The sequence below is a fragment of the Schistocerca serialis genome, chromosome 2, assembly GCF_023864345.2.
Source record: "Schistocerca serialis cubense isolate TAMUIC-IGC-003099 chromosome 2, iqSchSeri2.2, whole genome shotgun sequence".
Classification (NCBI taxonomy): Eukaryota; Metazoa; Arthropoda; class Insecta; order Orthoptera; family Acrididae; genus Schistocerca; species Schistocerca serialis.
In genome coordinates this window covers 688286049-688358137 of record NC_064639.1, presented here as the reverse complement: position 1 = coordinate 688358137, position 72089 = coordinate 688286049, and positions in this window count along the sequence as shown.

Below are 72089 nucleotides of genomic sequence, written 5' to 3'. Positions count from 1 at the left end.
GCAATTGCTTCTATTAAAATTACATTTTAACACATTCAGAACTAACTTGTAAGACCGATTATTACATTCCTGGGCTATTCTTGGGCATTAGCTACTGTTTTTTTCTCATTAAAGACCTTTTAGTCCCGATTTTGCGTCTATACCTTGCGTGTAACTATCAGGTTTCTCTTTCGCTGCTGCGACATTTAGTCCTCTCACATACCCATCCCAACATACCCATCCGCCTGTGGCGCTTCCTTCTTTATTGCATACCTGCGTTTAGCAGAATTCCTATTCACTTTGAGCTACCACTACTGCATCATCGTATTGTGCTAATTTTCTGTTCTTAACAAACAACAACAGTTCTTTAATTCCCTCTTCAATGAACGAATAAACATCAATGGCGACAATGTACTTGCCTTATATCATTCCCAATTTTGACTGCTTATAAACCTTTCAGTGCAGATTGTTCTAATTCTGTGAAGAATGTAAGTTGGTTTCCATCCCCCCGCCTAAAAAGCAAAACGTTTTATTTAATTCCTCATTAGCAAAAACATCTTTCCATATTTAGAGCGCCACAATAAGCTACGTAATATGACCTCCTTTGCATTTTAAATGTGCTCTTCCGCCCCATACACTCAACACAGTTCTTTTGCCCTGTGTTTATTTAACACATGCCAACCGCTTAGCGAAGTTGCAGAAGAACATGGGGGTTTCGTGACATTGTCTTGGAATTTGGTTAACATAGGAAATTAGCTTTCTGCTTGCAGTAAGCAGAAGACGATCGCTTTCGTTGATCAAAGGGACGGTGAGGCACTAGATTTTATCAAATATATTTGACGAAAGGCAACATTTGACAAAAGTTCCTCATTGTACTACGCCAAATATGTTTGACAAACCAACTTCGTCAAAGAAATTAGAGCGCAAAATAATCCACAGGACTGGAGACTAAAACGATAGAAGAGCGGGAACACGCAGCAGTAACAGAACTTTGGGCAGTCCGTGACAAGCGTGGGACGCGACCAAGTTGTGTCTGTTGAATGGCGTGACGTTGGAGCCGGCTGCGCGTCAAATCCCGCAGGAGAATGGTTAAGTCCCCGGGGACTACTGCCCTTGCCGCCCGGGGCCGTGGTCGACCCGCTGTGCGTGCAACTCTTGCCGCGCCGGACAGCTGTCAAGAGGTGTTTTATAGCCCTTGCGGGATCGCACAATGGCCTCCGCCGGCCGAACTCTTTTGCCGAATGTTACCAAAGGAGTTTTGCGAACTGTGCGTCTTTGTCCCGCCCCTGCGTGACCTTGCCTTGCGGAAACAAGAGCGGTCGCTCCGACTGCCAAAGCACCCTCTGGCAGCCCTTGTCCAACACAAAGCTTCCGGCCCACCACGTGGAAGACACTGACCCTGATTCGTTACGCCGGCATCACTGAGCTGCTAATACTTAAAAGCAATGTATGCCACCATGGCAATACGACGACTGATATGGTCCGCTGAAGCGGCAAAAACAGTCCTAATTTAAGCTGCCTGTGAAACTGCTACATGCCAATGCACTTCTCTTTAGTATTCCAACAACCGAATCATGCGTACCTTGATTATCCATATAAATATGGACAAGCAAATCTCCTGATATGTTAGAATCAAATACCTGACCTTTACCAACGTTGTCACTCTCTTAGGAAATTGCGGAGAGCACTTGCCCGCGAAAGGCAAAGGTCCCGAGTGCGAGTCTCGGTGCGGCACACAGTTTTAATCTGCCAGGAAGTTTTAAGACTCAGTTTCCTCGCGGTAGAATTAATGCCATATGAAATGAACTTTTTACAAGCAGTAACAGGAGTAGTAAATTCCTGAGATCGAACATAATCTTTACACAATAAAACATTAAAAAAATTTAAAAAAATAATACATCAATTTCGTATAAAAGCATATCAGCTATCCATGCTAAAATTACTCCGCTCCGCCTCTTCTTATTACGTCTGTGAAACAGTGAAGTAAGATGAATGACTAAAGTGTTTAGCATGTAAGTAAAGAAGTCATCAATATCAACGCTGGTTTGATCGATAAGGGTTTATTAAATTAACTTAACTTCCAGTTGTGCTTGAGTGAACGTGACAACAACACTAAAACAAAACACTTTCCTGGTATTCTGCAAAATATTATTTACTTGATCGCGAACTGGCTTTCGACATCACCTGACGACGGCTTAATAATCCAAAAATCGGCCTGTGATCAAATAAACAATGTTTTTGATAACATCAGGAAAGTGTTCCCTTCTTAATATCTTTATTAAATTACTGGAGATTACAACGCTAAAATTGCTTCCTCATACGTCTTTGAAACGGTAAAGCAAGCTGAATGACTAAGTGTTTAGTGTGTAAGTAAAGAAATCATCAGTATCAATGCTAGTTTGATTAACTGAACTTCCAGTCAATACTTTTAGAGAACATCACAACAATAACATTAAATCCAAACACTTTACTGACGTCCTGCAAAATATTATTTATTTAATCAAGAACCGACTTTCGGCATCACCTGACGATGGCTTAACAAGCCAAAACCCAGTCTGTGATCAAATAAACAATGTTTATCACAACATGAGGGAAGTGTTTCCTTTTTAATATCATTATTGAATTATTGTAGGCGACATGGTCTTGTGTCCTCTGACCTCACCTAACCAAGTATGGAATCCAAACCAAGAGCAACATGTGTTTTTCACATAGACAAAGCAGTGCCAGATGTGAAAGTAACATTACGTAGCAGAAAAAAATCCTGAGACCACCAAAACTGCCTGTGGAATCCCGATTCTTCTGATTTATAGTCTGACATCCACCAAGTCATTAAGTGCTGCTGATTTTTTTATATACAGAATTAACGTACGAATTAAACTTTCACCTTAATTTTAGTACATTGTCTACATTTTTATGACAGCAAGTTACAGTAAAACGATTGTCCCCTATAGAAGTGAGTAAATAATATTCCGTACTTCATGTCAAAGAAGAGCTTATCACGACTACTCCTTTTGCAAAGGATCGGTCAAGTTTGTGGTGTGTATTAGCTTTCTTTAAGTATTGATAAAACATCGTCTTTGCCACAGATTCTATCAGCACACATAAGCACGATGTTTTTACGTAGAATTCCTTGAAATCAAGGAAAAGCCTAACCACTCTGAAGGAGTATTATTAGTATTATTTTTTTTAAACAAGTGCGAGTTGAATATTATTAATCAGTTCAGAAATATAGTTAAATAACGTTATCGGTCTTAAGATGGCCGACAACAATATGAATAGGATCTGCGACCCTCGCGCGGTATTTAAAATATTCACAGAGACTTCTTAAAGCGTAAGCTGGTGGGGTTAGCAAATACTACAATAAGAGAGCATAAAATTAGGTAAAATTTCGTCTATTGCTTGAAATTAACAGATTACAATTACAGCAATCACGTCTGGCCTCCGGCACGCTCAAGATACATCAGAAATCGAAGAAGAAGAAGAAGAAGAAGAAGAAGTGAGAACAAAAAAATAATCAGAGGATTTGTTCTAAGAATGACAATGATCGCAGATATTAGTTTCCCGTACAACAGTTCTTTATAGGTCATGATACATTTAATTAATATTTTTTGTAATATTTTTGTAAAGAAAGTTCGTCGTTATCAGTTTTTGACACTTTATAACTCGTAACGAAGTTTTTCGCGGTAAATAAAGTTCACTTTCACGAAAGGTTATCGCACAAGTGTCTGCTCCAGGAGGCATGCAGTACAAGTTTCCCATCAAGAAACTGTTAGTCCAGAACACTGAGATGCTCGAAGAGGAAACTTCATCACTTAAAAATACTCATCTATTTACGAGGAACTGCCATTTCCTCCCCACAATAAGACACATTTGTGATTTTCGTCAAACTTAAATGTGTACAGCTGCTTGAACTACAAAAAGTTTAATGTGTCATCTAGCCGCCGACAAGGTCATTAGCTTCCGCAGCCCACATGGTAAAAGGTAATGCAAGCAGATCATCGTCCCCTTAATGTCTTTTAGGAAAAAACGTAGGAAACCTAAATCGTTCTGATCTGAAACTGAAGCTACTAAGTACATCCGATGCAAATGGTGAAAGTGAAGCAGAATTCTTGTTTCTCTAAATGAATGTATCTAATCAGAAACGTTTGAATGGAGCAATCTATAAATCACTCAAGTGGGTGCGTTATCATCCTTCCAGTCAGCCTTGTCCTCGTTAATTATACAGTACGAGTAGGTAATCGTTACGGAGACAAAAATATAGGCCTGGAGTTCAAACCTCCGTCTGAACAGAATTTAAGGAGACTATTCCTAGTCCAGTGATACCAGTATTTTACCTCTGGATCTAACGTATCGCACACCACATCCTTATTATACATAATTGCAACGAAGAGGACAGATAAAGTATTTCGAACCAGTCAGACTTCTGGTCGAGGATTTTCTGCACATGATTTGATATTTTTAATCCACTCAGTAGAGGTCATCAGAGCAAAATCTCACTTAATAACCTAGAAAACCAAGATAACCATGACGCCGTACAGAATGACTGTTCGGGGGTTACGTCACAGGATAATTTTAAGCAATGAGCTGACATTAGACGGTAAGGTTCGAGGAATAAGTTGGAGACGTTCGATGTATGATAGACATGACCCTAAACGTCCTGTCAAAGTAAAGGTTGCTTCTGCTTGTAATGGAACTGGACAATGGCCCTTCTTCTGTCATGTAGTGGAGTACTCGATAGTGCGATAAATTCACACCATAGAACCATGTCAAAACTCTAATCCTGTATTTCGTATACTTTTAACGATATTAACGAGGTTGTTCTGTACATTTATATCCAAACTGTGTGTTCGAATATGAATCCAGCATAGATGATAATGATTTTGATATTTTTCGAAGAACGTAATCAGTTATTATATACTGTATTTATTTCGAAATTTATTTAATATTAATTCAGTCTTAAGATACTGTGATTAAAATTGTTAATTATAAACTTCCAAATCAATTTCAAAGATTCGACATAGGGCTATTTGCATCGAATAACGAGAATTAAAAGCTCTGTACACCCGCACCAACTTACATAACGTACATATTTTCAACAAAAAATCTGAACATCCTAGAGCAAACAGAAGAATCTCTGGTTGTTGAGCCAACAAAGACGTCGAAATACATCGACTGAAGACAAGCTAAATAATTACAATCAGTTAATTATTTTTATCACAATCTTCAGTTATGAATAATTGAAGCTGTGCTATTATTTGTTCTCAGCGAACGGATTACGCAAACATAAGGAACGAAGTTATTTGAGAAGTTTTAGAAACAAAAAAAAGCGCTGTAGATACGAGGACACGAGTACACGGCTTAGACGCTCGTGACTGAGTATAAAATCATGATAGAAGCTGCGAAACAAATCGAAACAAGACGCGCGCAACGCCAAAATAAGCATTCCCGCTCTATTTTGTGAAGTGTGTGAAATCCGACAGCACTGTGGAAAAAACTGCCAAGTTTCGGCACAGGAAAGTACAATCTGATACTGTTTCTCAGGCATCTGCAAGTTGAATTGAGCAAATTTTCCTCAACGACAGAAATCCGTCTCAAACAGCGACAAATTATCAGCGACGGATAGCATCTACGCATGAGACAGTAGGTAATGATGAAGTGAGCATAGAGCACAACATCACTCCAAATGAAGCCGTTTGCGTTGTGGTGTTAACGGCAGCCTATGCATGGAACATAAATTCTTTAGTCCGATTGCTGGTTGTCTCCGGAGAATGTTGCAGGGAGTCCATTACCCTTGTTCTCGGGGAGGAAGCGCAAATGTGGAGGGGTTGCTATGTGCTTGGTGCACAAGTCGACGATCCTCGCTTGTTGTGGTCAGACAGCATGCATGCCCTCACTTTTCCGTGCAGTCTAACATCGGATCATTGTTACATCAGAATGCCCCACAAATCTGGATATTGCACGATTCGATCAGCCCTTTCAAACTCTGTCAGACACTGACAAAGCTGTCTCAAACGAGGCCGCGCGAGGTAGCCACGTGGTCTAGGGCGTCTTGCCACAGTTCGCGCGGCTCCCGCCGTCGGAGGTTCGAGAAATTCCTCGGGCATGGGTGTGTGTGTTGTCCTTAGCGTAAGTTAGTTTACGTTAGATTCCAAGTAGTGTGCAAGCCTAGGGACCGATGACCTCAGCAGTTTGGTCCCATAGGAACTTACCACCAATTTCCAATTTGTCTGAAACGCGTAGCATCTCCGTGTCCTCCACGGTGATCACTTGACATGTGACGCTGTTCACGTCCTTTGTATACCGTACCAGACCTGGTAGCAGCACTGTATACGAACAAAATTAATACATTCTGATCGCCGCTCTACCTGTCACAGAGAATGGCAACTATAATCGTGTACACACCTGCCGATGGTGTGTACGTGTATGAAGTTAGATTGACGTCCGATCAAGGTAACAGAACGGAGGCTGCACAGCTGATCAGACAGCGTTTCAAGACCGAAGACAGCCGAGTCATACAATCCTTGGACCTGTGTATCGTCGGGCTGCCGAAACACGACCCACAGCAGCACAGTCTATGGATCGAGCAAGACCATGTGTTACCCGCACACTGACAGGAAGAACACGTTCGACAGGCTGTCGTAGAAGAGCCCGGTATCAGTGCAAGACAAGTGGCATTGCCATTTGGTGCATCTCCAAGTTCAGCATAGTGGATACTTCACAAGCAAGTCATGTAGACATCCGTTTCGTCTTCAACGTGTGCAAGGCTGTATGCCTGCTGATCACCCACCAGTGGAGAACTTTTGCCGACAGTTTGTTGCAAAAAATCCCAATCTGTTGTTTGTCCCTCAAAATTTGTTTATAGACGAGGCAACGTTCGGAGGAAATGTAATATCAAATTTCTACAGCCAACAGCTATGGGTCAATCGCACTCTCATGCTATATACAGTACAGGTTAGATATCAGCAGCACTTTAAGATTAACGTGTGAGCTGGATGTGTAGATGACTGGTAGGGCCATACGTTCTCCCAGCACGTCTTCTAGGCGCAGTCTACAGGTGTGTTATTCAGATTTTATTCAGAATAATCTCTGTATGTCCATCTTTCTACAGATTATTTCGGGACCTCGGCTGTTTAGTACAGAATGTCAAATCAAACACCTTTCATCCGTCAAAATTTTCAAATTGTTATTTATTGGTCTACCAGTTTCGGCGATATATTGCGCCATCTTCAGGCCCCCTGACCGCCGTGTAGGACAATTCCCACCTCTGGTCCAGTCAAAATAGGAGTCAGGATTCAATGGCTGGTATCCGCAGATTTTTTAGGCAGACATCCCCTGCAAACAAAAAGAAACATGTGGTTTATGCAAGATGGAGCTACAGCACATTTCAGTCTCACTGTTGACGATGCTCTGGCTAGCATTTACTATGACGGATGGATAGGTAGAGGAGGACCAGTTCCATGGCCTGCACGTTTCATCGAACTCTTGTATTCGGATTATTGTTTCTGGGGGCTCCTTAAACAACTGGCCTACGCAGCACACCTCCCAGATGCAGAAACTCTTCGTCAACGTATCGTGGAAGCCTGCGAAACCATTCGAAACCGTCAGGGAGTATTTGAAATAGCGCAGCAGTCCATGATTCAGCGAGTGCATGAGTGTTTAGAAGCAAGATGAGGGTATTTCGAGCATTTATTATGAATTTGTGTGTTGATCAGCGCTAGTCACCTAGATTGCAAATTTTCTTTAATAGCTCGGCGACGAACGATTTCAGAACCTATGTTTACCTAAACTTTTTTTTTGTTTTGGTGTAATGAACCTGTACTCTAAGTTTGTAACGGTGTTAATGATATTTTAGAAACACCCAACGACGTGTCTCCTAACCTTTGTAGGCCATCGAGGCTATTTGTAGAGATCTAAGTCGTGTACAGGGAATTGACATCGTTAGGAACTTATTAGGAAACGCAAAGAGACAAGCAGATGATCAGCAAATGGGCAAGGTAAATTCTAAGCTCAAATAAATTTGATGTCACGCACATAAATAGACGATGAGATCTGATACCGTTAAATTATGCTGTCTGCGTTGGGAACGCTATAATCTGTCGGAAACTTCAAGCATCTAGGACTACCAGTTCGGAGAGATTAAGTGTGGAACAATCACATACGTCCTGCTGTGAGGAAAAACAGATGCTATACTCAGATTTACTGGTGTACTCGATGCATGAAAGAGGCCGCTAACTAAACCCCTTCGACGATTTGTGGTTGTTGTTAGTGGGCGAAGGATCCTTACTGAGTCGTATCTTCGAAACAGATTCGATGTAGAGCTGCGCTACTCGTCATGGGATTGTTTAATCATCGAACTGCATTGCGAGACGTCACGTGGACAAAGGTATGCTTAGCGGAATGCCTTACCCGCAAAATTCCGAGAGCGCACATTTCAAAACCGATCCTTGGCTAGTTAGAGAAATTCGGGGACTCGCAGAAAGCCGCTGAAAGTCCATCCCATGCACCATCAGTCAGTAGAACAGCAGTGGGAGAAAATGACACTGGTGCACTATGTATCCTCTACCACACACCGTGCGACGGCGTGCGCAGTACAGATCTAGAAATCCAAATGGAGATTTGTCTCTCGTTGCAGCGGTTTGAAATACAATGATGACCACGTTCTTAATGGCGTGTTGGTTTACAACTGGAACGCAATACAGCAGCGATTCTGCGTTTGTAGAATTCGAAATTCGCACATGTCACGCGATTTCCGTCAATTATTACGGGCCGGTGGTATGCGGGTGAGGAGCTGGTGCCCGATATCGTCCCAGATGTATTCCATCGGGTTCACATTTGGTGGCCAAGGCATCAACCTGAGTTCACTGCTTTTTCCTCAAACCACTGAAGCACCATTCTGGCCTTCCACCACAGACAGTCATCCTGCCGAAAGATGTTATCACACTATGGAAAGGCATAACTCGTGAAGGAATATAGTTAGCCTACAATTACGCTCACGTACTCCACAGATGATCATCGTGCTCTCGATTACTACCAGAGGTCTCATGGAAGTTCAGATGAGTGTCTCACGAGGCATAATACTGCTGCCACCGGCGTGCATTCGTGGCGCGGAGCGTGTTTCATGCAGTCATTCGCTTGGATGATGGCGTTATCCGGACATGACCATTGATCTGATGTAGCAAGACACGCGACTCATTCGAGCAGTGTAACATTAGGTTCACAACATGTCAGGCAAACGTGACGTCGTAAATCTGTGAACTTCACTATGTTAAATGGTGGCGTGTGGTTGGTTGGTTGGTTTGGGGAAGGAGACCAGACCGGTCTCATCGGATTAGGGAAGGAAGTCGGCCGTGCCCTTTCAGAGGAACCATCCCGGCATTTGCCTGGAGTGATTTAGGGAAATCACGGAAAACCTAAATCAGGATAGCCGGACGCGGGATTGAACCGTCGTCCTCCCGAATGCGAGTCCAGTGTCTAACCACTGCGCCACCTCGCTCGGTGATGGCGTGTGGGATAAAGCTTTTGCACAGTATATTTCCACACGGTCCAGTCATACTGATGCGACCACCTGTCAAGCGACTGAATAACCACCCTTTGCAGCGATGACTGGTAGGAAGAGAGTCAGTGAGGCTCAGAAAAATGGTTCAAATGGCTCCAAGCACTATGGGACTTAACATCTGAGGTCATAACTCCCCCAGACTTAGAACTACTTAGACCTAACTAACCTAAAGACATCACACACGTCCATGCCCGAGGCAGGATTCGAAACTGCGACCGTAGCAGCAGCGCGGTTCCGGACTGAAGTGCCTACAACCGCTCAGCCACGGAGGCCGGCTCAGTGCGGTTCTGAAGGGTACCGATAGGGATGTGGAACCATGCCGACTCCAGTGCTGCGACCAGCTGCACTAGGTTTGTTGGTTGAGCATCCATGGCGCGAACAGCCCAATCGACGTCGTCCCATAGATTCTCGAGTGGGTTTAAGCCTGGCGAGTCTGATGGCGACAGGACCAAGGCAAACTCATCTTGGCGCTTTTCGAACAACGCACCTACACAGCGAGCTGTGTGCCATGATTCAAAAATGGTTCAAATGTCTCTGAGCACTATGGGACTTAACATCTGAGGTTATCAGTACCCTAGAACTTAGAACTACTTAAACCTAACTAACCTATGGACAACACACACATCCATGCCCGAGGCAGTACTGGAACCTGCGACCGTAGCGGTCGCGCGGTTCCAGACTGAAGCGCCTAGAACCCCATGGCCACTGCGGCCGGCTGCGTGATATGCTGCATTTTCCTGCTGGTAGAGGCTATAGTGCCGAGGAAAAAACCAAACTGCATGTAGGGGTAAATATGGTCCGCAAGGAAAGACCTATACTTGTCTTGATCCACTGTGCCTTGCAGAACGATGACATCACCCAGAGAATGCCACGAAAACATTTCCCAGACCACAACACTCCCTCCTCCGGATGTTCCACGCCGTGCACACCAACGGCTATCTGTCAGACGAAGCGTAAAACTTGATTCGTCTGAAAAGGCCACGTGTCGCCACTCAGAGAACAAGCTGAGGTATTGGCGTGCAAATCCGAGGTTTCGTCGCCGATAAAAGATGTCAGCATGGGTGCATGAACCAGCCGCCTACTGCGGATGCCCGTACGCAGCAACATGCGCTGAGCGCTCATTCAGGAAACACTGTTGGCAGTTTTTTGGTTCAGCTGGGTGGTCAGTTGCTCAACAGCTGCACCTTTACTCGGTCGTACTCATCTCCATAGCCGTCGTTCACCCCTTTCATCTATGGCCCGTGGTGCACCACAGTTGCCTCAGCGCCCACAGTTGTCTCAGTGCCGGTTTTGGATAGCGCCATTTTACCACGAGTGGTGTAATTTAACCACTTTCCGCCTCCGTAGCGTAGCGGTAGCGTTTCCGCCTACCACGCGAGGGGTCCGGGTTCGATTCTCGGCAGCGGACTGGGTTTTGTGTGTCCTTCATTATCATTTTCATCATCATTGACCCGCAAGTCGCTGAAGTGGCGTCAACTAAAAAGGACTTGCAATACGGCGGCCGAACTCCCTCGCATGGGGCCCCCGGCCAACAATGCCATACGATCATTTCATTTGATTTAACCACTAAGGCACACAAGCAATTTACAGACCTAGCCGTTTCGGAAAAGCTTCCACCCTCGGCACATAAGCCGACGATCAAGCCCTTCTAGACATCAGACAAATTTATCCTTTTCCGCATTACGACAACGACTGCACTGTTTTCCGCGTCCCCCGACGCATCTTATATACCCTCCACTGCTAGTGCTGCCACCTGCCTTCTGTGAGTGGTTACTGCACGCTGACGCCGAACAAAGACGGTGGTCATATTAATGTGACTGGACTGTGTGTTAGATTCTTTTGGCGGCAGTAAGGGCATCCGGCCACCCCTTCAACTACCATTGCCACATCCGATTAACCATGCCGAACCTGCGTATCCGCGGGAAAACCGGCACAAGCAAAAGAAAAAAAAAAGACTCTGTATTAGATTCTTTGTGCTAACATCTACACTATGCAAATCACCCCTGTTGTATCACACATTATGTTTCTTCCAATTCATTCGCGCTTGGAGCGAGGATTGTCTATGCTCTGTAAATAGTCTAGTCTTGTCTTGGCGGTCCATACAAGAGCGATATGTAGGTGTTAGGAGTATATTGCTATATTCTTTACTTAATACTGGATAGTGAAACTTAGCAAATGGGATGCAGTGGGACATATGGCCTCTATCTTCAAGCGTCTGGCAGTTTAGGTTTTCAAGGAACTCCTTGACAGTCTAGCATGCATCAAACAAAGCTACGAGCCATTCCATATAGGCTTTCACGGCCGGCGTCTTTATCAGTAAACTCTTCCGGGCTACATTGCCGTGGTCGATCTGTAGAACTTCTTCTCCCTGACGTTTTGTTCTCAACTACGGAGAACATCTTCCGAGGTGAGTCGACGTCAGGGAGAAGAAGTTCTACAGATCGACCACGGCAACTTAGCCCGGAAGAGTTTACTGATAAAGCTACGAGCATTCGTGCTGTCCTTTGTATTTTTTAATCTAACAGTGCCCCACACAGCACAAAGTGAAACTCAAGGGGCTCTGACTGACTATAGTACGAGCTTGTACTGGATGCTGAGTACTCTGTAGCGACGTTTCTGGAAGATGAGAACTTCCGATTTTGCGCAGACGGTAGAAGCTCTTCTAGACACGGTTGAACCACGCAGTGCATCCTCAGCAAAAACCAGGGACCCAGCGAAGCACCTAATTTCGGCATTCCTGGTTGACAGATCCGCCAGACGTTTGAAAAGGAGGGGGGGAGGGGGCATGTTACAGATGTGGTGTTTTCCCCGTGCCAGTGCAGCCAGGAGAAAGGCTCTCCCGGGGCAGAGCAAGGCAGATAAATGGGTCGCGGCAGCTTTGTTATCAGTTTTTCCCTCGCGGAGAGAGTCCACTTTCTTTTGTCCGCCAGGTCGCGCCCTGACCTGGAGCAGCGGCGGCGTCCGCCGTCACAGGGGGCCACCCGGGCTGTCCCAGCACCTTGCTGCGCTGCTCTCAGCCCGTACGTCGGCTGTGCTCAGGCGGCACAAGCAGTAGGCCGGCGGAGATCTCATTCAATGTACCTACCTCTGAACTGGTAATTCCTGTTGCAGTGGCGTTTCTAGATAATTTAATGTAACGACACTGATCAGAAACTAGTGGCAACCAAAATTTTGCTTGTCCGTCTTCTACATCCATATCCACATTACTACTCCGCAAATCACACTAAGGTGTCTGGCAGAGGATTCATCGAACCACCTTCACAATAATTCTCTGTTATTTCACTGTCGAACAGCGCGCGGAAAAAAGGAACAACTATACCTTTCCGTGCTAGCTCTGATTTTCCTTAATTTATTATGATGATCGTCCGGCCGAAGTGGCCGAGCGGTTCTAGGCGCTTCAGTCTGGAACCGCGCCACCGCTACGGTTGCAGGTTCGAATCCTGCCTCGGGCATGGATGTGTGTGATGTCCTTAGGTTAGTTAGGTTTAACTAGTTCTAAGTTCTAGGGGACTGATGACCTAAGATGTTAAGTCCCATAGTGCTCAGAGCCATTTGAACCATATTATTATGATCGTTTCTTCCTGTCTAGGTCGGCGTCAACAAATTATTTTCGCATTCGGCGGAGAAAGTTGGTGATTGAAATTTCGTGAGAGACTCCCGCCGCAACGCGAAACCGCTTTGTTTTTATGATGGACACCCCAAATCCTTTACCATGTCCGTGACACTCTCTCCCCTATTTCTCGATAATGCAAAACGTGTTGCTCTTCTTTGAACATTCTCGATGTTGTCCGTTAATCCTGTCTGGTAAGGATAAGAGACCGCGCTGCAGTACTCCAAAATAGGACGGACAAACGTTGTGTAGGCAGTCTCTGTTGCATCTCTGTTGCATCTTCTAAGTGTTCTGCCCATAAAACGTAGTCTTTAGCTCGCCTTCCCCACAACTTTTTCTATGTGTTCTTTCCATTTAAGTTGTTCGTGATTCCTAGGTATTCAGTTGAATTTACGGCCTTTATATTTGATTGATTTATCGTGCAACTGAAGTTTAGCGGATTCCTTTTAGCACTCATTTGGATGACCTCACATTTTTCATTATTCCCCTGCTGTTACAGAGTACGAACTTTTTCAATTATGAAGTTCGTATAACGCGCACCTGAAATGTGACCTACTTTCCGCCACACACGTTTCGCTCTGTCTTGTTAATGAAGCAGATTCAACTGGCGTAAACAATATACATGTCGAGGAGATACATAAACAACATGCAGAGGCTATCCATGTGTTACAAAGTTCTGGGTGGCAGCAATAAACAACACTGTGTGTCATATTTTGTAACGTCAATATACCGAACATATTAGGTGAATGTAAAAGCAATTTCGTTTAGTGATCGACATCCAACCAAAAATAATTTTTCTTAGTCATAAATCATACCTAATGTATGTTCAAAACAGCAGAAAGGGTGTTAAGGAATTGTCAAGGGCCAATAGGGAAGCATAATTTTCTCTTGAGGTTATATCTTGAGATATTCTGGTAGCTGGGACATAGACATAGTTTATTTACTAGGTTTGATCACCTAATAGTTTCCTCTGGACTTGAAGAGGAATGTCGTCGATTCATTCGTTTTCTACGTTCTATATTTTCGGAAGTGTTACATGTACAAATATTATTGATGTATGAATACGAACAAACCCACCGAGTTTGCATTGTACCCACCAATTGGCGTAACGAGTGCAGTATCTTGTCAAAATGGTGGCAAAACAAGCAACGAGTTTTTGTGTTCAGCGACGAAGCACCCTCCCATTTATCTAGAAACGTTAATCGCCACAATGGGGGAGTGTGAGTCACTGAAAATCCTCATGAAATTGTGATGCAAGAACGAGATTCGCAAACGTTAATGTTACATCTGCAGTGTCACAGACGAAGCTGTATGGGTTGTTTTTCTCCTGTGAGAAGATTGTGACGGATATCTCTTATCTTGATTTCTATTACTGATTGCCGCTTACGGGAAGTTCATGATCCAGATAGACGGGGCACGCCTTCATTGGAGCATCGATGTTCGTTGTTATTAAAACGACAAACTCCATGCTGATGGACTGGACGTAGTGGTGAAGATGATTTGGCCCTATTCCCTTAGCCCCCCCCCCCCCCCCCAGGTCGTGTTACCGAACGCTAATTTTTCCTTTGCAAGAACATCAAAGAGCCGTGTTTACGTACCGCCACTGCCAAGAACACTGCTCAGAAAACGCATCAATACTGCTGTGGTGACCACTGACAGGCTATTGCTGCATAAGGTATGGAACGAAGCTGACTATTTTCTGAGTTTACGGTTCTAGTCATGCACCAATCATATTTATACATGCAATACTTCGATAAATATAGGGCTCTGAAACCTATGCTTTCGACACCACAGTGCATTATTAGCGTGGCCCTGTTGCACATGGTAAGCTGCAGCCTTCCTCCGACCGTTAAACTGATTCACCAAGCAAGTTATAGAGAGACCTACATTATAACATGGACCCCGAACCTCGGCGCAACTCGCCAGTTTTCGTATCAACAAACATTTCCAGAGATGAAAGACATGATAAGTGACATATAAAGTCCTAAGTGTGATCGGGACGTTTGGATTGATAATCTGGCACTTTCCTACAGAGGGGCCGAGCTAAACAGATGTATCTTACACAAATTAAAACACCACCACTCATCACGTTTGCATGTTGGTTCAAATAGGTCTGAGCACTATGAGACTTAACATCTGTGGTCATCAGTCCCCTAGAACGTAGAACTACTTAAACCTAACTAACCTACATCACACACACCCATGCCCGAGGCAGGATTCGAACCTGCGACCGTAGCGGTCACGCGGTTCCAGACTGAAGCGCCTAGGACCGCACGGCCACACCGGCCGGTTTGCATGTTGATTATGAAATAGAGACAATATACGGGAGCAATAACACATCTAAAGATGGATGACAGTCTGATTACTTACACGAAAACAGATGTTGGCGAAGGTAAAGTATACTCTCGCGGACTGGGGACTCACTCGTAAATTTGTACTGATAGGGAGGAAACAGCCTTCGAAATAATAAACGAAACTGGACACTACACAAGATGTTGCAGTAACCATTTCAGCATGCATAAGACACAAGAAACTTCCATATCACACAGAACAGAACGTCCTTAGGAAAAACTTTATCTGTTATTGTGTTGATAAGCAAATTTAAAAAAATCAGCAAATGTGGAAAGTAAAGTTTACATGTAGCTGAAATGTTTTACCGGGGTAGTGTTCAATAAAAGACAAACAAAAGAATGAGACTGACAATAAATGAGTGTTCAATTAAAGCTCGATACACAAATAGTATACAGATTTCTATTCTTCACGTTTTACTCTCCAAAGTGGCTCTGAGCACTATGGGACTTAACCGAGCGAGGTGGCGCAGTGGTTAGCACACTGGACTCGCATTCGATGGACGACGGTTCAATCCCGTCTCCGGCCATCCTGATTTAGGTTTTCCGTAATTTCCCTAAATCGTTTCAGGCAAATGCCGGGATGGTTCCTTTGAAAGGGCACGGCCGATTTCCTTTCCAATCCTTCCCTAACCCGAGCTTGCGCTCCGTCTCTAATGACCTCGTTGTCGACGGGACGTTAAACACTAACCACCACCACCACCACCACCACTATGGGACTTAACATCTGAGGTCATCAGTCCCCTAGAACTTAGAACTACTTAAACCTAACTAACCAAAGGACATCACACACGTCCATGCCCGAAGCAGGATTCGAACCTGCTAACGTTGCGGTCGCGCGGTTCCAGACTGAAGCGCCTAGAACCGCTCGGTCACTCCGGCCGGCCGCTCTATCGAATGAGCACGTAAAATTCCATTTTAAAAATCATTTTTGTTGTAACGGAAACAAACCAACGGCTTACGATGACACTGGGCGTCGCATGAGAGACGTGATGAGCGGAATTTTTGCGGGTGGATTCGATCTATACGTTGCAGAAACGGAATTGAAAATATCTGCCTATTAATCTTAAATTATTTCCGGTCTTTTGTATTGTAAATTCTAGGAATAGATGTTTTTATACTTCTACCAACCTGTTGACTGTGTTTCCATAAAATCAAGGCAAACAGTGGAAAAAAACATCCGGCGCAGAACTTGTCTTCTCAGTAGGTTTTGTACAGTACGAACCGTACGAATTCCCATTCACCAGAGAAACGCAACGATTTAATTAAAGTGAAATACACTTTCTGGGTGGCAGGTTCCGTCTGCAACAACCGGTAACAGTAATCCACTAAAAGACAAATATTCAAGTAAATAAATAAACAGAAAAACAATCATATTAATAAAACTGTTGATTTCAATGTATGTGAGTGATTGTGCCTGATGAAAAGTAAAAACTCCTCCTCTTAACTGAAGTAATAGACGACGGGGAGTTAAAATTACTTTAAATTGTACGCTATTAGTTCGAACAGTTATATAGAAATCTAGAGTAAGGGAATGGTGATATGCGAAAAGAACTGAATCACGGATAGAGTAGAAATCTGGCTTGGAATCGGCGTAGATCGACAGAGAAAACCAGTGTTGTTAACTTTTACATCGAGTACACCGCAGCATTACCTCCTTTTTTACGCCACACTTATCGGAAGTTTTTAACACGCAGCTCACACTTTTGTATGAGACAACATAATTTGCCGCTATGCTGTAACATATGCAGCAGAGTTCTGCAATACATTGCAACCTTGAATACAGTGGCGCTCCTTGGAACTAGTAAAAAATTTTCTCATTAATGACACACTGGGTTTTGAATTACAATGGTCAGAAAAATAAACATCTCTTTCGCATAATATATTACAAACCGTGAACTCTGGTAATCATCAACGCTTCGTCTTAATCCCGAAAGTTATTCGACAGTGAGTTAATGAAAGATCGTTAAGGAGCTTCTGTTAATGTATGTAACTGGCTGGAATAATTCTGGGCGCACAAAACACTGGAGGGAATGAACACGGAGCCGGCCGCTGTGGCCGAGCGGTTCTAGGCAGTTCAGTTGGGAATCGCGCTGCTGCTACGACCGCAGTTTCGAATCCTTGTCCTTAGGTTAGTTAGGTTGAAGTAGTTCTAAGTCTAGGGGCTGATGACCTCAGATGTTAAGTCCCATAGTGCTTAGAGCCATGTTGTTGTTGTGGTCTTCAGTCCTGAGACTGGTTTGATGCAGCTCTCCATGCTACTCTATCCTGTGCAAGCTTCTTCATCTCCCAGTACCTACTGCAAGCTACATCCTTCTGAATCTGCTTGGTGTATTCATCTCTTGGTCTCCCTCTATGATTTCTACCCCCCACGCTGCCCTCAAATACTAAATTGGTGATCCCTTGATGCCTCAGAACATGTCCAACCAACCGATCCCTTCTTCTAGTCAAGTTGTGCCACAAACTTCTCTTCTCCCCAATCCTATTCAACACCTCCTCGTTAGTTACGTGATCTACCCATCTAATCTTCAGCATTCTTCTGTAGCACCATATTTCGAAAGCTTCTATTCTCTTCTTGTCAAAACTGTTTATCGCCCATGTTTCACTTCCATACATGGCTACACTCCATACAAATACTTTCAGAAACGACTTCCTAACACTTAAATCAATACTCGATGTTAACAAATTTCTCTTCTTCAGAAACGCTTTCCTTCCCATTGCCAGTCTACATTTTATATCCTCTCTACTTCGACCATCATCAGTTATTTTGCTCCCCAAATAGCAAAACTCCCTTACTACTATAAGAGTCTCATTTCCCAATCTCATTCCCTCAGCATCACCCGACTTAATTCGACTACATTCCATTATTCTCGTTTTGATTTTGTTGATGTTCATCTTATATCCTCCCTTCAAGACACTGTCAATTCCGTTCAACTGCTCTTCCAAATCCTTTGCTGTCTCTGACAGAATTACAATGTCATCGGCGAACCTCAATGTTTTTATTTCTTCTCCATGGATTTTAATACCTACTCCGAATTTTTCTTTTGTTTCCTTCACTGCTTGCTCAATATACAGATTGAATAACATCGGAGAGAGGCTACAACCCTGTCTCACTCCCTTCCCAACCACTGCTTCCCTTTCATGCCCCTCAACTCTTATAACTGCCATTTGGTTTCTATACAAATTGTAAATAGCCTTTCGCTCCCTGTATTTTACCCCTGCCACCTTCAAAATTTGAAAGAGAGTATTCCAGCCAACACTGTCAAAAGCTTTCTCTAAGTATACAAATGCTAGAAACGTAGGTTTGCCTTTTCTTAATCTAGCTTCTAAGATAAGTCGTAGGGTCAGTATTGCCTCACGTGTTCCAATATTTCTACGGATTCAAAACTGATCTTCCCCAAGGTCGGTTTCTACTAATTTTTCCATTCGTCTGTAAAGAATTCGCGTTAGTATTTTGCAGCCGTGACTTATTAAACTGATAGTTCGGTAATTTTCACATCTGTCAACAACTGCTTTCTTTGGGATTGGGATTATTATATTCTTCTTTAAGTCTGAGGGTATTTCGCCTGTATCATACATCTTGCTCACCAGATGGTAGAGTTTTGTCAGGACTGGCTCTACCAAGGCCGTCAGTAGTTCTAATGGAATGTTGTCTACTCCCGGGGCCTTGTTTCGCCTCAGGTCTTTCAGTGCTTTGTCGAACTCTTCACTCAGTATCATATCTCCCATTTCATCTTCATCTACATCCTCTTCCATTTCCATAATATTGTCCTCAAGTACGTCGCCCTTGTATAGACCCTCTATAGACTCCTTCCACCTTTCTGCTTTCCCTTCTTTGCTTAGAAAGCATCTGAGCTCTTGATATTCATACAAGTGGTTCTCTTTTCTCCAAAGGTCTCTTTAATTTACCTGTAGGCAGTATCTATCTTACCCCTGGTGAGACAAGCCTCTACATCCTTACATTTATCCTCTAGCCATCCCTGCTTAACCATTTTGCACTTCCTGTCGATCTCATTTTTGAGACGTGTGTATTCCTTTTTGCTATCTTCATTTACTGCATTTTTATATTTTCTCCTTTCATCAATTAAATTCAATATTTCTTCTGTTACTCAAGGATTTCTACTAGCCCTCGTCTTTTTACCTACTTGATCCTCTGCTGCCTTCACTACTTCACCCCTCAAAGCTACCCATTCTTCTTCTACTGTATTTCTTTCCCCCATTCTTGCCATTTGTTCCCTTACGCTTTCCCTGAAACTCTGTACAACCTCTCGTTCTTTCAGTTTATCCAGGTCCCGTCTCCTTAAATTCCCACCTTTTTGCAGTTTCTTCAGTTTTAATCTACCAATAGATTGTGGTCAGAGTCCACATCTGCCCCTGGAAATGTCTTACAATTTAAAACGTGGTTCCTAAGTCTCTGTCTTACCATTATATAAGCTATCTGAGAAAGAAAAGAGGCATTTGAACCATTTTTTTTATTTGGAATTGACACGAACACAAGTGAACGAGCATTCGCAAACAGATCGTCATTGTTCACTACCATTCGTTCGTACCTGTGAACAAGTTTGTACGTATATTGGAGATAACACAAGATAACGAGTGACGTGTGCCAAGACAGGTTTCATTCGATGAAAGTAATAGTTACAGCTAGAATCTGAAAATTTTGTATTCATATAGAATTATTTTACATGGCCAGTGCGCTGTTCTTGACGAAGCAAGTAAAATGGAGTAGGAAAATAAGTACATAAGTATATGAATTTTAATAAAAGAAAACTCGGAGCCTCTGTTTAACCACTACGTACCCGCCGCACGGCGCCTTGTTGCCACGGTTGCCCCCCCCCCCCCCCCCCCCCCCACCGCGGAGGTTCGACTCCTCCCTCCAGCATGGATTTGTGTGTTGTCCTTAGCGTAAGTTAGATTAAGTAGTATGTAAGGCTAGGGACTAGGGAACGATGACCTCAGCAGTTTGGTTCCATAGGAACTTACCACAAAGTTCCAAAGTTCCCGCAGGACGAAAGCACATAACTAGGTTATCTTCTGTCGATGTTGCCAGTTGGACCACTGAGTATTTTGGCAATTTTTCTACAAATCATATTTATTTTTAATCGGAATCTGTAGTATAGTTCTCTCGGATCCCACAAGCACCTATGATTTCTACATTCTTGTGTCACCAACATTACATCATTTTCAGACCACTCTATTGACCACGCAAATCATCAAAACAACAACAATAGTTCACATGCGGAATAGCAGACGAATACTTTCTTGTGGTGCTAGCGCCGAAGAAAAGAGGGCGCGAGCTTCCTTTGATAGTCTGCCAAAAGACCGGCAACCAGAGGAACACGATCGTGCACCAGCAAATGGGAATCTAACACGTCCGAGTGCTGTTTGTTCGCGCTTGCTAATCGTTTACGCCAGAAGTAAATGTCGGTTGCTGATGCTAGTTCGCTGGTGTTCGTCCAGCTGCAAAATTTGGAAATTTGTGGTAAGTTCCTATGGGACCAAACTGCTGAGGTCATCGCTCCCTAGACTTACGCAATACTTAATCTAACTTACTCTAAGAACAACACAGACACTCACGCCCGAGGGAGGACTCGAACCTCCGACGGGGGAGCCGCGCGAACCGTGGCAAGGCGCCTCAGACCGCGCGGCAACCCCGCTCGGCTCCGCTACAAATCAAGCTTGATATGTCATATGACAAATCGATGATTTTATTGGTGAGGCTATATTTTTCTGAGCTGTTTACAGATCCTATTACATATCTCTATCTGCAAATGCGTACATACGATACAATCAAAAGCTGTGAGCGTATGACTACAGGAAGACAATGGTGTAACGTTTATGTCTCGCGTATACAGCTCGGCAAACAGAATTGCGTGCCTGGGACCGCGGTGCTTGTAGGAAGAGCAGCATCCCCAGAACGTCTTTGTTCCTCGTCCTCTTACATTGTTTCGCCAGAGGAGATAAAATACAGACGTTCACAGGTTGTACATATTGAGGCTGTTTCATTTTTCTTAAGTACATAAGTAAATCTACGTGCATTCCTCCAAAACACAACGTGATGCAGTACTGTCTTTAGCGCCAGACACACACTTCTCTTTGCAAGGCTGTAGTAAACATTGTGAACAGTAGTTTCATTAAAATACATCTTCAGAACAGTAGTTGATGTAAAAGAGACATGAAACAAATGCTGATGTTCCTTCACAGGCATTAAAGGTAGCAAAAAATGACAATGTGTTTATTCAATAGAAGGTTCACGTTAATAATACAGCAGATTTGACACTTTTCAATAATACATAATAATTATGCAAACATCTCCTGTGCCAGCACAGCATAACTGTTTCCGTTAAGCTTAATTTCCCACGTACATTCAGTTTGTTTCTCACATCTTTTGGTTGCTGCCGTAACACTGCTGCTTTCCGACCACAACGTATTTGTGAAATGAGAAACGCTGCAACATAGGTCAGTCACATAACGCTTTTTCTCATGTCTTTTCCACGTGAAACTGCCCGCTAGGATTTAATACCAGACTTGGCAACAAAATAAAATTCGTTCCACAAAATTTCGGGCGAACTGCCGGATGTTTGCAACTTCCTGCCACAATATTTCGGCGCAGAGTCTTCCGGCCATCTTCAGGTGATACTGGAGAAAACTCCCTGAGCTCTGGTATTTAAGGCCCCTCCGGCACACGCGTGGTGGATTCGCTTGGCGCTGCGCGTGCGCTACTTGAGCCCGTTTGATTCTGCTGCGCAGCGCGCCCTCCGTGATGAAAACTCGCTGCATCGATATCAATTCGATTGTCTTCCCGCGGTTCCATCACAGACCTACGCCGGCTACGGAGAACACGAAGCTTTTCGACGATTGGATTCTATGCCGAATTCAATTGGTAACCGCCGTTACGATCGGCAGACAGCCGTATTTCCACGGATTCATTAATAATAAACTCCAAAAGTTTGACGTTTGGGCCACAATTTTTGGCTCATCGTAATACATGGCATGACCAGTGGAAATGCAGGTTTCGGCGATGGCAGACTTGCAAGGCTGAAGAAGGCGAGTATGCCGCTGATGTTCTACAATGCGATCCTGCACAGTACGTGTCGTTTGCCCTATATAAGATTTGCCGCATTCACACGGAATCCCGTAAACACCTGCCTTGCGCAGTTCTAGGTCGTCTTTGACAGATACCAACAGCTACGAAATGTTTGCAGGAGGGCGAAAGATTGCTTTCACTTTATATTTTCTTAGTATTCTGCCTATTTGCGTTGAAATATTACCAATATATGGTAAATAGGCAGTAGTTTTAAAGACCTCTTCCTCTTCTTTGTTCCATCGTTTACAGGTCTGCAGCGCTCGCTCCACTTGCTGGGACGAATACCCATTCTTCAGAAATATAGTCTGCAGGTGCTCCAGTTCTGTTTGCAAACTATCGGTGTCAAGAGATAACGTGGGCTCGGTGGATCAATGTCTTCAAAACACCCATCATTTGTGCCGGATGGTGGCAACTAGCGGCTTGCAAGTAAAGGTCTGTGTGAATGGGCTTTCTATATACCGAATAACCAAGTGTGCCATCGCTCTTACGTCGCACCAATAGGTCTAAAAACGGCAGGCAACCCTCCTTCTCCAACTCCATAGTAAATTTTATGTTTTCGCGTATGGAGTTCAGATGCTGTAGGACCTCTCGCAGACGATCCAAACCATGAGGCCAAACTATAAAAGTATCATCAACATATCGCCAAAATACTGTTGGTTTAAAAGTGGCTGAGGCGAGTGCTCGCTCCTCAAAATCTTCTATAAAAAGATTGGCCACCAGGGGAGACAAAGGACTCCCCATAGCGACACCGTCTGATTGCTCATAAAACTCGTTGTTAAATAAAAAATATGTAGAGGAGAGGGTATGCTCAAACGGCGCTGTAATGTCAGCTCCAAACCTATTGCCAAAGAGATGTAGTGAGTGCACAAGAGGTACATTTGTAAAAAGTGAAACTACGTCATAACTGACCAACAAGTCATGACTTTGCAGCTGCAATAACTTAAGTCTGCTGGTAAAATCACTGGAATTCTTCATGTGATGTGGATACTTTCCTACCATTGGGCTGAGCAAAGACACCAAACACTTTGCTAAGTCGTTAAGTGGCTGCTCCAATATTACTCACAATTGGACGTAATGGCACGTTATCCTTGTGGATCTTTGGCAATCCATATAGCCTAGGTGGAATTGAACTATTTGGTTTTAGTTTCTTAATTACGTCCTTTGGTAAGGAACTGTTAGTCAGAAGCTCTGCTGTTTTCCGCACCACTCGGGCAGAAGGGTCCTTATCTATTTTGCGATATGTTGAGTCACTTAATAAAACATTAATCTTATTAATATAGTCCTCTCGTACCATTAAAACAGTAGCATTACCTTTGTCCGATTTAAGTACCACTGTATCCGGGTCTGCTCCCAAGTTCCGGAGGGCTGCCCTCTCCATAGACGAGATGCTCTTCGGCGGTGCAGCTCTTGTCAACACACGATAAGACTCCCGGCGCACTTCCTGAGCTTCGTCTGTAGCAAGACGACGCAAAGCTTCTTCGATGGAACTGACGAAGTTCAGTAGTGGTGGTGAAACAGGTGTAGGAGCAAAATTGAGACCTCTTGCTAACGCAGACAGGCAGACAATTCATTTGACTGACCAACACCAGCCAAAGCAAGGTAAGTGCCACTTCCAAACTTCCAACGTTGCTAATGTAGAATTATAGTTTACAGAGGAGTAAGGCCAGATTTCAGTCAAAAGCCTTTGCCGTTGCGCGTTGTCAAGTTCAATACATTACTTCCAGTGTACTTTTAGAGGGTCATACATAAACAATGCATTAAATGGCAATGTGCTACACAGACTCATTGTTTGCTTCATGTACGTTATATTAAAGGTTTATTTTTAAGTGCACAATAATTGTGAAAAAAAGGTGTTTTTGAATGACGGCAGTGAGCTATAATAACGGTCCCTTATCGAAGTTTTATGATGCTCTGAATCTGCAGCACCTGAAATTTGATCATGTACGGTTATCTTTTACGAACTTCAAGACAACGTCCATCAGTGATGTTATGTGTAATGTTACGCACGTACGAAAACTTGGAACACTCTTGAAGGGAGAAAGAATAAGATTGTAAGTAGATTTGTAATTGTTTATTTTACATTAGGTTCGGTTTCGACAAAAGACTAAAAATAACTACGCTCGTAATTTCAAGCTGTAGTTGTATACCTCAGTCACAGTCACGTTTTAAGATTTGATGAAAATATATAAATCATATGAATTTTCATGCGGGTAATTTCGAGCTGTAGTTGTGTTTGTCAATCACAGTCACGAAATAAGATTTAATGTAAATAAATAAATCATATGAATTTTCATTCACCGCTGTAACTTCGCGTTCGCACACGTGAAACGGAAAAGACAAAGTATGCTGTCAAAAATACTTATGCTGGAAGTTAAGAGGATACCAACACATAAAGAAAGGAAAAGTAAGTTACATTTCTATGTATTTTATCGCGCGTGAAGAAAAACGGAACTGAAGTTTGCATTCGTAATTCGAAAAAATGTTTCCAGAATGAGATTTTCACCTGCAGCGGAGTGTGCGCTGATTGTATAACCATGGAAGTGAATTTACAGAGGTGACGCTACAGTCCACATTGGTCTCCAGAACTGTGCACAGCACTGCAAGGGGGCGAAGGACCCACGCCTCCTGTAACGTGGAAGGTTCAGGAAATAGCAGGACCCATGTCAGCCGAACATGTCTGGTTACCAGCTAGTAGCAGCCCCGAGCCCTCCCAGTCTGATCGGAGTGTTGGTCTGCGGTCTTATGCCTCAGTCTACGGCAGATCATTTCGTAGTGAACATGTCCTGCGATTGCAGTTACAGTGAATTGAATGAGAAGGAAAGTGCTACTCCAGAATGATTACTCATTCGCATTCCAAAAATACTTATTAGGTGGTGTAGCGTGATGGAAATGCGACATTATGAGTTGCAATAGTGTTATTCAAACTGCTCGAGAGCCACGACAACCACAAACGCGCACAGGTATCTGCTGACAGATTAAGAGGCAGAAAATAGTTTGTTACCTGAAGGGCAAAGCTACAAAGGATATATATGAGACATCTACAAACAAAGGAGAACACGCGGAAGAAATGACCATTAAAGATGTCGGCAGCTAACGTCAATCCATTTACAACGCTCGGCGCGTAATTCTGCTCATATTACTTATTACTACTATTCATGACGCTCATGTTGTTCTGAATGCATTAACGGATTTGTTGTTACAGAATGATTCTGACAAAAACAAGCTAATGTTCTGTGAAGCTGAAAACCTCGCAATACTTAGTGTGACACAGTATATGTAAACTAAATTTTCAAGTACTGCACTAAGTTTTTTGTCAACTATTTACGAGTAATAGGCTTGTTGATGGGCATTACATTCCAATGTTTTTTTTATGTTGAACAGTAAGAAAACTTCATCTACCCAGAATGGCTTTACATCAGTTCTTCATAAATGTGATAATCTAGATCTGAAATTATCTCCATCAACAATGTTTTCACATTTCGAAGAAAGTAATATGAAAGATGGAATTGAAGTGTTGATTGATGTAAGAATACAAAGATGTAAATTCCATCTAACACAGAGCTAGATGTAAATTCCATCTAACACACAGCTGGCGGCAACAGATACAAGCGTGGGGACTTGTACAGGACAAAGTTTCTGTCTTGCGTCTTTGGTTTGCCAATGATAGATCCTTATGTGATTGTTGAGGCCTTATATCAACAATACCAGATTGAAAAAGTATTATCTTTTTGTGACTACTTAGTGGATACGTATACAGACGAAAGAGTTCTCATTCTTCCATCCTTGTGGAGAGTGACCCAGCAATGCCTGTGAAGGTGTCCAAAGCAACTACAATAATCAGTTCTACTGTTCAGATTTCTTGAGGTAGTGAGGCAAATTTGAACCCAAAATTTCAATCAAATCCTCAAAAAAAAAATTAAAAAAAGGAAAGGTCTAGTCAGTCTTTAAAATTCGTTCATTCGTTCATGATGCAGCAAGTGACGGACTCCAAAGCAGGTAATTTACGAGAATGCAACACGTGAAATCAATTTCCTATAAAATAGAACCTAGAAGTAATAACTAAAATGAAAAATATTGCCAATTTTAAAAATGGACGTACGTAGTAGGCTCGTACGACAATAAATTTATAAATATGTTTAAAAATACAACGAATAGGTATAAAAATTACTAACTCGCATTTAAGCATTTATTCTCGACATGCATTTCCTTGTTACTTACAACAGACGAGAAAAAGGTTTTACAGCTTCGACTACAAGCGTGTACATAGCTATCTGCTTTGAATGAAAGGAGTGGGCCGACCGCGGAAGTGGTAGGTCTTGTCCTCCGGGAAGACGCTTAAGCGTCCGGGAGGTATGGGTTTTATTTTTCTAACAGCGGCAGGCGTGGGGCGTGCGCCCATTGCAAAGGCGTGTAGTCATCAAATCGCTGTCCCAGTCACTGCTGTCGGTTTTCTATAACAGTGTCTCTTTTTCTCCCTAAAGCAGTTGCTCACATGTCTTTTGAAGTCCTTTACTAGTTCAAAAATGGTTCAAATGGCTCTGAGCACTATGGGACTTAACATCTGAGGTCATCAGTCTCCTAGAACTTAGAACTACTTAAACCTAACTAACCTAAGGACATCACACACATCCATGGCCGAGGCAGGATTCGAACCTGCGACCGTAGCGGTCGTGCGGTTCCAGACTCCTGTACTAGTGCTCCCACCAAGGTGCATTCCTTGAACTATCAGGAATCGATTCCGCTCCTTCCTGTGATAGCCAGAAACGCTGACCGCTCCACTATGAAGGTAGACCTTACGGACAATTGACTTTTTCAACCCACATACATCAATGAATATACAGAAAAACACAACAAAACCAGTAACTAAGTTTCAAGATTTTCGTTTAAATAATAAATTCATGCTGTAACTGGTGAATAGACGCACTAATCTGCACCTGAAAACAATAAATTTTAGTATTTAAACGTTCTTTCTTCTTGTAGAGCATCTGCACTTCAGTTTTTATCCATTTCTTTTCAGCACATATAGTTACTGTTAGTGTCCAATGTGTTACATATTTTATTTCCACTTTCACATATGTAGGCACCAAACTATCAATAATGCATATGCACACTTTTTTGCCAGCTTCAGGGGAGCATTTCTGAACTGATCCGAGCCTTGATCGCCTGATTGCGTTACACAATGAGGTGACAAAAGACATGGTGGACCTCCTAACCTCGTGTCTTAAGTCCCCTGCAGAAATACTTCGCCATGCTGTCTCTATGACCATACATAATTCTGTAAGTGTTGTTGGTGCACGAACCGATCTCTAGATTATGAATGTTCGATGGGATTCACGTCGGCCGATCTGGGTGGCCAAATCATTCGCTCGAACTGTCCAGAACGTTCTTCAGTTCAAGCCAGTCGCGAACAACTGTGGTTCACCAACATGGTGCACTGTCATCAACAAAAATTCCATCGTTGTTTTGGGAACATTAATTCCATGTAGCCGAACACAACCATTTTCAGTCAATGATCTGTTCAGTTGGACCGAGGACCCAGTCCATTCCTTGTAAACACAGCTCACACCATTACGGAGCAACCACAGTTTTACGAAGTGGTTTGTTGATAACTTGGGTCCATTGCTTCGTGGGGTCTGCGCCACACTTGAACTCTACCGTCAGCTCTTACCAAGTGAAATCGGGACTCAGCTGACCAGGCCACAGTTTTCCAGTCGAATGTGTCCAACCGATATGGTCACGAGGCCAAGAGAGGCGCTGCAGGCGGTGTCGCGCTGTTAACAAAGGCACTCGGGTCGGTCGTCTGCTGTCATAGCCCATTAACGCCGAATTTCGCCGCACTTTGCTAACGAAAACGTTCGTCGTACATCCCACATTCAGTTGGTCGATTATTTCACGCAATGTTGCTTGTTTCTTAGCACTGACAACTCTGCTTAAACGCCTGCTCTCGGTTGTTCATTGAAGGCCGTTGGCTACTGCGTTGTCAGTGGTGAGAGGTATTGCCTGAAATTTGGTGTTGTCGGCACACTCCTTACACTATGGATCTCAGAATACTGAATTCCCTAACGATTTCCGAAACTGAATAGCCTACGCGTCTATCTCCAACTACAATTCCGTCTTCAAAGTCTGTTAATTCCCGCCGGAAACCTTTTCACATGAAATTACGTGAGTACAAATGATAGCTTAGCCATGCACTGCCCTTTTATAGCTTGCGTACTCGATACTACCGCCACCTGTATATGTACATATCTCTCTATACCATGACTTTTGTTACCTTAATGTAAAAACAAATGTTTGTGTTTGTAGGCTGCGTCACCGAAAGTTTTAAATATAAATAAAAACGTAATCCAACCGGAGACTAAATTTTAAGTTTTTAACGTGAAAAAGTCATTCACTCGCCGGCCGGACCCTTTTTTTTCTTTTTGAGAAAATACCGTCAAATTTGAATCGTTAATAACTACGAGACTAATAATATGTAAACGAAGTTGAGCCCACAACGGATGGGTCATGTCTGTACATGTTTTGTAGCGCAGTATGTTTTTTGGTTGTGGCGTCGTTACACTTGTGTAGGCTCATGCGCGTGGTTGTTACGATTTAGCATTCTGTAAGATTATAAATAGGTGTGGCGTGGAAACGCGCTTAATTAACATATGGGTTCGGGCGTCATTGTGTAGAACTTTCTGAGTGCTACTTGGACAAAAAGTGATGCAATAAAAGTATTCGTCGGAGTATAAGAGAAAATCGGTATCAAATCGAAAATAAAAAAGCAGCGGAAGGCAAGTCAGGGGAAATCTCGCGTCGAAAGAAATACAAAACGCGTAAAAAGGCCAGTGCTGACCGAATACGAGACGTACTGCAGCGTCGAAAAGGAAATGAAAAGACGGTGCAAAGTAATTACATAGCTGCCCTATCGGGTATATTGTTGCACAGTATTATATCGACCCCACTGGAGCTCATGTCATACACCTATGATCTGCTTCTGGCGGCTGTCTATTTTATGAAAGATGTCACTGCTAATCATGCTGACCACGTCGATGATGATCCTATGCACACCCTTAAATATCCCTCGATAAACTTGAGCGACATCATGAGCTCACAGAACTTTGGCACATACAATAAACTTGTGATTTATCTATTCTGAAATCAGTATACCGCCTTGTGTAACCATTGTAAGAAAGAGACTGATAATTAAACTATATATTAGCAAGGAACATTTGTTATGATTTTATCCTGACATTTTCACGTACGTCTACGGCGCGAACCCGAAGTGAGCACAGGGAATTTTTTAATTATTTGTGAAACAAAAAGTCGTGAATCAGTTTACCAAACATGCATACGTGTAATTTCAAAGAACGATTGTATTACAACTGAAACATCAAACAAAGTTTACTTATTCGGCATATCAAAACGTGCACAAACATACAAGCATCAATCTGATTAAAGAGTTTATTCGACTTTTTAAAATATACTCACTGCTGGTCTGGGGTGTTTCGATGAGTTATTCATTGAAAACAATGTCGGAGTTCAGTAATTTTCAAAATGGAGAACGTCGGTTGGGTAGGGGGCATAACAAGGTGTTCCGCACGAGTTAATGTTATGCAGCGCCCCTCGTCACGTGACCCTTGCACATCGGGGCCCACGTGTCAGTCGCGTGCAGACTCCCTATTGGCAAAAAGTGCGCGACTCGCAGCTACACGGAGGGGCCGCGCCCTGCCCTCGGCACGAGATTACACGGGGCGCCGTTTTAGGGATGAGAGTGGGGCCGCGAAAAACCCAGAGGCGAGGGTGAGTCGCAGCTAGGGGCGCTCAAAAAGCCTGCATTCCCCTGCTCGGGGCTGAGGGGGAAAAGAATGGCACGCGTCAGCCACTGGCGGTCGAGTAGGGGCCAGCCGGCTCGCTAGCACGTACAAACACTCGGCACTGCGACTTCACCCAATGATGTGGTGCTGTGGCTACGACATTGCGTGCATATTGGGAAGGACCGGGGAAATATATTCTTCATTGTTTACGTTAATCACTTCAAGCAAACTGTAGCAGTGTTAAATTATAGAGGACCAAATGCAATACCGCGTTCAGCCGCAGTGAAATGGTGCAAAAAATTTGACCGAAGCTCCGCCGACCGCAGTGGGCGAGCGGTTCTAGGCGCTACAGTCTGGAACTGCGCGAGCGCTACGGTCGCAGGTTCGAATCCTGCCTCGGGCATGGATGTGTGTGATGTCCTTAGGTTAGTTAGGTTTAAGTAGTTCTAAGTTCTAGGGGACTGATGACCTCAGAAGTTAAGTCCCGTAGTGCTCAGAGCCATTTGAACTATTTGAAGTTAACTCTCCTTCGAGGCGGCGTATCAAGAAGCAACGTGTTTTGAGTTAGACCTCCAACAATACAACTATGAAAACCGCATCCAATTTCGTCAGTAGTTATGCGCGTACAAAAATACGGACAAAGAGACAGACAAAAAACGAAAAATTCTAAAAATAACTTTTTGGGGGACTATTGCTGTTATAACGACCCCTCACATTAAATTTTCTTAAATGTCTCCTACGTACAGCCATCGACCAGTTACAGTTTTACTTATATGTATGGATACATTTTTAATCTGGCAAGATTACGGCCATCAGGCACTCTCTTCTTTTAACCAGGCATTCCATGTTTGCGTTACGTTCATCGCGATAAGCATATTATAAGGTACATGTAATACAGGGTGTCAGAAGGAAGTATTCCATACTTTGAGCCCCCCTCAGCCTGGCGCCCCAAGCGGTAGGCTTGTGTCGCTTGGTCTTTAAACTGGTCCTGTGCGTGAGCGCAGCACACACATTAGTTCTAATGGAAACAGTTTGTATTTTCATAAGTTTGTAGAATGTTAGATGAAACTTTCGTAACAGTTTTGTTATTCGACCACGATATTAGTGCACTTGCCCTCCCGTTGCCACTTTCCAAATCACGCGGTGACGTTGCAGTAAACAAGTACAGTGTGGGTAACGAAAAAGCATCGCACTGTGAATGACTTCAGGACAGCTGTTCGTATACTATCAATTGTTTCAGCGTGTTGTCATGAAATACCAGGATAAAACCTCACGACAACGCGACCGAAGTGCCCTCGGCCCCAGATGCAATAATATTGTGGTCGACCTATGCCTTACCTTAATGCTTAATTTCGCGCCATGTCCAAGGCACTTCTCCACATTTAATGTGGTTTTCGTCCTAAACACTGAAAGTTCACTGTAGTTTCATAAAAAATGTATTAGATAGTGTACAGGTCTTCGACGAGTAGGTAGTTTTATCTTACTTAGGACCTACATGTTCTGCTTCTCGAGGAGTAGGTAGTTTTATCTTACTTAGGACCTACATGTTCTGCTTCTCTTCAGGATGATACTCAACTGACATGCACTAAGTGATCAAAAGTATCCGGACACCCCCAAAAACATACGTTTTTCATATTAGGTGCATTGTGCTGCCACCTACTGCCAGGTACTCCATATCAGCGACCTCAGTAGCCATTAGACATCGTGAGAGAGCAGAATGAGGCGTTCCGCGGAACTCACAGACTTCGAATGTGGTCAGGTGATTGGGTGTCACTTGTGTCATACGCCTGCGCGCGAGATTTTCACACTCTTAAGTATCCCTAGGTCCACTGTTTCCGATGTGATTGTGAAGTAGAAACGTGAAGGGACACGTACAGCACAAAAGCGCACAGGCCGACCTCGTCTGTTGACTCACAGAGACCGCCGACAGTTGAAGAGGGTCTTAATGTGTAATAGGCTGACATCTATCCAGACCATCAACATGACACAGGAATTCCAAACTGCATAAGGATGCACTGCCAGTACTATGACAGTTAGGCGGGGGTGGGGGGGGGGGGAAGGGGGGGAGGTGTGATGGGTGAGAAAACTTGGATTTCATGGTCGAGCGGCTGCCGGTAAATGCCAAACAACGCCTCGCTTGGTATAAGGAGCGTAAACACTGGACGATCGAACAGTGGAAAAACGTTGAGTGGAGTGACGAATCACAGTACACAATGTGGCGATCCGATGGCAGAGTGTGAGTATGGCGGATGCCCGGTGAACGTCATCTGCCAGCGTGCGTACCGCCAACAGCAAAATTCGGAGGGGTGGTGTTATGGAGTGGTCATGTTTTTCATGGAGGGGGCTTGCGCCCCTTCTTTTTTTGCGTGACACTATCACAGCACAGGCCTACATTGATGTTTTAAGCACCTCCTTGCTTCCCACTGTTGAAGAGCAATTCGGGAATGGCGACTACGTCTTTCAACACGATCGAGCACCTGTTCATAATGAACGGCTTGTGGCGGAATGGTTACATGACAATAACATCCCTCTAATGGACTGACTTGCACAGAGTCCTGACCTGAATCCCACAGAACACCTATGGGATGTTTTGGAACGCCGACTTCGTGCCAGGGCTCACCGACCCACATCGATACCTCTCTTCAGAGCAGCACTCCGTGAAGAATGGGCTGCCAATCCCCAAGGAACCTTCCAGCGCCTGGGTCAACACCATACTGAATTCTAGCATTACCGATGGAGGGCGCCACGAACTTGTACGTCATTTTCAGCCAGGTTTCCGGATACTTTTGATCACATAGTGTAGGAGCTGACACCATTCACACAAGGAACTCCAACCCGTGTATTTTGCTGCAAATTAACTGCACTGTACTGTGATGAGTGGCAAAAAGCTTTATTTACATAAATTCAGAGAAAACATAAGGTTTTAAGGCTCTGAGCACTATACGACTTAACTTCTGAGGTCATTAGTCGCCTAGAACTTAGAACTAATTAAACCTAACTAACCTAAGGACATCACACACATCCATGCCCGAGGCAGGATTCTAACCTGCGACTGTAGCGGTCGCTCGGCTCCGTACTGTAGCGCCTAGAACCGCACGGCCACTTCGGCCGGCCATAGGTTTTAACTTCCAAATATTATCTAAATATTAAGACCACCATTTTTTACCTTTTGAACTGGAAATGAAGTTGATCAGATTATGATTTCTCCAACTGCTGTTGTAGACACACGCTACATCATCATATCAACCAACAGCGGTGGTACCAACTGTATGAAATTCCCCCGTGTGCTCTTAATCGATTGCGTACTCTATTCTCACTTACGCAGTTTTTTCACATTTCTTATTTTTTATTTTAAAAATAGTCTCTATTACTATAAAAATGTAAATAATTAAATAGGGTGTCACAGGTAAACGATAAACCGTGAAAGTAGTAGCAGTAGCCTTGAGCAGTTTATAGAAACGTCTCTCTGTCCAAAACTCCTTGGCATTTAGAAATCATGGGGCGGTGGAACTGTCCACTACGTACATTTTCCGAGAAGGCGATTTGTAACAAAATTTTATAACCAGTTGGTTCACGTAATCCAAAACCATTTAAAATACTAGTTCTAAAGACACCCCATTCAAATTCGCAGCTTGCAATCTTTGTGTACTGCGACAGCATTAAACCAGCCTGAACTAATCCATTAGGCAACCCATTCAAGGTCACTTCCGACTAAAATAGAAGCAAAAACGATGCTCTTGTGGACGTGAGACTGAATTATATCACATTTGTCAACTTACGATAGCAGGTAAATTACATTTACGAGGCGTAGAAAAAGTGATTAAGGAGTGTCAGAAGAAAGAAGAGATGTTGCGATATGTCGGAACAGTTCCCTCAATCAGGCCTCTGCCTTTTCCTTCCGGAGCAACTGTCACGTTTGTAATAAGTTCGATTCCGATATGACCATGGTACCATAACTAAGTTCAGCATCTCATGCGAAAACAGGTGGATGAATGACAGAAAAAACAGAAGTTTAATGCCACGTAGATTAGTATATTATTCTACCAGATATTTCCTCAACTGACCTAATGTTCTTCGTATGTTTCTATTGTTGTTGTTGTCATCGTTGTGGTTTTCAGCGCCAAGTCTGCTTTGATGCAATGCTTCATGCTAGTTTATCCTGTGGAAGTCTCTTCATTTCTGTATAAGTATTACAATCCAAATACATTTTGTCTTCTTCTACAATTTTTATGCCCCACGCTTATCTCCATCGACTATTCCTTGATGTCTCGGAATGTGTCTTTTCATTGATTCCCTCTTTTAATAAAGTTGTGCCCTAAATTTCTTTTCCCATCAATTCGATCAATACCTTATCATTATTTATACGATCCACCCATTTAATTTTCAACGTTCTTTAGTAGTGCCGCAGATTTCAGAAGCTTCTATTATCTTCTTGTCTGTAATGCTCATTATCCACGGTTCATTTCCATATAAGGCTACACTCTAGACTAATACATTCAGAAAAGATCTCCTAACACTCAAACTTATACCAGACGTCAAAAATTATCTTCTTCCCAGAAAAGCATTCTTGCTCTTGCCAGTCTGTATTTTATACACTCTCTGCTTTGGCCATCGTTGTCTTGCTCCCCAAATAGTATAATTCTGCTATAACTTTTGTGTCTCATTTCCTAATCTCAATTCGCCAGGATCAGCTTAGTTAATTTGACTAGACTTCAATGCCCTTATTTCAATATTGTCAATGTTCATCTCATGAGCTCTTTTCAACACGCTATCTATTTTCCTCAATAGATATTCCAGGTCCTTTGCCTTACAGAGTTACCATATTATCAACAAGCCTGAAATTTTTATTACTTCTTCCTGAACATAAATTCCCTTTCCAAATTTTGTCTCTGGTTCTCTTTACCGCCTGTTTAATGTGCACTTTGAATAACGCTGGCGATAAGCTACAGCCCTTCTTTGCTTCTTTACTATCGTGTCCTTCGGCTCTTATAATTGCAGCGTGGACTCTGTTAAAGTTCTAGATAACATTTCGTTCCCACATTTTATCCCTGTTACATTCAGAATTTTAAAGAGTGTATTCGAGTAGACGTTGTCGAAAGCTTTGTAGAATCTACAAATACTATAATCGTAGGTTTAGCTTTCTTCAACCTATCTTCTAAGTCGTCGCGTCAGTATCGTTTGGCACGTTTTTACATTTACTACTTTTCTCTGGTTTTCCCAAGGATCTCAATAACTGTGAAGTCATGTCGTCTACTCCAGGTGCCTTGTTTTGACTTACGTCTTTCAGAGCTCTCTCATTGTCTTTTCGCAGCATCACACCTTTCTTCTTTCTTCATCTTCTTCCTTTTCTTTTTCCGTTATACTGTCTTGAAATTTGTTCCCTTTGTATAGTTCTTCTCTTTAGTCCTTCCATCTTCCAGACTCCCTTTCTTTGTTTATTATTAGCTTTCCATCTGAGCTATCGATATTCGTACAACTGCTTCCCTTTCTCTCAATTACCCCATACACTGTATCTACGTTACCTGCAGTTACACAGGACTCAACAGTTGTACATTTCTCGTCTAGACGTTCTTACTTCGCCATTTAGCACATTATGTCAGTCTAATATTTTTGGCATCTTGTTTCCGTCCCTTTAGCCTAATCCATTTCATTCGTTCGAAAATTAAGTTCAATATCTCGTATTACATCACAGCATTTATACTGAATTTTGTCTTTTTGGTTATTTGAGCCACTGCGGCCCTCCGTATTTCATTCTTCTGTGTTACCTATTCATCTTGTATTTGATTCTTTTCCCCTGTTTCAGTTAGTAGCTTTGTAATGCTTCCTTTGATATTCTGAACAAATCTGGTTCTTTCAACAATCTGTCCAAATAAAAACAGGGAGATCCATTATAGCAGAGTACGAGATGCCTATCAGCGTCTCTTCACGGACATTTTTGCTGCTGGGAAAAAGTTTCATATGCCTAATCTAAAAACTGTCTCACCCGGTTAGTTACGGTGGAACCTGCAGTATGGTGGGGAGTATTTTGGAATCAAAACCACTGCTTGGTCTCTCTCTCTCTCTCTCTCTCTCTCTCTCTCTGTGTGTGTGTGTGTGTGTGTGTGTGTGTGTGTGTGTGTGTGTGTGTGTGTATGTGTGTGTGTGAGAGAGAGAGAGAGAGAGAGAGAGAGAGAGTAATTTCCTACCACAGGCATCAACCCTGTTGGACAGGCATTTTGGAATCAAAACCACTGCTTGGTCTCTCTCTCTCTCTCTCTCTCTCTCTCTCTCTCTCTCTCTGTGTGTGTGTGTGTGTGTGTGTGTGTGTGTGTGTGTGTGAGAGAGAGAGAGAGAGAGAGAGAGAGAGAGAGAGAGAGAGAGTAATTCCCTACCACAGGCATCAACCCTCTCAACACATACAGTATAATATCTGGACCCATTTTTTTCTAGTGAACTATTCTTGCAGCAAGAATGTAATTTGTGTATGATTGTGGAAAACAGCCTATAATCACTGATACGAATTCATAGTGCCATTTTAGCTATAAAATGCAATCTCCCATCAACCAGAAAGATTTCGCGTTTACAAACGGCAGAGATTTTCTCTTCACATTCTGCTTCCACACGGCGCCACAGGTTGGCCTTGAAATCGTACACGCAAAATAAACATTTTCTTCTCCTACAGTCTATCTGTTTACGATGTTGGTGGCCATCGTAACTATATCACATTTGTGCTTGTCCGAAATAGTTCCTCGCTCGTCTGTGAACTCCACGCCCTTAAGTTTCCGTGCAAAGACACTGTTCTTCCTAATCTTTTCTTAAAGATGTCCTGCACAGTTTTATCTGCTTCCATTCCTCAATACATGGCCAAGATATTTTAGTTTTCTGGATTTTGCTGTGTTAAGAGTTTTTTTTCTTTCTTCACTAGGCAGAGAATGTTGTTGTTAGTAATTTTATCTGTCAATGGTATTCTTAGTACTCTCCAGTACAACCAAATGCTTCAAGTCGTTTGTCCGTCGTCCTGGTCACAATGTAGGTCTCAGCCCCATAGAAAAGGATGGGGAATACATACCCACGTAGAACTGAGAGGTGCTGGCTCTTTAATACATTAGTAATTTTACAAAACTCGGTTCTCGTTTTCTCACCACGGACTCTAATTTCTTTGGAGTTATCCCATTGGCTGTTAATGTTAATTCCCAGTTATACGAAGTTTTTACTTGTTCACAAAGTTTACCCTTAACATTTAGATGATAGCTTGGTACGTATTCCTTGACGATGACCATTAATTTTGTTTCACGTACGTCGATTTTTAGACCATATCGCTCACTACGTGTAAGAGAATCGTAAACAAATTGACTGTTCACATGTATTGCATAAATTCAATAACATTCAAGATTTTTCTACAAATATATTTCTTACCTCCCGTTTACTCCACCTTTTTGCAATGTCTCTTTTTAGTTTTTAGGGTTCTACACCTCAAACGGTAAAAACGGAACCAGTGCAAGAGTGCTTAGTTGTCCACCTCTCTCTGTCCATCCGTTAAGAATCCTTTTCCTAGGAACTAGTAAAAGTATCAAGTTGAAATTTATGTCAAATACTAAGGTCTATAATCACTTGGCGGTGTCAAAAATTTATACTTCGAGTCAATGCTATCAAAAGATACGGTCACTGATATCCGCAAACTCACTCTTAAAAACCTATAGACTAGATGAACTGTCCATACGCTTAATTAAGTTTGTACTGAACACCCAGACAGCGAGTCCTGCTCGTCACTACTAATACAGACCACTTCACTCCTGCTCTCTGACTACTTCTGCCTTAGAAACCTTCTAAATTTAATAATTTCCTTCTGGATCTTTCTTTCCGCTTCTTCTACTGCTATTACGTTACATATTTCCAAATCTCTTTTTAACACACCGGAGTCAGCTCATTGCTAAATTCTTTTGTCAGAGATACTTCAAGATTTGTTTTGTCGGCCTGTTGCCATCCAGCCTATAGAAACGTCCAAAAAACAGCACTCTTCTTTTCTTCATTGTTTCAATTGTTTTTGCTGTATTTTAATATAATTCCCTATTACTTCTAATTTCCAGTCTTCTGTGCTTCGTAATGATCCTAAAATTTCCCTCAAGAATGTTCTCTTTAATATTTTTAGTTTTCATTCTGTGCTAGGCATCCATTTGCATAGAAGCATTTTGGTATTACATGTCATACTGCATTACCTTTTGCGTTTAAGTATATTAAGAGGTCGGATTGATTCAATCCTAAGGCACAAGAAGTAAATTTTATAGGAGAGCAAAATAAAGATTGGGAATATCTCTAACTTAATAAATTTTAATGGCTTAAAATACGCTTACATTACTGCACCATGTGTTGAAAAATCAACAAACCGCTTTCCATAGATACACCTAGCTATACTCGCTCGATATATTGAAAATTGTTTTCGAGAGATTGAGGCTTAGTCTTGAATCATCCTGACCTGTTCATATATTTATTAAAAAGTCACGGCCAATGTTTTTGTGAGGCTTAACTGGCACCAGCTGTTTTCTAGTCAGCTCTGTATCACCCTTGCTGTAACGCATTAGGGCCTGCACCTTCCCCGCGTCTCGAGAAGCGCCGCTTTTTTGTGGTAACCGCAGTATATAGGACTTGTACAGGCAGCGTGCAGCACTTGCCACTCCACAGGCAACAAACGGCCGGGGCAAGGTGTCACGTAACAGGTGAAGGGCTGAGCTGGGGCAAAGAGGGAACATCCCCTCGCAGAGGGCTTAAAAAAAGGACGGGCCAACCTGTTCACAAAGGCGGAAGGGGATGTTTTAATAAAACGGGGGCCTCCCCACTTCCTGCGGGAGGTGGTGGGTCAGGTGCGAAAGTCGAAACGGCGATTAAAGGGATCAGCGGGGGCAAGTGCGGGCCGTGTTTTTTCAGGCTGCCTGCACCCGCCGCGCCCCCTGCTTTTTGTGGGCTCCTGCCGGGGACGTGCAGCAGGGAGCGCCCTCAAGAATGCGCTCCCCACCGAAAAAACACGCGCCGCCTAAAGCGTGAACTACTCGCTCACAAACAAACACCGCAAAACTCTCCTCACCTCCCAGTAATAATTCAGCTCCCACATCGGGCGGCAGGTAGCATACAAGGGGGGAAGGGGGAGGGGGGGGGGGAGCACTGAGCTTTAATTATCACTTCGGAAAAAATTACTATTTTTTTGTTTGTTTGCAGGTAAATATTGATTACAAACGACAATAATAACTTAGCTAGTACTCACGTAATACCTAGAGTCGCCACGTCATCTTAGACATTCAGCGACGTGGGTCAAACGTAACAGCAGCGCTGTAGCTCAGTCCAGGGGTTCTCAAACATAAATTTTTTTGTCCCCTCCCCCTATTTTTCTTCCGTTCCTCAGCATTTCTCATACTTGATACGAAAAAAGTCCACGTTCTCTATTTACTTCTGTCTAATTAATGTAATTATCCATTGCAACAGTAACAATAATTATTCGAGCAGATGAGAGTTAAACATATTTGAAAAATTTTCATATATTCGTGTAATTCAAAGGTGGTGAATGTTAACAATTACAACAGTTCATAAATGACCGTGGCTGTGTGTGCACTTAATGGAACTGAACAAGTATGTGTGTTTCACTACTTAGATATTTATTCAAAAATTAGTTCATAAATTATACGGTTCAGGTTTAACTGTTTCCCCCTATACCGCTTTTAATTCATTTACAAGGTTTCAATAATTGAAAGATAACGACGCACAAATGACGACAGCATAATATTCGGCATAAACAAGAGTACAAATGCACACGGTTCAAAATTTGATAATTTCCTGGTATACGCGTTCAGTGAGATGTGTGTGCTTGAATATGTGAAGCACGCAGGTAGAATCCTGGTTCGATCTTTGAAACAGCAGTTCACAGACCCTCTTCCAGCTGACGTTGGGACCGACGTTTCGTTTTGATTAAGGCCACTGCGGAAAATGCTGACTCCCACAGGTAAATACATGCGAAGGGTAATATCACGTTTACTGCCCTTCTTGCTAAATTGGGCTATTCATTTCGAGTCTGCCCCCAAAAATTTTCAAGAGACTTCAATTTAAATTAATTTCAAAGTGTTCTATCAATTGAGATTTCTACTAGTCCTACTGTTTCATTGTTGACCAGTGATTTGTTACGATCTTATCGAACGGATTGTGGGTCCAGTCATACTCAGACGAAGGTTCTGGAAATTTATCCTCGAACTGTTGCCGAGGGTTTTCGGAATATACTACGCCAATGCTAATAATTTTACGTACATCCACATTATTTTCCTTCACGAAATCATTCAGACAAGAAAACATCTCGCTGTTACCCTTCTCCATCCGGATTTTGCACACCCCAAGTTTCCTTTTAAACGCATGTACATTCTCACTTACGAAGATGATATTAGTGTTTAGGCCTTGAAGTGATAAGTGAAGATTCACTTTCTCAAAAACGTCGTCTATGTAGTACCCACAATACTAGAAACCATTTTTCATCCGGAAACAGAGCCGCGAGTTTAGGACTTGCGTTCTGTAGGAAAAGACGATATCAATTCCACAATGCGACGAAGAACTTTCCCACTACACAATAAAGGTACTTATGCGCGCAGATGTGTAACACGCATTGTGTGAATTTTAGAGAAAGAGAAACAGAACATAATGTTGCCATGTAGCCCGTTTTAATTTCAGTCCATGCTGCTGCTCCATCGGTACATATACCAACAGTTTGTCCATGACAGATCCCTATCAACAAAACAGGGATTAACAATGAAAAAAATATCTGCGTCCTTAGTCCTCCCTCTCAAGATTTACAAAATCGATAATTCTCGAGCATTTCATTTTCGTAACAGTAACGTACAAAAACACGAAGCTGGAAAATATTTCCGATATCAGTACTGTCATCAGGTTGCAGGGCGAATTCTGACCTATCATGAAGACGTGGTAGCAAATGATTTTTCATCACGTGAGAGTGGTATCGACTCCAGACTGTCACCAAACCTTCCTCCAGGCATGATTTCGCACGCTTAGACGGCTACGGGAAGAATTCATTTCTCATCAATAACGTGTGGTCACTTGGATTTGCAAGTAAATAGGATACCTCTAGGGATGCTTTTAGGCCTTCCTTAGGAACTGGTATCTGTTTTTGAAGAATTTGACATTTCCTTTCAGTTGTTGCTTAGAAAATTCGACGGGTCTATTTACATTGTCTGGATGTTCTGTGTGTAGGTGTCTAGTTTTATAGGCTTCAGTCTATCGTTGCCTAAAATCCCCAAACAAAGAACACATTTCGAGGGAAAATCCACTATCTATATACCTCCGTATGAGCCCTAATTTCTCGTATCTCATCTTCGTAGTCCCTACATGAAATGTATGTTTGCGGCAGTAGGACCGTTCAGCAGTCAGCTTCAAATGCCAGTTATTTGCTAAGGGTACCAGACTGCAGAACATTAAGAGACTCGGTCGTACGAGTGAACCTGTTATTTAAGTATAAATGATTTTTGTGACTTGTGTTCACTCTGGCAATGATACAATTTCCTTTAAATGTATCCTCATTAAAGAAAACCCATGGAAGGCTGTATGTACTGGAACAGCTGGCGAAGTTCACAAAAAGGTATCGCTTAATGCAGTTACATCCCTTTCCTGGCTAAGAGTACTCTTCCAGATAGAGCCTAATCTCAATCAACTCGACAACGAAGTCTTCTCGGGTCATCAGCCGAGACAAGGCGTTGCTCTGCGGCGAAGTTTCAACAAGTTTCCTAATAGTCTGATTGGAACAGAGGAAGATGCGAAAGAAGAATGTAATTTGATTAAATTCGAATCTATTTCGTTATTAGAACTGCATACCTTCGAAGAGGAAGAGATGGCATGTGACGTGATGACTGGGTGTTGTGTGCTGTCCTTAGGTTAGTTAGATTTAAGCAGTTCTAAGTTCTAGGGGACTGATGACCTTAGATGTTAAGTCCCATAGTGCTCAGAGCCATTTGAACCATTTTTGATGGTATGTGAATCGCTTTCATAGGATCACTCCCACTAAAAATCAATCACTCATCCATGGGAGTGGAGAACTTATACCACTTTCTTTTAAATCCGGTTAGCTACTTCCACCGAACACGCACTACAATTCAACTTACAGCGAACGCACTATCCTTGAACTGACTCCAAGAGCCTGGAAGAAATCGAGTGTACAGTCACAATGACTGTGATCAACAATATGTGCTTGCAGTCAGTCCTGCCAGGAAGTGGCGGTCAAATTGTCAAGCGGTTTATTGTCATTAGTGGATTTAAATGTTTCGTAAATAACCAACCATTACTCGCGACTTTTCTCAACATTCCTGCTGAACCTGACGATAGCGATATCTGTTCATCGAAAGTCTCATTCTACATAGTATGAAATTATTACTTTCTGCTTTCCCCGCTTCTCAACCCGCCGGGGGGGGGGGGGGGGGGGGGGAGAAGGGAGGGGACCACCTTGAGGACAACTGGCCTAGTCCGTACAGTGAAAGAAGACCTCTGATCGCTAGCAGTGTTGCTGCTGGCTTGCTGGCTTTCGAAGTGCAAATGGCTGATTCTTGACTGACTAAAAACCATAGCTGTTGAACAATGCTGAACATAGATTGTACTAAAATTTGGGGATTGAACCATCCAAGATCTAGAAGTTACTGAACAAGAGGCATCATAAAATCAAGTACGCACTGTGTACTGACAGATGGTGGAGGTTTGTGCAGAATTTTGCTAACTATTTCTTAACGTAAAGTAGCTACTGTATGAGTCTGTTTCGGGGTTGCTTCTTTTTAACTAAGAAGAAGTTTACCAAGCTGAATTTTTGCGACAGTTAGTTATTTATAAACACGAAGAAATGGAGCTTAACGACCCATGCATTTCTGGAAGCGAATACCACAAATTGTACACATGCGCACTTATCCATAAGAGACGTAAAACGGGATTACTTAGTAAACCTAAATTGCTTCAACAGCGGTTAAATTAGTTTCGCACTATATTAACGAATAGTGAGAAGTGAGAAAAAACGGATTATACTCGTAGTTATTTAAGGCGTGTCAAAGTCAATATCTCAAAGACAATTCACAGCTTGTGTATATTCAGTGAAAAAGCAATGTCCATTAATAAAACCTCAAAACTTCTTAGGGGTAAATCACAGTAAAATTTCATCCCACCTTTACCAAAAATCATCCATGCCTTAAGAAACCGCTTCACGGTGAACCACTGATATCAAAAGAGCTAATCATTTGCTTAACAATTAATGTTAACAAGACAACACACCAGATGTCTGCCGATTTTATGTAGTGCATTATTTTTGTAATATGTTATCTGGTCTTAAAGCGTTTACATATAAATGTGTCAACATTTCTCACTAGCTGAAAAGGACCCGCTTCACTTGGTCTTCTTTATTTAATTTTTGAATTAGAAAATTATGTAATTAATAAGAAGAAAACTAAAGATGAAACTTCTGATGGCTGCCGTCGCATCACAATTGTTGTTTGCCGAAACGAGTATCTGTACGTTAAAAAAATAGTCGTCCAGAACCTATTAGGATGCAGAGCTCTGTTATGTTGGAACAACTATTTTGATGATTTTACCTGAAACAAGTGATACAAATGGCTCTTCACAGTTTCGCTTAAGATTCTGCAAGAGGCAGACTTCAGACTGTGTTAATTTAATAGAGTCTAACAACTACGTTTAATGGGCAAACAACATATTAAAACGAAATTTGTCTGCACTTTACCTCATAACCTGAACAGCGTCGTATTGCACCGGTGTTTATGAGTAACTAATTTTACTTACGAAGACATGAATGTGGCATCTAACATTCACTGGCTTCTACAGTGACCTTTCCGATTCTCTCTGTCAACGTGTTAACTCTGACACAAGATCCTTTTGTGAGACTTGTGAAGGCGGGACGGAGGCGCAGTCGCAGTACATCCACTTAAAGCCACCGACCTCTCCGTACGGCCGCCTGCCTCACCCACTGGTGCGTGCTAATTCTCATCGATCTGGGGTGAAGGACATCGCATTAATGGGCAAACACGGTTAACATACAGGCTACTAGCCGGTAAGTGATGGATGAGGTTACGATACGTATGTAGAGCACCCGAGTAAAAAGGTACCTTCCGATAGCCTCATTTGTATAAATTCCTAACAACTAATGCTGAACGTAGAAAAGTTTCATTTTTTTTATCTCGAAAAAATCTTGATGATTAACATTTATTACATTCAACCCCACAGCAACACCTTGTATTAAAATTGTGAAAGAATGATTTACAATTAAAAAGAAATACTGTGAAGTCTCCTGAAGCACTGTATGTGTGAATGCAGACGCAGTTACTTGAAGGTGACTATTCCGGGTATTGAGATCAGAGATACATATACAAAGACGGAAAAAATTAGCAACACCGAGAAGGAGTTGTGAGACACAAATAAAAGTTAGTAGGCGTTTATCTACATCTGGAAGACGATGTCGATTAAAACTTTGGGCCAGTCGCGTAAGAATGGCGCTAACACCACAATGAAGACGCAAATAAAATTTGCTTCAAATACACACTGTAACGGGCGTTAGCGTAAGTTACTGTTTCAACTGGACGTGGGAGCTGATGGCAGTCAAGAATGCCCAGAGGCGACAAAGACGCCGTTGTCAACTCCTCACCGTGTTTGAACGAGATCGTGTAACAGGGCTGTGAGAACATGAATGATGCTGTAGTATACAGAGAAGTTGCAGCTTTAGAAAATTGTAGCGAAATGCAGGAAGATCTGCAGCGGATAGGCACTTGGTGCAGGGAGTGGCAACTGATCCTTAACATAGACAAATGTAATGTATTGCGAGTACATAGAAAGAAGGATCGTTTATTGCATGATTATATGATAGCGGAACAAACACTGGTAGCAGTTACTTCTGTAAAATATCTGGGAGTATGCGCTGCGGAACGATTTGAAGTGGAATGATCATATAAAATTAATTGTTGGTAAGTCGGGTGCCAGGTTGAGATTCATTGGGAGAGTCCTTAGGAAATGTAGTCCATCAACAAAGGAGGTGGCTTACAAAACACTCGTTCGACCTATACTTGAGTATTGCTCATCAGTGTGGGATCCGTACCAGATCGGGTTGACGGAGGAGATAGAGAAGATCCGAAGAAGAGCGGCGCGTTTCGTCACAGGGTTATTTGGTAACCGTGATAGCGTTACGGAGATGTTTAACAAACTCAAGTGGCAGACTCTGCAAGAGAGGCGCTCTGCATCGCGGTGTAGCTTGCTCGCCAGGTTTCGAGAGGGTGCGTTTCTGGATGAGGTACCGAATATATTGCTTCCCCCTACTTATACCTCCCGAGGAGATCACGAATGTAAAATTAGAGAGATTCGAGCGCGCACGGAGGCTTTCAGACAGTCTTTCTTCCCGCGAACCATACGCGACTGGAACAGAAAAGGGAGGTAATGACAGTGGCACGTAAAGTACCCTCCGCCACACACAGTTGGGTGGCTTGCGGAGTATAAATGTAGATGTAGATGTAGATGTCCATTCTGCGATATTGCAGAAAGATTTGGCAGGAATGAAGCCACCGTAAATGACTGCTGGTAGCGGTGGCCACGAGAATATACAATCGCAATAACACCAGGCTGCGGAAGGCCACGCGCCACTATCGAGAAGGAAGACCATCGTGTTCGGCGCATGGCTCCCGCGCGTTGTATTGCATCTGCAGCAGCAACGTGAGCAGCAGTTGGCAGCGCAGTGACACAGCGAACTGTTACAAATCGGTTACTTCAAGGATAGCTCCGTGCCAGACGGCCTGTAGCGTGTATTCCACTGACCCCAAACCACCGTCATTTGCAACTTTAAAGGTGTCAAGGGAGAGCTTACTGAAGGTGTGGTTGTGATGAAAGATGGTTCTGCTTTGCTGCCAGTGATGACTGTGTGTTGGTTAGAAGGAAGCCAGCTTAGGGCCTGCAGTCAAAAAATGTTCAAATGTGTGAAATCTTATGGGACTTAACTGCTAAGGTCACCAGTCCCTAAGCTTACACACTACTTAACCTAAATTATCCTAAGGACAAACACACATCCATGCCCGAGGGAGGACTCGAACCTCCACCGGGACCAGCCGCACAGTCCATGACTGCAGCGCGTGCGTGCAATCAACCTGTCTGCGTGCTGGAGAACTCGACCTACGCCTTGAGTTACGACGTGGGGTGCGATTACGTGTGGCAGCAGGAGCACTCTCGTGTTTATCCCAGGCGCCCTGACTGCAAATTTTACGTCAATGTGGTTATTCGAACTGTTGTTCTGCCATTCATGAATGTGTGGCCACAACGCGCAATACAACGCAATACAACGCGCAATACAACGCGCTGGAGCCATGCGCCGAACACGATGGTCTTCCTTCTCGATAGTGGCGCGTGGCCTTCCGCAGCCTGGTGTTATTGCGATTGTATATTCTCGTGGCCACCGTGGGTGTGTTCCAACTGGATAACATTCGCCCACATACCGCTAGTATGATCCGACATGCTCTACAGAGTGTCGACATGTTTCCTTACTCTGCTCGATCACCAGATCCTTCTCCAATCGAGTACATATGAGACATCATTGGACGACAACTCCATCGTCATCCACAAGCAGCATTAACCAAACTGACATCCGGCCCCAGTACAACACAATTCGTGCACGTTTGCAATGTCATGAGCGTTGCTTAGCTCTGTAAGCTTAAACCGCAAATAACGGTTGTAGAATGAAATTAGTGTCACGGTCATTCCAAATGAGTCAGTGATATCGTTACGAGAAATCAGTATTTTGTCAACTGGCTGTATTTTGTCTACTTTTCCTTTCCCAAGTGTCAGTTATAACTATTATGTAAGTTAAGTTGCGTGTATTACGAATTATTAGCTGAAACGTTATAATACTATACTCAGTACATATTTCGCAGAAAATGTTTATTGACACACGACGTAGGCATTGGTTTATCACCCAATTTATTGGAGTGACCAGGAGAGGAAAAAATATTGTTAGAGCGCAAGTCAAATCTGTGCGAATGCGAAACTTCGACGTCTCTCAACGCTACGCAACGCCTTAACAGCACAGAAACCGAGGTCACTTTGGGACGTAACCTCTTCTTCGTAGAGTGAAAATGATTGATATAAGCTTGCTGCAGTTAAAACCGGACGAAATATAAAAACAGTTCAGATGGGTGCTGTAACTCAGATACCTAATTTTTTAAGTCCTTTGAAGTTCTGGAATTCTTCACAAGAACAGAATATGAGTGTATAATCCTTTCATCGTGTTAAGTGAATTCAGTAAAACGTACGCTTTTATACTATTCATAATACTTTATTACTGAAATCGACACAGGTGGACCGTCGCATCAACAGTAAACCCAGAGGTCCACAACTCCCGCACTTGTATACATTTTCAAACAATTAATTGATTGTATTACAATTTTTACAGATTACAATTAACAATTATCACTTTCAGTTATTTTGACGTACGAACAAATATGTTACAATTGCGCTTATTTGTTTCATACATACAATTTGGCCAAGAAACAATGTTATCACATGGATTTACGTCAAATAAGCAGACCGAACAATGGTTTAAATAACTTCATGAACTTCTCGATAACGAAATTAAGAATAGTGTTCGTACCATGTTGTCGATATACATATGACTTTAGTATTTTATCAGCTTTATCATCTTTTACACAGAAAATATCTCTTGATGATTTGTTTACATATACTGGGTTTCATTATTTCGTTAAGTCTCATAATTATTTCGAAAATCAATTAACTTCGGTACGTATGTAAGTTATACAGATAAATATTAGTAGTATGTATTTTATATTCCAACTTGCACAGCAGATGATAAAGAGACTTAAGAAATGTATGATGAAATAAAAGAAATTATTCAGGTAGTTAAGGGAGACCAAAATATAATTGTGTTTGGGGACTGAAATTCGATAGTAGGAAAAGGAAGGTAAGGAAAAATAGTTGGTGAATATGAACGGGAGGGGATATGAATGGAAGAGGAAGCAGCATGATAGAATTTTGCACAGAGCATAATTTGATCATCGTTAACACTTGGTTTAAAATTCATAAAAGAAGACTGTGTACATGGAAGAGACCTGCACACATCAGAAGCTTTCGGACTGATTATATAATGGTAAGAGAGAGATTTCGGAACCAGATTTCAGATTGTAAGACATTTCCAGGGGCAGATGTGGACTCTGGACTGCATTTTATTGGTTATAAACTGTAGATTAAAAGTGAATAAATTGGGAGCAGTTAAGAAATTAAGGAGCTGGGAAATGGACAACCTGAAAGAACGGAGATTGTTGAGAGTTTCAGAGCGGGCGTTACGCAACGGTTGAGTAGAACAGGGGAAAGGAATACAGTAGAAGATCAATGGGTAGCTTTGAGGGATGAAATAGTGAAGGCAACAGATGATCAAATAGGTAAAAAGACAAAGCCTAGTAGAAACCCTTAGATAACACAGGAGATAGCGAATCTAACTGAAGAAAGGAGAAAATATAAAAAAGAAGCAAATTAAGCACGCGAAATTGAAAACAAACGTCTATAAAGTGAGATTGACAGGAAGTGCAAAATGGCTAAACAGGAATGGCTAGAGGACAAATGTAAGGATCTAGAATACTCCACTAGGGGAAAAATAGATACCGCCTAAATGTAAGGGAAAATAGATACCGCCTACAGGAAAATGAAAGAGGCCTTTGGACAGAAAAGAAGCAATTGTATGAACATCAAGAGCTCAGCTGGAAAACCAGTCCTAAGGAAAGAAGGGATAGGTGAAAGGTGGAAGGAGTATGTACAGGTTCTATACAAGGGGCATGAACTTGAAGGCAATATTGTAGAAACGGATGAGGACGTAGATGAAGATACTACGAGATGTGATACTACGAGAAGTATTGGACAGAGCACTGAAAGACCTTAGTGTTAAAATGGACCACCGGGAGTAGACGACATTTCGTCAGAACTACTGATAGCCTTGGGAGAGTAGTCATTGCGTGCACGATGTATGAGACAGGCGAAATACCCTCAGACTTCAAGAAGAATGTGGTAATACCAGCTCCAAAGAAATCACTTGCTGATAGGTGTTAAAATTACCGAGTTATCGGTTTAATAAGTCATGGTTGTAAAATACTAATACGAATTCTTTACAGAATAATGGAGAACTAGTAAAAGCCGACCCTGGGGAAGATCAGTTTGGATTTCGGAGAAATGTAGGTACACGCCAGGCAATGACTGACCGTACAAGCACGCGAAGCAATACTGACCCATAGAGTAAATATCTCTGGAGTGAGCATTCACATGCGCAGAACAGATTTTGTGTTGTCAACATACATTGCCGGCCTGGTCACATGATCTCGGGACGTCGTGTGTTTGTCTTGTCAGTATAACGCCCTGTATATTTAGAATGTCACTACATCCCTAGTACAGACGGATTCTTTTCGTACGTGTCGTGGATTGTTTATATATGTTGCAGACATTTTAACAGTATCCATTTTATACCGGCTAGTACTTTTGCAGGTGTCCGAAAAACACCGAATTTGCCACACATTAGCGATTATACCCCTGCTAATTCGTCCTTTTTTCTGCTATTTCTGCGTATTTATTTTCTCGTTTTTGCGACCTAAAGCACAATTTTTCTTACTGGTGACACTTTGAAGTATTTATTTAACGTATTTTACGTACTTGCTCCCAGTTTATTAAATAAGTAGTAGACTGAGTGAGAAGGGGGGAAAAAAGGCGATCGGAGAATAAATGTAATGTAAAGCAAATACAGTTGGTCATGTAATAGTCAACACATATAACACCATTAAGGGAAGTGGAAAGTGACACAAATGAAAGAGTTTGGGGACATGTTTACTAATATTTTACACTTGTTAATCAAATGGTGAAAAAAATAAATTGAATGTAAAATACACCAAAGAAGATGAATGTGCACTTTGATTAGCTACACTGATGTGTTTTTTATTTGATTTGTGCAGAAAATGTATCTAAGCTGAATGCAGAAATTTCACACAATACAACTTATCATATCTACAAATTCCATTTTGTTCACAGTCCTTCATTTCAATAAACATTAGCATATGTTTAACTTAATGTTTACTTTCAATTTTCTGTGCTCTAATAAGTACACACAGAGAGAGAGAGTTCTACTTCTTAATGTTGCCAATGCTGGTGGGTGTTTCTGCAAAGGGGGCATTATTTTATGAACAATTTGCTTTTGAATAAAACACAAAACTTTATTCATGTTACACTGCACCACATAGCAAATATATATCAGTTTAAAATAAACAAACTGACCATAAATCATATTTACACATTCCATTTCCTTCACAGTCCATTTCAATTTCCCATTAGTATATGTTTAACGTCAGGTTTGCTTTCAAATTTCTGTAATCTAAAAAGTACACACACACACACACACACACACACACACACACACACACACACACACACACACACACACAGAGAGAGAGAGAGAGAGAGAGAGAGAGAGAGAGAGAATTCTACTTCTCAATTTTGTCAATGCAGGTTAAGTGATTCTGACAAGGGTGCATTATTTTATTAACCTTTTTTTTATAAAACATAAAACTTTACTCATCTTACACAGTACCACATGGAAAATAAATTTCATATTTAAACTGACCATAAATCATCCAGGTGTGGGCTATTATGGAAAGGGCCCAATTTCTACCGGTCTCTTTTGAAGTTCACAGTTGTCAAATAAAACAGACATTTCTGGAACAGTAGTTCTCAGTTGCCTTTCATGTGCGTGAATACCAGCATGGAAGTCGCTATAAGGAATGAAAACTGCAGGTGACCAAAGGCTTTGTTCAACAATGTTAAACTCATCACAAATAATTGATTTAAAACATTTATATAAAAGACAACCAAAACAACAAAAGACATGAAAATAGTCATTCAACTTTCTAAATACTGTGTGCACCATTTTAAAATAAATTTGGCCTATTCCATATCTTCAAATACGTGATAAATGTATGTTCCACACAGCAATATACTTTAACAGCAATCAACTGAAAATATTCCTTTATGTATTTTATTTTTTATTAATCGTGTATGTCACGTACTGTACAGGAAAGAATATCTTGGCATGTGACAGGTGGCAACAAATGTTGTAATTACCGATTATGAAAAACTGTAATTATTCATCTACTGTTCACATACCCCAATACTAATGCCCCTTGAAATGGACCAACTTATTACTAAGGGACCTGATTCTGTTGTTTTGTTGCAATGCTGTTATTTCTTTGGGTATGTGCCTTAACCTAACATTGATATAAGTCACCAAAATCAGCTTAAGTAAAAAGTATCTGTGGTTACCCATTGGTTCTTGTTGAAGAATGTGCTGCATCAAACTACAAAATATGTTTGCATGTTGCAGTTCCCTAAGACATTTAATAACAATGATATTCACGAGCCGGCCGAAGTGGCCGTGCGGTTAAAGGCGCTGCAGTCTGAAACCGCAAGACCGCTACGGTCGCAGGTTCGAATCCTGCCTCGGGCATGGATGTTTGTGATGTCCTTAGGTTAGTTAGGTTTAACCAGTTCTAAGTTCTAGGGGACTAATGACCTCAGCAGTTGAGTCCCATAGTGCTCAGAGCCATTTGAACCATTTTGAGCCATATCCACGAGGCCTTTCTGGGTCAGTTGACCTCTTGCCTCCACCAATCTGACATGGCTCTCAGCACACTTGCACACTTTAACAACATCTTGAGAAGGAAAAACAAATTCTCCCAAATTTTTCCTTGAAATGAATGCATAATGTTCACTGCTGCTATCATGGAGGGATTCCACACACACTCTGCAATGCAGTGCTTTCGAAATCTTTCTTACGACAAACCGGAAATATATTCCACAATGTCGTTCACATAGCCAGTGAAGGTATTTTGTAGAGCACTTGCTGTCACTGCATACAAATGATCATCCTCTGGCAATTGCTCTACTAATTCCCAACACAAATCAGTATTTGGCATATCACTTATTTTTGCTGAACTTGCATTGAGCACCGTTGTCTCATCCAATGGAACACAATTCGCAAATGCAGAAGAAGTCACTTGATGGTGAACAAGCAACCGCTTGTAAGCTGCTGCAAACTGTTTTGCTGTGGGGTTGTTATTAAAACCACCTTTACCTATAATAAAACTAAAAAACATTTCTAGGTGATCTTGGTTGAATTTGTACGTCAGCAAAAACTAATTTCTGTGTTTTTATCAAATCGCTATACAAATTGAGCACACTTCTTATTGTCACAAGAAATCCTAGGAAACCTGATTTCCTATTTGAGTCTAGTATTTTCACTCCATTAGGCTGGTGCAAGGACTTAATATAATTTTCAGCTTCATTAAGGAATTGAAAAACCCCAGAACAATTTTGTAGTGACATTGGAGATTTCAAGCCTCTGCTTAAATGATTACGGCTATTGAGTATATCAAACAAGCCATCAAAAATTTTTAGGTACTTAACTGTTGCTTCAGCACCTAGAAATTTTGGATCACACCTGTCCTTCTCCATGTATTCAAGGGCTGTAGCCACACTGCTGCTGAGAGTTTGTGCAGCAAGTTTCACTTTCATTTTCTCCCTCTCCCACTGAACATGTCTTGCCCTTAGCTTAGTTGCTGCAAAAAGACCTTCTTTTACTTGTACTTCTTGCAATTTTACAATGTAATCCCAACTGACTACATTGGACTCAGAGTCTAAAATAAACTGTCTAGAAGCTAAAGTATTCCTCACTAACTTCAGCATGTGACAAATGTCCAGTACAATATATATCTTTTTACCAGTTCCCTTGTGGATGAAATAATTTTGAAAGCCTACACTATTTACATCCGGATTAGCACCTAGCATATGAGCCATGGTTAAATTGCAACTAGCACCATCAAATGTCAGAGAAACAACTTCCAAACCAATATCTGCAATAAAATCCAGTGCTAAATTGATGAAGTTTGCCCTCTCAGAAGCTCCCAAACCATTGATATGAAAATAGCCAATTGGTATTTTCCAGTGTCCATTAATAGAATTTAGCGTGAAAACCCATGCTTCTTTTGCAACTGGAAGCTGATTGTTATCCAGATCTGTCCCATAATCTATGTAGCCGTTGAACTTTTGCCCATCCCTTTCTACATGTTGCTTAGTCGCAATTTCATCCACCATCATCGCACAATACAGTTTGAGCCCCTTACTTGACGCTTCAGCAACTTTTGCTTTTAAAGCAGTTATAGCTTCTGAAGTAAAGCCAGCTGACCCCTTAACAGCATTATACCACTTTCTCAATGTGGCCTCATGAGGCAAAGCAAGGTCAAAAGTTTTTCTTACATAATTGTAAGCTTTTGTAGAATAGAACTGAAGTGTCAGAGCAAATGTTCTTAGTTCTGGTGCATATCGTCCCTTTTCCTTGCCTGACAAAGCCCTCTTGACTAATTCTTTCGAAGGTCCTGGGAGTGAGGCCTAAAAAAACACAAACTTATCAAATACTTGTTAATACGACACAATCATAATATTTACCTCTAAAACTCGACACACATCATCTGAAATATTTGTTTTTGCCTTTAACTTATCAAGCAAAGAAGACAAAGAAGTTACTTTCTTCTTGCTCCGTGTGTTCTGAATTCTCAGAATATCAATCCTTCGCCTTTGTGCAGTTACTTGCTTCTTTGCAATAGACAGCGCTTTTTTAGCTTTTGTTTGAGAATCCATATCTTCTGGTGTGAAGTCTCCACATAACTATAGTAAATAATTTTTATGTAGGTTAATGACCTATACTAAACGATTTTTATGTTGGTTGATGAAAAACACACTGCCTATCTTTTTTTGAAAAATGCAGTATATTCAGTTTTGTATTGTCACAAATACAATAGATGCAGGTATAAAACTCTTTGACAATCTATACATGAAAATAAAATTTTCTGACAGGTAACAGAAGTATTTTCAAATGTACATTGAAGGCATTTCTCCTTAACAGTTCCTTCCATGCCATGAATTTATTCTTCAGTAGAGTTAGAGTTTTTAAAGAAAACCTGTACATTACCAGCATGTACCCATGTAAATATTACATTTTAATTTTTTTATTTGTATACAAGTATTCTACGTATGTTTTTTTTTCACATGTTTCACATCACAAGGTTTATCATGAATTTGAGCTATGGAACAAATAGGCCTGACTAGGGTATTAGAAATATTTTACTTCTTTTACTTTACTTTTCCTGCTTACTGACATGGAGGGCATGGAGTCAGGTGGCAAATTCTCACTTTCAACATCCACCACGGGCTCATCTTGACTTTTTGCACTATTGTCATGACAGTTTGTCAAGGTTTCTGAGTGTAAAGATGAAACAGACACCTCAGTGTACAAACCTATGCCAAATAATGCAGAATGAAACATTTCTCAGTGAAAGAAAGTAGCAAATATGATAACCACAAGTTATATATACGAACCTGACAAATTTCGTTTAACAGGTGGTTTTCGTGTGGGTGGTTTCGGTAGTAGGTGCAGTGGAAAATTAAAAATAGTTGGTATAGCATCTACCTTCAGCCAAACACGTCCAAATTTATCTCTGTCGAAACATTCCTCTTCAAAGTGTTTTGAGCACACTTTGGAATATTTTGTGGGGACAAAATTACTCTGCCTTATTTTCTGAAGCCACATCTTTACTCTTTGTTCATCCTTCGGGAAACTAAAATATAAATCACACATAATCATTCTCCATGTCCTAGACACACTTAACATGGTCTCCTACAGTAACTTTATAGCAAACAAAAAGGTTTGGGCACACATATTATACGAAGACAATTACAGACTACTACTCTATTGAATTTATCTGTCTCCCGTCCTTCAAATCTATATACATAATCGACAAGTCACTGATAAATGCATGGAGGGTAGTATTTGCTGAAACAACTAACCATTCTCTTTCCTGTTCCACTAGAAAATTTACGAGGGGAAGCGATTGTTTGTAATCTTTTGTACGAGCCGTAATATCTATTATATAGTCATAAAATCGCAGAAAAATAGGTCTACAGAATCAAGACTAAATTATAATGCGTCTCGAAATTTTTAAACATATACAGTGTCTCTTACTAATATGATAACTATAATTAGAGCTAGATGGTATGTACCCATGAAAAGTTACTGTCCCTCCTTTCAAATATTTTTCTCTGCATCCGTAGCAACAACAGCAATTCACCATCGCTATTTCACTATCAACAAACGGTGAAAACACAACAAAAACTCTTGATATTATAAACTTCAAACTCTGTGGTAAGCATACACGCACAGCGACGTCCCGAAACCGTCAGAGACATCACGGAACAGTAGCAGAACGGAATGGACAGAATCTTGAAAGGAGAATATAATACGAACATTTAAAAAAGAAAAACAACGTTAATGCAATGTAGTCGATTTAAATCAGATGATGCTCTGGGAATTAGATTAGGAAACGAGACACTTAAAGTAGTAGTTGAGTTTTGCTATTTGTGCGGCAAATGGCCGAAGTAGAGAAGATATAAAATGTACACTCGCAATGGCAAGAAAAGCGTTTCTGAAGAAGAGAATTTTGTTAAGGGATCACCAGTTTAGTGCTGGAGGGAAGTCTGTGTGTGTGTGTGTGGGGGGGGGGGGGGGGGCTCCACAACTCTATAATGGTTGCCGTAATCACCTCAGCCACTTGGACACGCTTACCGTCAGACCTAAATTTTAACCTTCCCGCTTACCACACTGTAATAACTGCTGCCCATTTCCTTTACATTGCTTTCATCCATATTATTCACCTTGTGTAATGTTCATTTATGACAGAAAGTGTTTCAGATGGTAATGTTCACTATGTCTATAGTGTTCCATTAGCTACAGACGTCCCATAAGTGGTACTCACATAGCTCATCCAGCTCAAGTAACTCCACTTCCCTACAGGAACTCTGTGCATGTTTCAGTGTTGAAAGTGGTAGAGCGAGACCAAGAGATGTACACAGTAGGCAGATTCAGAACGATGTAGACTGCAATAGTTACTCGGAGATGAAGTGGCTTGCAAAGGATAGAGCAGCGTTTAGAGATGCGTCAAACCAGTCTGCGGACTGAAGACAACGACAGCAACATGTTAATCCAAACTTTGTTTCATGTATTTTGGCTGACAAGCGAAAGTGAGCAACACGGTATAACACGATTTCATTATATCTAATCCGAACCGAATGTGATACTTTCAGATATTCCTACCAACTGACCGAGTTCTACAGGTTTGGTATGTTGGTATTTCATAACCATCTACGTCTTATATTAATGAAAAAGTAGAGATAACTCGTCCTGAAATTATTATCTTGTTATGTGGAATGTGGGCGATCACTTCTCCTTAATGAACCGAAGTTGTGTTAGTGGACTGTGCAATATGCCTTCCATACTGGTCTGATACGTATAACCATAAAATATTATTTGACAGACACAGTTACTTCTAAGGTGTCCTTAGAAGAGAAAGGTCTGACAAAATTTATTGTTATAATCATAAAGAACCTAGAATGGAAACTGAGTTGGTTTCAATATTTTCCTCCACCCGTTTACCTACAAGGGAAGTAGTTAAACTGTACTTGACAGTTTAACAATAGCGTTCTGTCTTCAACTCGTATTCAATGTTTTAAAATTTCGTCCAGTCTTATACATTCATCGTCCAGACGATTTGCATATTCTTGTTTTCCTAAGTGTAGCTACAATCCGAAAGTAAAGCAGAAAATGCAGGTTTTGGATTTTGTATTCATGTTATGTTCATCTTTCTTACAGAAGGGCAGATTATGAGCATCACTTAGTTTTTGGTTAGATCCTGCTCAAAACTGAACTTGGCAGGATGTAATATTGATTCACAGTTCAAAACTTTATTCTACCCGTTTACAAGAGAGTTTTTCTTGTTGGCAGTTCGCTCGCGCTCCCCGTTATTGCTACCACTGATACTGTTTGGGTGTCGTTCACGTTTTTCTGATATCCTTACATTGGTAACGTTGACTGCATGTCTTGTTAAGAGCATTTCTAATTGTTTAGTTTTATATATTTAGACATAGACTCCTGCGCCAAGTATTTTGTACTGATAAGATGAACTTTCCACATCACGTCTTATTTTTTGATTCTGATTTATATTTGACCAACACTTTGTTAAAAATCATATTCGACCTATAGTCTAGTGTTGAAGTCAACTGGTTTCGGTGTCAGACCAGTAAGCAAACTGCATTAAAAAATGATAATTAACGGTTTATGTTCCCACTCAGATTTCTGCCGTATATTAAGCGTTCAAATAAAGCTAACGTGCTATTTACATGCTTGTCTACCGTGCTGTAAATCCCCTAATACATCGAATGCCGGTGAACTGTTTTCCCGAATATTAATACATGTTTTGCCAGTCACTGACTGAAATCGGGTTTAAACACCGACATGATCACTTAAACACGAATTCGAGAACTGATCGGCACCAGGAGTAAATCAGCAACATATAAAGATCTATGTGTAATCTTTAAGTTCCACCAATCTAACGAGTTTTCATTACTTGCTTACAAAATACAGAACAAGAGCAAAGGAAAGGCTTATCTGTGACAATATGTCCTATGAACAGCGAGGTCGCCTTCTTCTGTTGATTTGATGTGGACGAACTCGTGCTCGGCGAAACTTGAGAAGCAAATACAAACACCGATAGCAGGCAAAAATGAGTCATGGTGATAGGCAATCCATTCGTGTTTGAAATGAGGTTTGCTTAACTACACACTGTGCTGGCACAAAATGAGTCCGGCTAACGGACACTCTCTCGCACCAAACTCAACGTGGCTTAGTCTTTAAGTGACTTTGTTCAGAAAGTAACGCACTAAATGTTCAAACTATGTAATCGATTTTCTTGCGCAATTCTCACAGGATGTTGTATCTCATGCAGAGCATTCTTTCCTAGTTTTAATAACGGAGAGGCGTAAGGTCTGTTTCTAAGTCTGGAACTGTTTTACTTCATCCAGTGGTTGGATGTCACTGCACCGTCATTTATGCGAAGATTCGAGCAAATATCTCGTATAGTATATGTGGATCTTATGAGTTTTGTTCTGTAATTTGTGCTTCTGAGTGAATAACGGGGCTAACTAGGAAACTGTTCAAGAAGGGTGAAGGAAACAGTCTAAAACGATGCTCATGCTGTGTGTGTGTGTGTGTGTGTGTGTGTGTGTGTGTGTGTGTGTGTGTTTGAAGCAAACTGAAGGTCGATTATGTGTCCAACATATGCTGAATTGCGGTTATGTGAATTCGCAGACACATAATAAGTTTGGACGTCTCCCATAAAGCAACAAAAAGGAAACTAATTACAAATGAAATAGGGAAAAAACAAAATTCAACGTGACAAAATGAATTCCATACACATTAAAAAAAATTATTGTATGTGTGTGTTCCGCATCTCCTCCTAAAACACTGGACCGATTTCAAACAAACTTGGTGCACATATCCCTTGCTGTAATGAGTTTCTTTTGGCGGAAATCCAGAGCATCGCAGATATTAATAGGCGCTTGAAGAATATCTACGGTGACCCGGTAGTGAACAAAAGCATAGTGAGTCGTTGGGCGAGGCGTCATACTCGCAACAAGGCAATGCAAACCTGTCCTATCTCCGGAGTGCCGATCGGCCGCTCATTGTTGTGACTCCTGGACTTCAGCGTGTTCGTCGCCACAGAAATACATACGAATTTAAATATCTTCAACATTTCGCGGCCCTGTCGGCAACTGTATGAATATTAATTTTAATTTTAATAATCAACAGCCTCTGTTGCACCGTTTACCAAGAATTTACCTAGGTTTCAGTCGGGATAACTCAACCTTCTTCAGAATAATAGTAACTACCGTTTGTCCATAGTGGACATCGTCAACCTAAAACTACAAATCCATAAATTATCGTCAAACTGTAAAAACTTACTTGAAACTGCCTCGGCCTCACTTCGCAGTTCCAGTACAGCACTCGTGGCTGCCGTATCGTGGTCGCGAAGTGGGGCCGAGGCAGTTTCATATAAGTTTTTACAGTCTGATGATAATTTATGGATTTATAGTTTTAGCTTGACGATGTCCACTATGGACAAAAGGTAGTTACTGTTATTCGGAAGAAGTTTGGGCTATCCCAACTGAAACCCAGGTAAATTCTAGGTAAAACGGCGCAACTGAGGCTGTTGATTACTAAAATAAAAAATTAAAAGAAACGAACTTCTCTTTCTCCGTGACAACACGAAGGCTCACACAAGTCTGCGCACACGACAGGACTTACAAAAATTCACTGGACTGTTCTTCCTCGTCCACCCTACAGGCCGGATCTCGCAACTCCCGACTTCCCTCTGTTCGGCCCAATGAAGCATGCACTCTGCGAAAAGCAATAAGCTGGTGACGGAGAAGTTATTGATGCAGCAAAACGTTGGCCCCGATGTCGACCAATAGGGTGGTACCATGAAAGCATACAAGCCCTCGCAGTAAGGTGGCACAAGGCTGTCGCACTAAACGGAGATTATGTCGAAAAATAAGAGTTTTGTAAACCAAAGAGTTGGAATAATATGATGTATTGGAATACTGAACAAAACCAAACTGCTTTCAGAAACAAAAATGTGTTTGCATTACTTATTAACGCCCCTCGTACAAGACGCGAAACGTTTCCAAGAACTACAGGAAGAAATGTGATCCAACGGACTGCGAAAGAATGAATGAAATGTAGGAAATATCTTTCTCCTCTGTAATGGCTCAAACAACCAATTCGGAGGGGAACCTACAGCGTAACGTAGAGTCCGAAATGTAGACTTATAAAATAAACAAGCTTTACCAGGAATGAGGATGGAGAGATTCCAGAGAACGTCTCTGGAAATTTAGGGTTTACCATCTCACCGATGACAAGGCCTTCTGAGACGGAGCACAAACTCAGACTGGCGAAGAAAATCCGCCTTTCAAGAAAATTTGCCTTAAGCGATCTAGGGAATCATGGAAAACCTAAATCTGGGTGACCGGACGGGGATTTGAAAAGCATTCCTCCCGATAAAGTGTGCACTGTCTTACCGTAGCGTCACCCCGCAAGGTCGGTCTCTGGAGTATCGAGGCAGTTCTTAAACACTCGGCAGCAGCCGAAGGGACGCATTATCATGTGACTCGCGTTTCAGTTCCGTGTCGGGCCATCAGATTCGTATTCTTGGTTTCCCCCAAAATCGAGGGAAGATACGCCGGAATGGTGTCTTTGAGAAGATCGTGCCTGACTTCCTTATATGTTCTTTTATATAATCCGAGTTTTTACTCCACTTCTGATGTCCTCGTTGTCGATGTAACATTAAAGATTAACCTTCTGTCCTTTCTTTTAACCATCCTTAATACTAAGCCACGTTCTTTGACACATTACCTTCCAGACGGATTGGATGTACTCCTTCGCTTAGCGATAAATTTCGTATTTTAATGCACGTTCCATTTTTGTTATTTGAACATGTTATAAAGCCTTAGCTTTGAATTTTCTCTCTACATTGCACAAAGTTAAATTACATCTTACGATTACTAAAAGTTATATATTGTAGCACGGTGGTGGTGGTGGTGGTTAGTGTTTAACGTCCCGTCGACAACGAGGTCATTAGAGACGGTGTAGCACGGTAATACGTAACATTCGTTTTATCACTCTGACCGGCGCCCGATTTTATTTACAACGAAACGAAACCAGCACTTTTAACATACCCAGAAAAAAAAATTGAACGGAAAAGGTCTTTGAAGAGTGCCGACAATCACCGTCACGTCGAAACTCTACAATCATTCATCGCTCAGACTCCGAGGCAAGTTAATAGCAACTAGTGATCACCCACTGGTGAATGTTACCCATTTTCAGAACCCTGTACCATAGCCTTAAGAGTCACTTGCTTATACTTCTCTTGGTGGCGTGGAACAACAGAATGGTCAGAATATAGTAATTAGTATACAGTATCACTAGCACATTGGAATTTATAAGCCTTCGGTTCCGGATGGCAAGCATCCATTATCAAGTTTCAAATAGTGATGAAGCTCTATCACTTCGACACTGAGTGAAACTTGGCAATGGACGCTTGCCATCCGAAACTGGACGTCAATAAATTATGCTGTACACTATGTACTACACTGCGCAACACAATTAAAGGCTCACTTTTCGAAATCCCGTAAATATCTGACATTGCGACGCGGAAGTTTGTCTCAAAGGTGTCTACAATCTTTCTTTGTAATGGTACAAAAGCGTAGCGTCCTGTAGTGACACTCTCGTACTCAGAGATGTTCCAAACAGCAAGTTGTCGACAAATGCGAAAAAAAAGCAGAGCTCAGAATCTCGTGTGAGGTGGAAGGTGTGTTAATGATGTCACACTAGCACCAAATTTCACCACAATTCTGCCCTACGCCACCGTGGACATGCCGCACGATGGAAATATTGTCACATCCCCTCTTACCCACAATTAGCACCTACTTTTGATGCCTCTGCGATGAAGAGGGATTATACAGAAAACAGGACTGAACTTGACAGCAAATGACGAAAGGATCAATAAACTACAAAAAGCATACAGATTCACATGGAACCATTATAATAAAAGAAGTATTTCCATCAACGCCAAATTAAGAGAATACAGTAATCTTACTAGAGGCCTTGTAAGCCTCAGAAACAGCAGCAATCAAGGGAAGAACGAAAATTAATGAGATGGAAAAACAAGAGAGGATAATACTGAGAAAGATCTACGGGCCGGTTCTCAAGGTGGGGGTCTGGATAAAGAGACCGACAAAAAGCGGTACGGACAGACAGAGACGATTACAAACAACAACATGAAAAGAAGGGCAAAGTTCTATGGACATATACATAGGATGAACGAAAATAGAGTGACCAAGAAGATTTTTAATATAGTGACAACTAATTCAGTGAAAACCAGTTCGGTAAATGAAACCATGGAAGACCTCAAGAAACTGAACATCTCCACAGAAGACACGACAGACAGGGAAAAATACAGAGAAAAAAATCAGAAAACACAAATTTTATCAAGTGTCCAAAGAGAAGAAAACAGGAAAGAAGAGGACAGAAAAAAAGCAAAAACACAATGGATATGTGAGAGGTTTTTGCGAAGAAAAAAGAAAGATATACAAAAAGCCTTGAAAATTTATGTATTTTAGCGTTTACATTAAGAAGGAATTTACGATAATAATTATGATAAGATCAATATAGATAAGAGCCAAACATATGACATGTCGGATGAATACAAAATATCACGTAGTAAATGCGATAAATTTTATATTGGGCAAACAGGAAGAAACTTGGAAACCAGATTTACGAAACAATTGAATGTTAGTGAAATCAATCCCATAGCATTCAGAGCTCATTTAAAAGTATACTATCACTTTGCTGATAGCATTAACAATAACATCACCATTCTCCATAAAGCAGAAAAAGGCAGATTATTAAATATTCTAGAAGAAATTGAAATATACACCAGCATGACAAAAGAACCGAACACAATACTTTAAATACATCTACAAGGCTATTCTGCAAATCACACTTGGGTACCTGGCACAGGGTTCATCGAACAATCTTCGCACTAATACATTAATTCTCTATTATTCCACTCTCGAACAGCCCGCGGAAAAGAGAACATCTATACCTCTCCGTGCAAACTCTGATGTTCCTTAGTTTATTATGATGATCGCTTCTCCCTATTAGGTAGGCATCATCAACACATTTTTCGAATTCGGAGGAGAAATTTAATGATTGAAATTTGGTGTGAAGATCCTGCCGCAACGAAAAACGCCTTTGTTTTAATGATTTCCAACCCAAATCCTGTATCATGTCCGTGACACTCTCTCCATTATTTCTCGGTAATACAAAACGTGCTGCCCTTCTATGAATTTTCTCGATGTACTCTGTCAATCCTGTCTAGTAAGGATCCCGTACCGCGCAGCAGTATTCCAGAAGAGGTCGGATAAGAGTAGTGTAGGCAGTCTCTTTAGTAGATCTGTGGCCAATTGGTTTTGATCTTCTGATGGCTTTACCAGGCAATAAACGACAGCGTTATCTACAAACAACCTAAGACGCCTTCTCAGACTGTCTCAAAAATCGTCTATAAAGATAAGGAACAGCACGAGGCCTATAGCACTACCCTGAGGAATGCCAGAAATCACTTCTGTTTTACTTGATGACTTCCCGTCAATTACTACGAACTGTGGCCTCTCTGACAGAAAATCACGGATCGACTGTAATTCATAATGTTAGAACACATTACATGTTCCAAAGTTCTGCTGTATATTGACGTTGATGAAATAGGCCTGTAATTTAGTGGATTATCCGACAGTCTTTCTTGAAGATTGTTGAGATCTGTGCAACTTTCCACTCATTGATTACGGATCTTTCGTCGAGCTATTGCATCAGCCTACTCTGAAAGAAACCTGACATAAGAGTATGGGCCGGAAGACTTGCTTTTATTAAGTGATTTAAGTTGCTTCACTACTTCGAGGGTATCTGCTTGTAAGTTTATCATGTCAGTAGCTGTTGTTGATTCCAATTCTGGAGTAAACACTTCGCCTTCTTTCGTGAAGGAATTTCGGAAGGCTTGATACGAATCCTGGAATAAATACTTCGTCTTCCTTGGTGAAGGAATTTCGGAAGGCTGTGTTTAGTAACTCTGCTGCAGCAGCACGCTCATCGATAGTATTTCCATTGCTATAGTGCGGAGAAGGCATTGATTGTTTCCTCCCGTTAGCACGTTTTACGTACGACCAGACTGTCTTTGGATTTTCTGCAAGGTTTCGAGACAAAGTTTCGTTGCGGAAACTATTTTAAGCATCTCGCTTTTGTAGTCGGCGCTAAATTTTGAGCTTCTGTAAAAGATCGCCAATCATGGGGGTTTTGCATTATTTTAAGTTTCACATGCTTTTTTCGTTGTTTCTATATAGTGTTCTAACATGGTTTGTGTATGAAGAGGGATCAGCTCCCTCGTTTGTTAATTTATTTGGTATAAATCTTTTCAACTGCTGTCAATACAATTTCTTTGAATTCAAGACTCTTCTGATCTAGACTTACATTGTTGATCTGGAAGTAGCGGAGATTGTCTCTCAGAAAATTGTCTCTCAGGAGGCGTCACTCGAAATTTTTACCTGATTTTTTAATAGACGTATTTTTCGTTGATTTTTGGTGGCTTTGGGAGTTAGGGTATTCAGTCGCGCTACGACAACTCTTGTCTTCATTAATTCCTGTACTAGATTGACGCTCGTTACTGGCTCAGGATTATTTGTTGCTAAGAGGTCAAGTGTGTTTTCAAAACGGTTGACTATTCGTGTGGATTCCTGAACTAACTGCTCAATTTCGGACGACGTTTTATGCGTAACTCCGGATTTAAACACGTATTTTCGCCAACATATAGAGGGTAAAGACTCAAGTTTTCTTCGAACCTTTTCAAGTTTTATTCGAACCTTTCAGCAGTTGTATCATCTGAGTTGGGAAGTCGGTAAAAAGATTCACTTATTATTTTATTCGGCTTGCCAGCAATGACCTCTACCCATACTAACTCACAGGACTATCTACTTAAATTTCGCTACAAGATAAACTACTTCTAACAACAAACATACCACCGACTACATTTAGCCTATACTTCATAAACGCTGTTAGGTCCTTCGCAAAAAATTTGACTGAATTTATTTCCAGCTTTAGCCAGCTTTCAGTGAGTAAAACGATTTGAGCACCAGTGCCTCCTATTAGCGCTTGGAGCTCTGGTTCTTTCCCAACACATCTACGACAATTTACAGCTGTTATATGAATAGTTCCTAGATCTATGTTTTTCCTGTGTTCGACCTGCACCTTCTGAGACGGAATCCCTTTCTGCGTTCCCCAGAGACGCTCTAACCTAAAAAACCGTCCAGTCCACGCTAAACAGCCCCCGCTACCAGTGTAGCTGCCTTCTGCGTGTAATGGACTCCTGACTTATTTAGCGGAACCCGGAACCCCACCACCTAAGGGTGCAAGTCGAGGAATCTGCATCATACACCGTCACAGAACCGTCTGAGCCTCTGACAGATCCTCCATTCGGCTCTGTACCAGAGGTCCGGAATCGCTCCTGTCGACTAGGCTGCAAATGGCGAGCTCCGCTTTCCGCTCACAAGCAAGACTGGCAGCCTTTTAACGTTTCAGATAACCGCTCGAAACAGGAGAGAATCTCTTGCGATCCAATGCGACACACATCATGGTACCGAGGTGAGCTACCATCTGCATTTGGTTTCATCATGTGCTTTTCATGGAATCCGGCCCGTGACTGCCAAGATCTTGCAGCCTGAAAGTTTTCCTCTGAAACAGGAGAAGCGACTGCATCTGGCTGGTGACATTGTCCGCCATATACAGCACCTGGAACCTGTTTGTCAGACTAACCAGAGAGGTCTTACGTTCGGCCCGCCGCAAAGTCTTTCGTAGCCTGCCACGCCCCCAGGTGAGCTCCCTCTCTACCACGGTTGAGGACTCAACCTCATGCGATCAGTAACTGGGCTGGTCACCGGTGCGGACATGAGGGCCGTGCTGGGCGTCCGTTGGATCCCCACGGCCTGTCCACAACAGTGACGTCCACCCAAACAAACGACTATCGACATGCGCTGCGAACTAGAACTCACTGACGAAAACGCAAGAATTGTGTATAGTAAATTAGATTTACATGCAGAGATTCAAAAACTACACTACCAAGGCACACAGGTAAGACTACGTAATTCTCTCCTGGTTAGGAACTAGTAAAATGTTGCAAAAGAGGTTACTTTCCACCACAAACGAAATCGCAAGAACTGTGTATAGTAAATATTAAATTAATGAGCAGAAATTCAAAAACTGAACTACCAAAGCGCACAGATAAAACTACATAATTCGCTCCTTGTTAGGAACTCGTAAAATATCACAAAACCAGTTACTTCCCTGTTGCTGATGTTGATCGGCCGGTAGCTGCTGCCTGACTGACTTAATTATTTGAGTTGAGGAACAGGGTGTATATACAAAATTTCAGCAGTGTTTTAACCGAGTAATTTTGGTTTGAAGTGCATGTCCTGCACGTAAGTTGTTAATTTGACGTGATTTGTTGGATTATTTTGAAATTTTATATCTTTTGTATATTCTACCTTCACGTATCATTTTATTATATGAATGCATGCATCTTAGAAACAACAAAAGATGAGTAATGAAGACTCTTTGATCTATTAGTTTCATGTTTACACTACATGAAAGTTATGTCAAGCGTGATCAATAATTGACACTGCCTAAGATTTGACTTCAAGAAGAATATAATAATTCCAATCCCAAAGAAAGCAGGTGTTGACAGATGTACAAATTACCGAACTATCAGTTTAATAAGTCACAGCTGCAAAATACTAACGCGAATTCTTTACAGACGAATGGAAAAACTGGTAGAAGCGGACCTCGGGGAAGATCAGTTTGGATTCCGTAGAAATGTTGGAACACGTGAGGCAATACTAACCTTACGACTTATCTTAGAAGAAAGATTAAGAAAAGGCAAACCTACGTTTCTAGCATTTGTAGACTTAGAGAAAGCTTTTGACAACGTTAAGTGGAATACTCTCTTTCAAATTCTGAAGGTGGCAGTGGTGAAATACAGGGAGCGAAAGGCTCAAAAATGGTTCAAATGGCTCTGAGCACTATGGGACTCAACTGCTGTGGTCATCAGTCCCCTAGAACTTAGAACTACTTAAACCTAACTAACCTAAGGACATCACACACATCCATGCCCGAGGCAGGATTCGAACCTGCGACCGTAGCAGTCGCACGGTTCCGGACTGCGCGCCTAGAACCGCGAGACCACCGCAGCCGGCGGAGCGAAAGGCTATTTACAATTTGTACAGAAACCAAATGGCAGTTATAAGAGTCGAGGGGCATGAAAGGGAAGCAGTGGTTGGGAAAGGAGTGAGACAGGGTTGTAGCCTCTCCCCGATGTTATTCAATCTGTATATTGAGCAAGCAGTAAAGGAAACAAAAGAAAAATTCGGAGTAGGTATTAAAATTCATGGAGAAGAAGTAAAAACTTTGAGGTTCGCCGATGATATTGTAATTCTGTCAGAGACAGCAAAGGACTTGGAAGAGCAGTTGAATGGAATGGACAGTGTCTTGAAAGGAGGATATAAGATGAACATCAACAAAAGCAAAACGAGGATAATGGAATGTAGTCAAATTAAATCGGGTGATGCTGAGGGGATTAGATTAGGAAATGAGACACTTAAAGTAGTAAAGGAGTTTTGCTATTTAGGGAGTAAAATAACTGATGATGGTCGAAGTAGAGAGGATATAAAATGTAGACTGGCAATGGCAAGGAAATCGTTTCTGAAGAAGAGAAATTTGTTAACATCGAGTATAGATTTAAGTGTCAGGAAGTCGTTTCTGAAAGTATTTGTATGGAGTGTAGCCATGTATGGAAGTGAAACATGGACGATAACCAGTTTGGACAAGAAGAGAATAGAAGCTTTCGAAATGTGGTGCTACAGAAGAATGCTGAAGATAAGGTGGGTAGATCACGTAACTAATGAGGAGGTATTGAATAGGATTGGGGAGAAGAGAAGTTTGTGGCACAACTTGACTAGAAGAAGGGATCGGTTGGTAGGACATGTTTTGAGGCATCAAGGGATCACAAATTTAGCATTGGAGGGCAGCGTGGAGGGTAAAAATCGTAGAGGGAGACCAAGAGATCAATACACTAAGCAGATTCAGAAGGATGTAGGTTGCAGTAGGTACTGGGAGATGAAGAAGCTTGCACAGGATAGAGTAGCATGGAGAGCTGCATCAAACCAGTCTCAGGACTGAAGACCACAACAACAACAACAACAACAACAACAACAACAAGATTTGACAGCCGTTTAACATACACGACAATCTGTATATTATGTGATAGGACGTATTTCACATTCTGCCGCATTACCTGGCACGCACGTCACTCCTATAGAGATACATAATGCGAGCAGTCTTATATTCCTGCTACTACATATACAGTTGTAATTTAAGGAAATTATGTACATACAGTTGTTTGTTCGTCTTAAATGCCACTGATGATGCGCCACAAACCCGAAAACCGGTTTTGGCAAGTAAACATTTCTAGTACAGGTCATCGTGTGTATAAGACGTCCTTTAACAAATTACATTCGAATAGTTATCCAGTGAGCTATAAATTGATGTGAAATGTATTCATTTAAGAATATCTTTGTACAGACACAAATATACTCAACAACTGACGTAAGCGTAGGTATTCTGTGCTTGCAAGCGACACCTGAAAATGAGCGCATGGTGCTGAGTATTCAAAATGCACTGTGAGCCACTGCATTCGCTGACAGAGCCTGCGTTATTGCTGGTTTAGTCTCTAGCAGTGCTTGTAGTACTACTTTATTGCTACACGGACGTACTAAAAAAGAAATGAAATACTTAAAGCGGGAAGTCGGCAAATTCTGTCGGTTGGTAGGATCTTCGCCTATTGATAATTATCCAGTTTGGCCGTTAACATATTTTTCTACATATACCTACGCTTTGCCAATAACGATTTTAGTTTCCAGGTAAATCACACAATTCAAAGTAACCAACCTTACAGCCACACTGCCTATATTTTCTCACTGCTTGATAATATTCTCAAACCAGCTACAAGGAACGTAAGTGAATTCTAGTTTAGTTGCTTTTAGCGGTAACAATTCACGGAAGGTAAGAACAAAAACGAAAACAAATTTCACACATCAACAACCACAGAGTTAATAATCGGGAGTGAATAGCTAATATTCGTAGCAAAGAGCTGGTCTGAATCCAATTAATAAAAGTTACCTAAAGCTGACGACAATAACTCGCTATTCTGGCTCTGTTGCTAATAAAATGAGGAAGAACAATCAGAAATACACTACAGAAGGTGGAGCGACGCGTCAGAGAGGCCAGTCTTGGCGCGTTTTAGCCACTCTTGTAACCACATCCATCATAATGAAATTTTATGTTGTCAAAGTGGAGCAAGCGATCGATTTTGAAAATTACTTTCTTATTCACAGCTGCCCTGTTCAAATAACATCCATCACAATGAAAATTATGCGTCGTCGAAGTGGAGCAAGCGAATAGTTTCGAAAATTACTTTCTTATTCACAGTTGTCCTGATCGCGGTTGGTGTACTTGATAATTCTACCGGTTTCGGCTCGTATGAGTCATCACCATAGCGAGTATGTTGTTACGAAAGTAACACGTCAAAATATCACGTCACACGCCCGTCGTGGTCGCTTGAAACCGCATGATTGGTAAATGACCGTGGTGATGGCTAAACCATCATTTGACGTCTTAATTTCGTAACAAGATGCTGGTTATCGTGATGATTCATATGAGCCGAAACCAGTGGACAGTCAAGTCCACCAAGTGCGACGAAGACAACTGAATAAAACAGTAATATCGATCGCAGACAACACAATGCAACGCGCTGTCGTGTCACTGTGTGTGTAGGAGGCTGTGGCGTGCAGTGTCCGTCAGCAGCAGAGGCGTCCGCGGTGGAGCGGCCAGCATTTCGCGCAGAGAGGTGTGGGGAGCCGCGACCCCTGCGTGGGCGGTCTAATGAAACAGAGCCGCCCGCGCAGCGCGGGGGCGGAGGCGATGTTTTTACTCGCGGGGGAGAAATCCGCGAGGGTGTGGGCATGACTCACGGCCGGATCGATCATGTAAAGTACGCCAGCCAATGGCAGGCCGGCGACGCCACCCCCTCCCCTCCACGCGTCCTCCACGCCGGGGCGGGGGATTTTTTTATCCCAGTACGCTCGCTGCACGATGCGCATTGCATTGGTCATGGCCCAGAGCTAACGGTGCTGCAACAGTATCTTCTATTCCACTGTGTCTTCCTTCTTGTACTTTTTTACTGCTGTCTTCTCCTTACTCAGCTATTAATTAATGTCGAAGGAAAAGGCAAAGGCAATTAAATACACGCTTAATGTCTATCCGAATAGGTAAGTCACTGGAATGAGAAACTGCTAGTAAATATAACTCAGTGTATAATTCTGAATGGGGAGACGTCGTACGAGGCGACGGCTGCAGCCGGCCTACGTCAAGGCTACGCCCACCATATGACGCAACAGTTTAACATAGACGTCTCCCTTCGTCATCGTCGTGGTGCGCGTAGTAAACCACTCTTAGTCGACCTTAAGCCGTTCAGTTAAGAAAATTCCCAGTACACAACATGGCGGATCGTACTTTCTCCAACCAATCAATATTTTATCCTCTACAACTCACATAGACAGTGTGATCACAACTTCCCAATACCCCCTATCGCTTATCCACATACCCATACAGGGTCGCACTATACGAATCTGGGACAACTTGACTCAGGTACTGCGACTATTCTTTATTGTTTATTCCAGACTGACTGTGGGTACACCACCGTTTTCGTAACAAAGTGATTCTCTTCCATGCACCCTGTGAAATTCTCAACATTACTGTCGTGATGACAGTAAACGCACATGGAACAGCATCCTTCTACATCTACACAGATACTCCGCAAGATACCGTACGGTGTGTGGTAGAGAAAAACGACTCCATATGAGCCCTAATTTCTCGTATCTTACCTTCGTGGACCTTGTGTACAATGTATGTTGGCGGCGGTATCCAGCTTCAAATACCGATTCTCTAAATTTTCTCAGTACTGTTTCCCGAAAAGAACGTCACCTTCCCTCCACTGATTCCCGTTGCAGTTCCCGAAGCATCTCAGTAACACTTAGGCCTATGTGTTGTTCGAACCAACCGATAACAAATCTAGCAGCCATATTCTGAATTGCTTCAATGTCTTCCTTCAATTCGACCTGATACGGATCCCAAATACCCGAGCAGTACTCAAGAATAGGTCGCACCAGCGTCTTCTATGCTGTCTCCTTTACCGGTGAACCACTCTTTACTAAAATTCTCCCAATACACCGAATTCGACCATTCGTCTTTCCTACCACAGTTCCCACACGTTCGTTCCATTTCATATCGCTTTGCAACGTTATACCCAGATATTTTAACGACTTGATTGTCAAACCGGGTGCTAGTAATACTGTATCCGAACGTTACGGGTTGGTTCTTCCTACTCATTGGCATTAACTTACATTTTTACACATTTAGAGTGAAACGTCCCCTTTGAAAAATTATGAATGACTGTGTTGGTAAACCTCGTACGTTAATTGATTTTCAAACAGCTGAGCAAAACTGAACGTACGCAGACACTTCTCTCTTTACGTATTCTGATCATCACTAAACTGACACACAATATTTTTAGCGCAACGCAATCTGACTTTCAATAATCCTCACAAAAGAATGGCCCTGACTAACAATCACCCATACCTTTCATGAATCACTTACCTCACAAAAATCTTCGTTGCTCGAACTACTGCAATACAGCGAGCACCAATACTGCCAGCTAAATAAAAGATTCTAATTACTGAAGGCAGTAACTACTGATAGGCATAGTTAGCAAATGAAACATTTTGATAGAGAGCAAACAATATACAGGGTGATTCAAAAAGAATACCACAACTTTAAAAATGTGTATTTAATGAAAGAAACATAATATAACCTTCTGTTATACATTATTACAAAGAGTATTTAAAAAGGTTTTTTTTTTCACTCAAAAACAAGTTCAGAGATGTTCAATATGGCCCCCTCCAGACACTCGAGCAATATCAACCCGATACTCCAACTCGTTCCACACACTCTGTAGCAAATCAGGCGTAACAGTTT